Source organism: Citrus clementina, unplaced genomic scaffold (assembly GCF_000493195.1).
Source record: "Citrus clementina cultivar Clemenules unplaced genomic scaffold, Citrus_clementina_v1.0 scaffold_3, whole genome shotgun sequence".
In the NCBI taxonomy this organism is placed as follows: domain Eukaryota; kingdom Viridiplantae; phylum Streptophyta; class Magnoliopsida; order Sapindales; family Rutaceae; genus Citrus; species Citrus x clementina.
This window is the reverse complement of record NW_006262339.1, coordinates 40,100,871-40,170,958: the sequence shown is the minus strand read 5'-3', so window position 1 is coordinate 40,170,958 and position 70,088 is coordinate 40,100,871. Positions and strand designations below refer to the sequence as shown.

Here is a 70,088-nt window from a genome sequence, read left to right as displayed (position 1 = left end):
ATCAACAGCATCATGGTTTCTTCATTCTATCCATCTTTTAATTATTATGCCGTGTTGAATCTTTCCTAATTCCGCATAAAATTTCATATTTTTTTTTCATTTTGATCTAAGGTATAACCCCGCCAACCTTTTAATTGGTCCGTAAGCCCAGACAGTAATAACTAAACAATGGCATGGTCAAATAAATTAAGTTTTTTTTTTTTTTTTGTAAAAATTGCTAACCATTGTCATTCGTCGTAACACATTGAGAATATGACATTCAGACATTCCACTCATCAATTGAACTTGCTCTATATTTATTTTGAAAAATTTGAGACTTTTCCTCTATTGTTATATCTGGAGCAGAAGCTCTTGGAGAATAAAGTTTTGTGGGGTTTTCCAATTGATCTTATTAAGTGAGGTAAAAATTTTATTTTTGTTCATGAATTTATAATACTGTCTCTGAATTTCTAGCTTTTCTTATCCTGTATTATCATTGTTAAGAAACAAATTCATCTTTTCTCATTTATCCTTGAACAAAAATATTTTCTCAAATATTCTTTACCGATTTCAATTTTTTTTTCTCTGAAACAAATAATTCATTATGATCAATCATGGATCAGTATGTAGGCGACATTCTTGGAGACTCAGTTTGTGTACTTTCATTTTGGACAGATTCAGGTTCGTTAACAGAATAATATAGTTTTGACATGTTTGAATTATCTACTCCATGGCGATCAGTTCTTTTAGGAGGTCTCGGAATTGAAGAACAAGAGGCTCTAGGGTGGTTGTTTGAAGATGATCCAAATTTGAGGCCAGAGGATCCTGAGTTCATATTTTCGAATTGTAATGCTCTTAGTCTAGCAGATGATATTGTTACACTACTGTCAACGTTTTATTCTGTTTCTTTGAAATTTGGTATTATATGATCCTGTCTCCTTGGTATCAGAGACTTTTTGAATCTAGCTCTCAAAATATTTGCATAATATCCAAGGAGACTGGCTTTTCTAATTAATTTTTTATTTAAAGATCACCAGTTTCTTATCTACAATGATTTTCTAATTCTTCATTCATTTGTATTGGTCTAACTATTATTGGAATTATTTTCTCATCAAAATCTTTTTCATAAGGGAGTTTGAATGAAATCTTTATTCAGACCACTGTCTACTTCCAGTTCTTGTAATTAAGATCGAATCGTGAACCAGGAAAAAAATGACCAAAATCAAAATATTGTTGGTACGTTATTCTTCTTCTTCTTCATGTATGATTATATGAACAAGTTTAGGAAGTTCTTCGTAGGTGATGAGTCCCTGGGCCGTGGTGACTTGTTTTCTTAGATGAAGAATCAACCGGCTTGATGACTGCTCCTTCTATTGGCTTCTTCTTTGATATAAATACCCACCGTTGTGTAGGTGCCATAATTTTCAACCACTTTTATATATATATATATATATATATATATAGTAGTTTTCTGATTCGGAATAATACAGTACGGAAAATATTCAGAAAAATTTTAAAACCACCTAATTTTAAAACAAGCAAAAAGTGAAAGCAAATTCGACACTCCATAGTATTTGAAGCATGCTGATTTGTTTAAGCAGAGGTAAAGCTAATAACGAGCAAAACAAGTTAAAAAAACAAAAAGAAAATATCCGTTGTACATTTATATCCCACAAATCTGATAATTTAAGAACTTGGAGAACGAAGTACACATACTAGAAATCTCACTTCAATTGGTAATGGCATGGCAATGGTAACTCCTTCCTTAATTAGCTAGACTCGCAGTTGTTAGCAAGATTTAAGAAAAAATCCATCAAAAAGGACACATAACCCTGCAATTTTGCATAACCAGGAAGGTAATTAATATCAATCACCAAATACCTATCACTATCTCCTCTAGCACTGATATTATCATCATTTTCCCTAATCAAATCGAAGTTGAAAAGATTCAACCCCAATGCTTCTCTCATTTCCCTTGCTAACTCCACAACAAAACCCTCACATGGCACTTCAATTTTTTCTAAATCAACTTCTCTATCATCATCGTCAACCGCATTTGATGATACCTGAGAAAATGGTAAAAAACCCTTTAAAGATTTCATTTTCTCTTGCGAAATATCGGGCAACGACTTTCGCTTAACACACTTCACACTCGACCCAGCAACATAGACCTTGAACACAACCCCACCGTGATTCACAAACTCTTGTAACACCATCGGTGCCGCCTCCTCCAGAACTTGAAGCCCTTCGGTGTCGAAAATCAAATACATTTGATGCGATTTCGGGGTCCCATTGGCCTCCAACGGCTTCGCGATCAACGGAAACCTCAACTCATGCACTTCGGTTGGGCCCGAAACGACAGCCTGTTTCGGGACACTGAGCTTTCCTTTACTATTCAAATCTATTTTCATATCGGATACCACTTCAAGCATTGAGATTCTGTTGTGGAGTCTTTCGATTAATTCGGGAGGATCAATAACGCGGACGCCCTGGTTTCGGGAAGAGAATTGTAGCAACTGTTGATTCCAATCAGGGCCGTACAACTTGTGGATGATGCAATCGAACGGTCCTTGTTCGATCAAGGGTTTGTAAGGATCAATGCGGATTAGGTCAATGCCTCGTTCGCTCGCTTTGGTTACGAGGGAAGGTTGGATGAAGGTTTGCTCTTTCTTAGGAGCAAGAGCGTAGCCGATTTGATAGCGTTGAGATCGTTGATCATTTGACATTTGCTGGTGGGCTGATGCCTGATGGTGATCTGTTTGGGAAGTGAGAAAGTTAGAGAGAAAAATTTTGGAGTACTTGTGGGGTGGTGGTGACACTGACAGATTCGAGGGAGAATATATATATATATATATATATCGGTATAAATACTATAACGTTGTATGGGAACGGAATCCTTGAAGGAATTTGAAACACGTAATTAATTAAAACGGTCAGGATTGAAAGAATTAATAAAGAAAGCAAATTCGGATCGGATACTCGGGTTTCGTAATTATTAATAAGAACGATACTGCTATGATAGGACGTTTACGTTTAGAGAAATGCGGTTTAGATGCCATTAAAATTTATGTTCATTTGACAAGTTGAAAGTTGACGAAGGTGATAAAAATTATGGAATCTAACAAGTTGATTATAGAATATAAAATCATATTCAAATGATAGGATGCTTAAATTATAATTAAATTACACTACAACATGTTGTTTCGATGTAATTAAATTCAATAACTTGTAAATCTAATAAACAACATTTGTTATATTTTTTTAATTTAATTAATGAATTAGTTGTATTTGGGTTTCGATACATACAATATTACAATATGTTCTTTTAAAGTAATTGAATTCAAAGACTTTCAATTTGCATTTTACTATTTTTCCGATTGGATTAAAATTTAGTTATCAACTAATGTCATATATATAATTGTTGGAATAAACCATACAGTGTGTGTGACTAATATTTAAGTATTTGTATCTCAAGTGTTGTTGTAACATTTGTCTGTTGGAAGATCTATTTCATAATTTTAAATTTTACTTTTTCATCACTTAGATTTAATAGTAAGGTTACTAGTAGAGAAATGTAAAGTTGCTTTTATGTTAATTATTCGATATTTGACAACATTCGAGATAACGTAGGATTTTACACACAAAAAAAAAAAAAAAAAAAATTCTTTTTTTGGCTCTCATTTTAGCTTTATGTCTCTTACGCCTAGAAGGTCTTCCTCCACAACCCAATTACAAGAATGGAGCTCCACATACTAAGCTATATCCCACTAAGCCAAGTGGAGCATGCATGAAGGAGTCCCATGCTTTTTCTGTTCTTTTCTTTTCCTTAGCCCAATTAATAATGTTTATCACAGTGTAATTGAAATAAAATTTTATTATTAATCATTATTATAATACTTTTCTATTATTATTATGATGTTGTTGTTGTTGTTGTGTTGTGTTTTTTCTTTTTAATTCTAATTTGTTATATAAAAGTTGTTAATATATGAAAAATATTGTTATTATTATTATTATTATTATTATTATTATTATTATTATTATATATATATATATATATATATAATTATTTCCATCAATTTCTTATTAGATTTATGTGACTTAGGGCCAATTTGGTAATATTGTAGATTTTAAAATAATTATTGTTAGTTGTGTTGTATAAATAATCAGTTATGAAGGAAATCAGTTAAACGTTTGATAAATTTTATTTTTAAAAGTGTTGTGAGTTTTAAAAAGAATCATATGTGTTCGACAAATCTTATTGTTAAGCTACTGTAATAATGTAAATGATTAAATTGAACATAATGTTAAATAAAATTTATTTACACATTTATGAACATATATATATAATTTTTTTGTTGTATAGATATAATAATTGATAGCTAAAGTAAATATTTTTATACTACTATTATAATTGGTAGTAATAATAATCAATGATTTTTCTTGCTATGTAATAAAGATAAATTTGGATTTTCATAATATGGGATGTATATAAAATTGTATTAATTATAAAATTGATTCTCAAAATCAAAATTTAAAAAACTACTCCTCCTACTTTTCAAAATCTTATGTGGAATGGGGTGATTTTACTAAAAGTAATTTTTTAAATAATTTACCAAACATTAAAATTAATTTTTATATTTTAAAAATTCACTTTTGGGTTTCCAAAAGACAACCCTAAATGGGCCGTCAGTGGTAAAAAACTGGTGGCTTTTCTTATTGAGAACTAAGTTCAAACCCTAATAATCAGAAAATTAGTAGCCCATGTGAGCTAGCCAATCACATCTCATGAACCAGGCTTGCCGTGCAGTGGTGGCCCATGATAATGTATGGGCCATGCCATGTTGGGCCTTAGGCCATCTCTAGTAAAAGTTAATTTTTTTAGTGATTCTATATTTTTATGTTTTATTAAGATCTTAATATTTAAGTCTCAACCTTAATTATAATGTTATGTATTACTCATCTATTAAATGTTAAATTTAATATCTTATAAGATTATTTAAGCACACACTACATTAGTTGAGATTCAAATTACAATTTTGACGTTGGAATCTTATAATAATTGGTAACAAAAAGTAAAAAAAAATAAAAAATGAAAAAATAAGAATCATACTTATATTTCTTAGAATTAAGCTACTGCCACTTATTCTTTTTACACCCATCATATATTTTACGATTGTATCCCTGATAAAATTACACCCAGCAAACCTGTGTTGTGTAATCGACTTGAGCTTATTCGTGATTGGGACTACCAAACAGTGACTTGGCTGCGGTTCATATTCTCGTTGTAGCACACTCAAGACTCTTCTACAGTTTTTATATCATAATTTATATACACATTGGTCGATTTCATTAATCTCTCCTTTGTGTTGACATCAAAATTAATCTTCCACAGTTGATTTAAAAGAATCCAAAATTTGTTAATATAAATCAGTTTGGATCGCAACTCAATAACATTATCCAAAAAAAAAAAAAAAACATTTACAACAACTGGCCATTGAAAAAACGCAGGTGAATGGGCTTCATTCTTGAATACCCTTCCATGAAACTATTAAACTATTAAATCTAGCAACACCAAACCAATTAGGCATAAATTTGTAAGAAAAAGGAAAGATTCCAAGAAAAGTTTGTTAGAAAGGGTTTGTTCAGGAAGAATCGAAACAGGGGGTTTATTTAGAAGCGGGGTTTTTAAGATAACAAAGCAGTGCTAATAGCACCACCCCTGTTCTTATCCCCCTCTGTTAAAACCCTAAATTCCTCGTGTCATATTTTGATGGCAATCACTTCAATTCTCAACTCAAATCGGCTGCTTCTGTCAAAGCGAACTGTAAATTGTTTTGATGGGAATCTTCTTCGTTACAATGTCATCAAATCCCTCAGTTTCAGACCCGTTATTCCAGATCCCGGTCCCAAACTCAGTAGCCTTCAGGCTAAAACCTTTCTTATGAACCCAACAACTCCAATTTTAACCAGTAGCAGCGAGGCTAATTCAAGAACCCCTTCCAATCGCGATCTCAAAGTCCAACAATCCGTAGGAGTGATGATGGGTGGCCGTTCGTTTCCATTAATATTCACGAATCCGAATCAGAATCCAAATCCAAACCGCTTGCAAGTTTCGATTGGTGCCGCTCTCTTTTTCGTTTTGGTGGGCTTGTTCCTGTTCCTGTTGTCCAGCGGACAAATAGCTGGTCTCCAACAGAAGGTTCTGGATCTTAGTCATTTACTAACGGAGACAACAAAATCATTATTCCTCGGACACGACACTCAACGTTGGATCTCTGATTATTCACCCGTGACAATGTCGATGTCAATGTTGTTGGCCGGCCCCAAACGAATAAAATTTCCCAAACAACACAGAGGAAGAATGACGGGAAAAGCCAGTCGAGGAAATCTTATTTGCTTCGGGAGGTATGCTCTTCAAGCGCTCGAACCCGCCTGGATCACAGCCAGACAAATCGAAGCGGGGCGCCGAGCAATGACACGAAATGTCAAGCGCGGTGGAAAGATTTGGGTGCGGATTTTCCCGGACAAGCCCGTCACGGCGAGGCCTGCGGAAACTCGAATGGGCTCCGGGAAGGGATCCCATGCGTACTGGGCAGCCGTCGTTACGCCTGGTAAAATCATTTTCGAAATGAGTGGAGTACCCGAAAACATTGCTCGGAAGGCTATTTCGATAGCGGCCTCCAAAATGCCCATAAAAACCCAATTTGTGATGTCCGGCACAAGCACTTCAAAAGATGAATGAAACAGACACCTCCCCGCCATAACTTTGATGCATTAAATAGGTGTCGTGGTAGCTGCAAGATATTGGAGTGTGTTTATCGATTTTAGATAAAAATTGATTTTCTTTTTAGTTAATACAATAAGCAGGCTTCCGGGATTAGATAATACCTAATAATATTGTTTAGATACAGCTGTTGGCTTTCTTTTTGTTCTCTGTTATCACTTTTTCCCTAGTATTACTCGTTGTATACTTGTATTGAAGAATGATTAAGAAACAAGGTTAAAGTCTGAGGCGCGGCCCGGGCTTTGCCAAAGCCTGATCATGGCCCGAGCATTTCTCTTATCGGATCAAAGTCGGCTTTTTTCGAGCCGGGCCTCGAATTTGTGAAATAAATGTTCTAGAATTTATGTGTTACATGTTTTAGAAGTTTTTTTTCATTATATTTTACGAATTATAATACATAAAATTTATTTATTAGATTAGTTTTAAAATTTGGGATAAAAGGATTTAAAACTTTAAATCTATATTATGGGTGGGTTAAATAAATAGTAAAACACATTTTAAAATTTTTTTAAGTAGATATCGGATTTTTAGGCCGAACTTAAACTTTTCAAGTGAAACCAAACTCAGACTAGGTGTTTAGAAAGGGAAATTCTATAATACATCAGAATTATTATATCAGTCATTCAATAAGTAAATGATTTTATGACATGTGAATATTTATTTTGCAAGTAATGATTACATTAAATTCAATTACACATGTCATGCATATATTAATTAATTGTATTACCTCTAATATATTATAGAATTTTTCGAAAGATATCGCTCGATTAAGCAGAAAGTGAGCAATGGGTCATGAGATCAACCAGTCTTCAATGGGGAAATATAACCCCCACCTTTTTTCAAATTAATTTGCAAAGCTCGTGATCCGGCCCAGAGTCCAAGTTCAACTTGGGCTAGGCTTTCATGTTTAAAGCTCGCTCCAAGAGTTTCATACTCCCAATAACATACCAAATTTTAGAGATAAAGAATATTGATTCAAGAAAATAAAAATAAATATAAATAAAAAAGTATTCCTTCACCAAGAAAATCACTTCTAATTTCATTTATAATGGATAAACTAGAACCATTGTGGTGTCCTAAAACCTAAACAAATCAGAAGACATTGATTTGCACCACAATTCACCATATTTATAAAAATTACAAACATTTATGGATAAATCAAAAGATCCAATTATAAAGTCAAAATACTACTCATGCTTATCTTCCTAAATTACAACAAATACCAAATGTTGATAAAAACAAAAGATCTAATTATAAAAGTCAAAATAGTCATGCTTATCTATCTATATTACAACAAAATCATTTTCTTGCATGCAAGTTGTAATCAGCAAGCGGCCATTTTCGCGCATGTTAATATACCAAAAGAGTCTTTACCTTGCCGGGTTAGAATTTGGCATCTCCCAAAATTTTACGGGCTACCGTTTCTCACCACCGATCTTAAATTTATAACTTAAACGTCACGTAAGAACATTACGATGATTCTTATTAATTAATTAATTATTACAGTTTAAATTTTTGGATTTTTACTTGTCCAAGCTGATCATCTTTTAAATGGCGTACATGTTTGTTTTTGCCATGTAAAAACGCCTATTATAAATAGCCCCCTCCCTAGCTAGCTGTATATATAAATGAAAATGAAAAATGGACGTGAATCTTTTAACTACTTTTTGTTTACTAATAAGATAGATAAACGAAATATTCTTGTTTAGTTTTATATATATAAAGGCTCTAATTAGTAGCCTTCTTTTGACTGTTAGTTGATTTCCCGATGTGCAAAAAGTTAAAATAGTGATGAAACATATGAACTAAAAAGATTAAAAAAAAAAAAAATAGCAAGAAAGAATGCACAAGAGAGGAAGTCCATACATGCATGTCGAAATAATTAACAATAAATTAAGTAAGCACTTAATTATTGGACCATTAATTCTAAACCGTGTACACAGATTGGTTCAAAGTCTTAAGCTAGCAATGAGAACAGCTTCTTCCAAATGACGATCAAATTATTAAGCTATATGAAGAGGGCAACAATCTCATTCAAATATAATTAATTTATAGCCACATATATAAATAAACGAGGCATATTATTCATTTTGCTGACTAAAATAGTCAGTACATGCATGCACACATGCAGTTGGACTGAATAAGTGACTGGTTTCATTTCAATTTTTATGTGGTTTAGGCTTTTTATTTAAAAAAAAAAAAAATTTCTCTGTATTTTTTATTACTTTCTATTTGAATCAGCAAAACAGACTTTCAAATGGTACATGAAATTCATCACTTTCGGCCGGACCATTACAATCTAACTCTTTTTAAAAAAAAAAAAAAATTGACTCTTGAAATAGAAGGTTCTATTTTTTGGGGTAATTTACATCCCCATCCAAATTGGATTCGAACTTGAAGCTGACTATGAATATGACCAACTAACTCTCATCTATAAGTTGACAAAATTTAGAGAAATAAGTTATTAGCTCCACTCTTGTTTATTTAATTTAATCAATGTGGTCTTAATTTAATAAAATTTATTTATAAAAAGTAAATAATTAAATACAATGTTTTGGATTTATTTTCCATATTTGCATGCCCATAATGGTCATGACTCTTGTCATATGTAGGTGACAAATAGTATTTTTGTATGCCCTCATAATAATCTAGATTCTTGTCATATATATTTGCATCGTATATGGTGGTCTTTATGTGATATGTGTATTTGGCAATAGTTTTGACTAAAAATGATATATTAATGCGATTCCTATCTTGTATTCATTGATCTAATGGACTGAAAATAATGTAATAATTCGTCTAAAAAAAAATTACGATGCCACAAAAAATGCTTTTATTAAATCATCAAACAAAATATCATGTCATGCAGTTTAAATGTTTTTTCTCACTTTGGTGTCACTGGTTTCAACTTTATGATTGGCATAAGTTACACTTAACTTTACAGTAATGATTGCTTAACATCTGTGGTCAAATTTTTGGGCAAGGATTTGGAAGCGAGGGATGTTAAAAAGAATAATAATAATAATAATAATAATTTTACCAGTCCAATAAGGTAATTCGAAAGTTTAAATTAAGTTGAAAATAGTTCTTCTTATGAAGAGATATAAAAGTGCAAATACATATACTCACAGACAGATAGAGAGAGAGAGAGAGAGAGAGAGAGAGAGAGGAAATTCAGCATATCGTGTAAATATAGAGAATGAGGTAAGGTTAGGAGGAAAACCCCGGCAAGCTCTACTATCCTTTTACCCTCCGGCATTGACAATTGAACCCCAATGATGTCATTTGATTTTGCTTTCAACTTATATAATAACATTACGCATATCTGAGAAAAGTTCCTATAGGGTTTGGCACCACAGAGAACACATATGTTCTCCCTTTCCCAACAAGACACGTTTTCAATGTAATTTTGAAAAAAAAAAAAATTATTTAAAGACTCAGTTTAGTATTGAGGTGCTACAATTTTAATGATTTTGATAAAAATAGTGAAAATATTATAGGTTTTATCATTATATAACTTTCAAATCATATGTTTTATCTTATGTCAAACCTCAACACGAAACATGGTCTAAATATCTTCTATTTTCTTCGTAATTCTTTGTATACAAATAATTGGACGTTCGCACTAGAGATAGACTGTTGTTACTTTTTTTTTTTTTTTTTCTCTTAACTTTTTTCCATCATAATTTAAATTAGGTGGGTAAAGCTGGTAATATGTAAAGAAATGAAGGGCATTTGAATAGTTGACAGTCAATAGAAAATCTCCACAAGTAAGTGCCAAGGCAACGATACGAATTGACGACCCATGAAAGATTCTGTTTTTCATCAACAGGGTCTATTCAAATTTCAGTGAACACGCCTCATTTTTTATTTTGCTTGTTTAACCATAATTGTTTTTCTTCTTCCCTTTTGACAATGATACTTCTTAATATTATTAATTGATTTATAACTCTTTAATATTATAATGTGCTTACTATCTTCTTAATATTATTAATTGATGTATAACTCTTTAATATTATAATGCGCTTTCTATCCTCTTGCTGCATAACCACTCCATGCAAATTACAATTGTGGATTTGAATTCATCAATGTGAGTTTTGCGTATCGCCTTGATTGGAATTTATTAAATAAGAATTTTTACCTTAATCTTATTATAAATATACGAGTAGTACAAGATGTTTAGAAGTTAGAACATTGCCTAAAAATAAAATAATCAACCCAATATTTTTTTGATGCTTGAATTATATTATTTCCAATCTCTGGTTCCCTTGACTTGAGAATTGAACTTTTAAATCTGCCTCCATTTCTGAAGCAAAGCGATCAAGAGAACTTTCGTTTTTGTATTTTGTAAACAGCAGTGATCGTGCAAATCATCCAGAAAAAAATCAATCAAACTTTTGGATTCAACATATTAATGAATGATATATTATAACGAATGGCCGTACCCACTCAGGATATGTCCAAGGGGAGCATTACTGATAACATGCACCAATGATATTTGATTAAGTAATCCACCAAAAGACAATTAGTTATTTCTTTAGCATCCGTTATCTATTCTTCAATAAAGTAATAATTAATTCAAAACATATTAATTAATCGAAAGGGTTGTTTGGTGAAAGGAAGATGAACTGTGCAATGATGACACTTGAAGATTAGTTGGGGATTGCTTTATCTAAAAGATCTTTGAAAGCGTATGCCATTAAAAATAATACTGATAATAACAAATAGTTCCAAAATTTCCGGTATGTTGACGATTACAGATTATTATGAGAATTAAGACTGATGAATTTAGTTAAGAGGCGGCTGATATGGAGTAATAGAATTGTATTTCATCATTAAGAAATTTTTTTTTTCTTTTTTAATTGATTGTGTGATGAGGATTGTGCGAACGCAAGCAACTAACTCAGTATATTAGAGATCGGGCTGTTGCAACTTGCAACTCTTTATTTTCAATTGGAGAGCTTGGAATTAATAGTAATTATTTTCTTCTATATTTGAGGGAGGAGTTGTGGCAGGTGATGAGGTGAAGTAGAAGATATCTTATAATTAATTATTGATGAATATAGAATATAATTTCCGGAGAAATTAATTAAGCAAACAATAAATAAAATGTATCTAGCTAATCCCTCAAACATGTGACGAATGGGTTCGATTATATGCTAATTTGTACTAAATGAATATATATATATATATATATATATATATATATATAGCAGTTTTCTGATCAGAGATTTTAAAGTGCGGGAAAGTTCGGAAAAACTTTAAAATCGCACGGTTTTAAAGGGTTATAATTTCAAGCCTTTAAAGCCATACAGTTTTAAAATTTTTCCGCACTTTAAAAATCTAGATTGGTGTGTGTGTGTGTAATATTATTTTAAACTCTTCTCCTCTATCATTTTCTTTTTTAATATTTCAGCTGAAAATTTTGATAAAAATCCGGTTTCATTTATCTTTATCCCGTATCTATTACATTGTTTTGATATCAAAGCAGGAATTAACATGTCAAAAACGATTGCTTTGCGGATGAACATTAGGGTTAGTGCCCTAGCACTGTTGGGCAAGATCTATTCTAATAACTTTTATTTCTCACGAAAATTTTCTGAAACTTTATATTTCATTTATCTTTATCATATTTTGTTTCATCTATGTTGCAAAATATAAAGTCCCTTTTAAACTTAAAATAATATTAAAAAAAGAAGAAGATCAAATCACACTCATTTGTCTCAAACAAATGAAGGGACCCCCTTTTAAATTTGCAAGTCAAAATTGCACCCTAGATATTCAATTTTAATGCTCTCGCTGTGTCATCCTTCTAGAATAATTCTTCTTATTTTTGTATATAATCCAACATACATACATACATACACACATGCATACATATATAATCATTTTCTATTAAGAACATCCTCATTTTATTAAAATAAGGATGTCAGTAAAATATAAAAAAGAAGAAAAACATAATTTCAATATACTACAAATAAAAAAATATAGTTTCCAACATATTGAAATATGTATTTTTTTTCGTATTTTAATGGCATCCTCATTTTAATAAAGTGATGATATCGCTAACGAACAAAAAAGATAGTCTCCAATATATTAAAATTTTTATTTCTTTGTATTTTACTTTGCATCTTCACTTTTTTAAAGTGAGGATGTGATGTAGGATGGTTGCGTGGAACGGGTTAGGTAACTTTTAGAAGTCATAACTTGAGCTATATGTGTTTGTTTTAGAGTGTGTAATATACTGTTTTGAATCTTACGACGAGACAAACCAAACCCAATATGGGAATTTTCCTATTTCTTTTAAGATTTTTATCTTTTTAGATATCAGATTTGGGCACTGTTTATTTTAGATTCTTATTTAGATTAGGAAAATTTTATTATAAAACAATTTCAAATTTGTTTATTTTAATAAATTCGTGATACTTAGGGTTATTATATAAAGGAGGTCAAAACCCTAATTTTGTTAATTTAGATTTTTTCAATAAACTTTCATTGTTTAGAAACTTTATTTATCTTTTCTATCAAACTTTTACATTTCCATATTATCAAGATATCTTCAGTAGAGAAAAGCTCTATGTATGATGTTCCATAAGCATACCACCTTTTGAATCAAAAGTTTTCAACGAAATCAGTTAACATTAATTATTATAAACAGCTACAATTCGAACCATAAATAAATACATTTGCCACTTGACAATAACTAAAATGGAAATATATATGATACAGATTGTATATATGGCAATACAAGCATCCTAAATACAATATAATAAAATGGTTATCAATTATAATGACAATAATAATATGATTATGATTATTAAAATCAGTCGTTAAAAGTGGTTTAAGATTAAGGTCCCACTCAGAGACTGAATAGTTTTCGTGTGTTAATATGCTTAATTATTGTACTAAAAAACACCTGGAACAATAGAACACATAGTATTATGTTAGTTAAAAGGAGGTTTCTTCTCAATTTGATCTATGGAAATTCATGTGTTTGACCCTCTTGTTTTATGCTACGTGTAACCTACCCTTCACTTGACTTTCCTGACTTGTTCTCCTCTGATCTTAGCGTATACCAATTGTACAGAACGTATATAAGTTGCTATCCTTGAATTTTTGCCTTGTTCAACAAGTGAAAATCACCCTAGTTGATCAAAAAGGTTGAAAATGGTGCAAGTACGTACGTATGTACTTCATCAGATTAACACGAACCTCGAATTGCAAATGATATAGTGAAGAAAATTTGATGCTTACAAATCATTTGGGTAAATTAAGTCGGGTGAATGGATGGGATTTTCCTTTTTCAATCAAAATTAACTAAATCTCGTCGTCACACACACATCCAAGTGAGAGTTTTATGGAAGCTTGATCAAACAAATAAACCTAGCTGAAATTTTGATCAATTAATGCACAAGAGTAAAAATAAGATTAAAATTCTCTCTTTATCTGAATTTTACTTCCGCAAATTATACATTAATAGTAAATGAGGTTGTAAAAAACTAGTAAATCTTCACCGCACATACGTGATACACAAGTGTTGCTTCATGGCTTGCAAAGTTGAAAGACAAGGATACGTTTGTAATCTACAGCAAAACATTAAAAATAATGCTCAACGTTTGTCAAATGAGGGAAAAGCTTCTTCTTTACACTAAGCTAATTTTGTCTCTCAAAACCATCACAGTATCTCACCCACATACACTATTTAAACAGCCTAGCTATCCGTTATATTTCCAACATTGATCTAAAGCAAAAATTTATCTCTATAGATCTCACATAGCAAAAGGTGTCAAGACTCTCTCTTCATCTCATCGCTCTGCTATATATTGAATTGAAATATAAAAAATGCAATAAACATAAAGATAACTGATTATTCTTTTCTGTACATATGCAGAGAAATTAAAGATGGAGAGCTTGCAAATTTCTGATGAGATTAACAACATAAAGAAGGGGCCATGGACACCGGAGGAAGATCAAAAGCTCATCGATTATATCCGAAAACACGGCCATGGAAGCTGGAGAGCACTCCCGAAACTTGCCGGTTTGAACAGGTGCGGTAAGAGTTGTCGTTTGAGATGGACTAATTATCTAAGACCTGATATCAAGAGAGGAAAATTCTCCGAAGAAGAAGAGCAATTAATCGTCAACCTCCATGCTGTACTCGGAAACAAGTAATAGTTCTTTTACCTTTTGTTACAAGCATGCTATTCTAAACATTGCTTGAGTGTTAAGTGATTAATGTGTGTGTGTGTGTGTGTGTGTGTGTGTGTGTGTTTTCTAAATAAAGGTGGTCGGCAATAGCAACTCGTCTTCCGGGGAGGACAGACAACGAAATCAAGAACTTTTGGAACACACATCTGAAGAAGAAGCTTCTACAAATGGGAATCGATCCGGTGACTCACAGGCCAAGAACTGATCTCAATAATGTTCTTGCAAATCTGCCTCAGTTGCTTGCTGCTGCCAATTTTGCCGTTGGCAACCTCATGAATGTTCCCAATAGTTGGGATATCAATGCTCTCAAGTTACAATCAGACGCCACACAACTTGCCAAAATCCAGCTGTTGCATAACATAATTCAAATCCTAAGTACCAGTCCTCCTCCAAATATCGAAGCTAGCAGCCTTCTCGGATCATCTTTAGGCGACAACTACAATCAGCTGTTCGAGTTCCTTCGAATGAATTCTCATCAGTTCCATGGAAATAATGGTAATGGTAATGGTAATGTTCCCTTTGGTTTCACTCCACAAGAACCAAATCAAATTCTTTCAAATTTACTCAACTTTGATAGTGCCTCTCAATTACCACATCTTGGTGATTATACAAACACTAGTACCAGTAATACTAGCCAATTGGGTTCTTCATCATATGCCAATAATATCCCTACTTCAAATCAACTTCCTGCATTAGTCTCTGTCTCATCAGCAGATTGCTCCGCATTGAACCAGCAAATTGAAACCAAAATAAACCCAAATGATATTTCTAACCCTTCATCAACTTTAACCACGTTTGAAGCTAATTGGGGAGACTTTATGGATGATGAAGCTAGTCAATCTTACTGGAGAGACTTTTTAGAGTAAGCACCAACAATATAATGAATTAATTTTATTTTCTTCATGTTCTTTTGTTATTAATAATTGATTTATATCTGATATGTGAATTGATTTACTTTTTGCAGCCAAGCTTCTTCACAGCCATGGCCAATCTCAGAGTGAAATATTGCACTTGCAGATGCAGTCATTTCAAGTGTTATATGTAATCATTTGTGTTAATTTGTATACAGCATTGTTAGTCAATTATATGGTTATTGATTAGGTTTACACTTTATTGAAATAGCTAGATAACATAATGTACCAAATTATTAAAAAAAAACCAAAGTACTGTAAGCAATGCATATTATTATACATGAATATTAATCTCATACAATTCTTGATGTATATTATTTGTTAAATTGATTCCACGTCTATGATATGTCAGTGGCTTAGCTAAAAGAAGGTCATTGACACAAAGAAAAGAGGAGGTGAATATAAAACAAGTTAGTTGTAGAGGGTATGGAACACGAAATTGATTAATGATAGGGACACAATTTCTTTGAAGTAGAGAAATAGGGTTTTGACCTTGATAATTAGAAGATCAAAACTCATGCATGTCAAACATCAACTACGTGGACAGTCACAAAACCAAAGACAACAAAATCTCTGATATGTTTGAGCCTTGTCCCACTCTGATGATGATTTCCAATAAAATTACCCTATGTTAATGGAGTTATAATAGTTAATATTTGCTTCCTGATTTTTTTTTTTTAAAAAAAGTCAAGACTTCTTGTTACTTATTAGGTGGGAATATTTCCTTTTGATACAAGCAAATTAACCATGAAAAATTAACCAAAAGCTATATATTCTTCTTATTAACCTAGTTCCCTCCTCTCCCTTTCATTAGCTTTCTAGAACAAGAATGGTACATTAAATAGGCGTTGTGTGTTAGTGTAGTTAGCTTTCAAGTGCAATTTTATCTTATGTTGTCTTCAGATGCATATAAGGCCAATGTAATTAAAGTAAAAGTTGTAAATTTGAGTTTTAAATTCTAAGTACGTGAGAAGATAATAAGCTTGAGAGAAATCCCAACTGACAAGATAAACCTCGTTGAAGATCAGGGACTTGATGATATTTTGGTAGGTAATTTATTGACCTTTTAAAAACAACTAACCTACCTACCTTGCCAAATACATGCTCATATTCCAACCTAAGTTTTCTGTATATCTCATGGCAAATTTGTATGTGTCTGTGCTCATTATATTTTAATTTATTCAGAAACCAATTTGTGGTTTGTCCTTGTAAGGTTGAGCACTTTTATACTGTTGTTGCAAGAACTTAAATAATTAAAAAAAATTAAAAATTTTACATGTTTGGACCACAAAATAAAATAGGAACTCAACTATAAGGATTTTGCATAAATTTGAAGATTGCAGCCAAAAAAAAGAAAAAAGAAAAAAAAGAAAGATGGTTACTTTCTTTGTCCCATTGTTTTTTTACTCTTTTCTGCAGTATACCTTACTGACTTGCGTCTTAATTGTAAATTTGAGAGGTGATATTATTAGACTCATCGTGCAAGAAATATGGGATGGTATTTCAAAATATCAACATCTCAATGTCACATTAAAAATGAGGAGAGCTTTAATCGATTCATTGTCACTTAAGTCTAATTTTTTTCAAAACCCTGGGGCGTTGTCATATTAGACCAGACCTCGAGGTGTATTCCTGAAAATATCCCGTAAGAAAAATAATTTCCTTGGCTTTTATTGAGTTATTTCTTTCCTATGTGTCCATCAATCTATAATTCATCAAACCGTACTAAAGACTTTGAAAAGATTTTAAATAATTGGAGCCTTTGGAAGATCACATCTTGATTTCTTTTCTCCTCAATAATTCCATAGTATAAACGTTTTATTTGTTCTCGAAACACAAGTCAAAATAATTTTTCTTTGCAAAGTTCTTAGAAACAATTATCGTGCTTACAATTGATACAACAGAACCAACCAGTCAAAAAAATAAAAAAATGTTGCTTCTTGAATGCAAAAAATTATCGAGAAAAAATTGTACTGCCAGACAAGCGAGGAACTGGAGAGCAAAGACGCAGTTAGGAAGGAGAATGTCTGTTCTGATGATTTTTTCGCTCAACATGTCTTACCCTCTGAGGAGGCCATAGAATGTGGGTGACCCTTCCCTTTACTAATCCCAAAGGAATCTGCCGAGAAAAGCTTGTTAAAGTTAGGCCAAAAATTTAATAAGTAAAATAAAAAAACTATCAACAGTCAATGCATAAGCAGATTGCAACCTACACTGTACAACAACTAAATTATTCGAATCATCATCGCCTCAGAAGCATATTAAATCTAACAGAAGCTTTGGAAAGGAAATACTTCCAATGAAATATTTTACTTCCTTTTTTTTTTTTACTATTACTTTGACAATGGCACTAGAATGGGATGCTAAAAAGGGTCAATAGAAGAATTACATGGTTCTATTTATTTTGGGAGTTCAAATTGGGATTTAGACTGAGATACTTATTTTCACATGAGATTTTGAATGAAAGATTCTGACAGGGAATACAGCTTAGACAATTTTCAACACTCAACGGTCATAACTACCACCATAACAATTTCAATAATTTTTTTGAGACGAATATATGGCGTTGCAGAGAACTTACAGGGCCAAAAGATCTTGAATCCAGGCTAGAAGATGGATTATCTCCCTCAACCCAACAATGTCCATTAGGAACTTTCACCACATCATTAGTCATAGGAGTTCCAATCCAATCACCGGGCAATCCGATAATTCTCTTTACATGTTTCTCCTTGTGGTTGCTGGGTGAGCTGCAAGAAATTGCAACTATAGTACTATCAGTCTTCAGTATCAAACTTTCATGTCAACAGTATGTTTCACTGACTATAAAGAACAAATTTAACCAATCCAGACAAATATCTTCCAAAGGATTACATAACAAAAAGCCAAAAATTTACCAGCGACAGACAGCAAAATGCAGTGAATTTACAGAGCATATTAATCTAAATGAGTACAAAATAAGGTCAATTACAGATTATTCAACCTGTTAAGTCATCTATGAGAAGACAGTGATCCAAACCATTTGTATTTAAAAATAAAAATCTCTTCAGAGGATTACAACAAAAAGCCAAAAATTTACTAATGACAGATAGCAAAACACAGTGAATGTACAAAGCATGCAAAAACTAAATGAGTAGAACAGAAAGTTCAATTACAAAACTATTCCAATCACATTACCTACGAGAGGACACTGATTCAAACTCAGTTAGAATGAGAAACAGCTAGGAGGCAAACAAACAAAGCCACTAACAAAATGCTCAAGCACAAGGCCACCGGCTTCACCATCAACAAAGCAAACCAAGCTCAAAACTTGGTGTGAGGCTCAATTGTTCATCCAAACATGAGCCAATGTGAGCAGCCCCAAATTTATCCTAAATAACTTTATGAAATGAAGTTGAATAGGACAATTTTCAAAAAATGTTACTGTTGATTAGGTGTCTGAAAACATTCAATTTGAATTCACTGCAGACAAACCCACAAACAGAGCTCAATATCAAAACAAAAAGCACCATGAACTGGTGTGTACCACTACATTAGCTTAAACTCAACTGACAGCCCCCAGCCAAAATCTAGTGAAAAACATTATCTCTGAAGTGACATTAGTGTTAGATTGATCTCTCAATTGGCAATTTGCTGTCCTGAGGTCAAAATGATTTTGGGAAATCAAAAATGTTTTCCCACACTTTCACACTTAATAGGCTTTTCGTTGCCCATTGCCAAAAACTGACACCTCCCACCTGTAGAAGTCAAGCTGGTTATCCTGAGTGACAGGACAACATTAAACAATAGGCACAAACCTAATTGATCTGTGCAAAGATTTGAACTTCTTCATGAGCACAAAAACCATGTCAAAGTCTCTCGAAACACAAAGATAAATTGACACCCAATAGTTTTTACTTATTAACTATGCAGCTATAGTGATCATATCTACATAATATAAAACAAGAATTAAATGCTTAAACATAGAAAAAAAGCATCACATATGCTGAACAAATTACCAGAATACTATGACATCACCATGGGAAAACTTGTACTTTTGAAGACAAAACTTCTCCATGAGAACATGGTCATCTGCAACCAAACCATTATAATGAGACAATGAAACAACAAATGTGGCACAAAATCTTCAAAACTAAACTTGGTGATTAAAAAAGAACTACGAATAATTACCAGACAATGACCCCATAAAGGAATCGGTAGTGGGGTTAAATGTGGGTGACATAGAAGAGCCTCGCACAGGCACAATACTGGCATATCGATCAGAAACTGTAAGACCAATGAGCCCAAATGTGAAACAGTTTTTCGTGAGGCTCCATAAGAAGTTATGAGCTGCCATATTTGAAATTTCACCGAGTATACATCTGCACTATCATAAACATCAACAAATAATCGATCAGAGTAAAAAACTCAGAAACTTAATCAATGTTAATCGGAAATTAAGAAAAAAGAATAGCCATAAGCAACTTACTAACAGGACCCCACAATTGATAATCTTGTCTTGTAAATATATAAATGAATTGAAAGTACAGAAACAGGAAAGCAAACGAACTCACAGGTTGAAGAGGTAGTTGAGGGTTTAGGGTTTTGCAGTTCATACATGTTTTTTGCCCAATTAGGTACGTGCTCTGCACAGTTGAAAGGGTTACCTCTGTTAGACTGGGTGGGTAATTTCGGATACGGATCGGATTCTGATAATTCGGATTGGTAAAAAATCTATTCAATTTCAATCCGACTTTAAATTCGATCCGAATCCGATCCGAATTAACAAATATTTTGGATAACTTCATATTCGAATCGGATCGGATGAGTTTAGATTTCGGATTATATTTCAGATTCAGATTATATTTCGAATTCGGATTTTGGACCTTTTTGACAATTCTCACAAAAAATGATGAAATCTATAATTAATGAAAACTAAATAACCATTAAAAGAAAGAGAAAATAAAACAAGCTGATATGCTCCTATTTACAAACAACTCGTATACGCATGTAAGCCAAGTACAAAATTCAAAGTTTCCAACACAAATCGTGGGAAGTTGTCATGCGTCGGGATTAATTGATTACCATGAAGAAGTTGCTGTCAGTTGCTCGGAACTAGTTGATTATCCGGGTCCGGCGCGCAACTGGGCGGCTAGAGGTGATAAAGATTTCAAGACATGGCTGGGTTTCAGATTCGGCTGGAGGCGATCAAGACGCGGCTTGGCTGCTGGATTACAGTCGATTTGTGTCGGCGGCAGGTGGGTTTCGTTCACCTTGGCTTCGCTCGGATTCTGTTGGACGTGATGAAGACGGATTCGACTGTGGTGTGGTGGTTGACTGACGGTTCGGCGGTGGGTTAATGGGTTTCGTTCGTTGGGTAATGTGTTGTTTGCAACTTTGCTTGATTGAGTTGTTTCTGTGAGAGTGAGAGTGGGGAACTGGCTAGTGCCTATGAATTAGCTTTAGAATTATTTTTTGGATTTTTCAATTTTTAGCCCCCTTTGCTTTTAACAATGCAGATCTGGTCGGATGATTCGGATTCACTCGAATCCGATCCGAATCAAATCTGATTGGATTACACAAATTTCATCCGATCGGATTTGGCTACGAATTAGGTTTAGAATTATTATTTGGATTTTTCAATTTTCAGCCCCCTTTTCTTTTAACAATGCAAATATGATCGAATGACCCGAATCCGATCCGATCCGATCCTAATCAAATCCGATCAGATTACAAAAATTTTATCTGATCGGATTTGACTTCAAATCCGAACCCAATCCGAATTAATTAAAATCATGTTGGATCTGATTGGATCTATCCGAATCCGATCCGATGCCCACCCTACTTAGACACTTAAGACTTTGGGCCTGACCTGTCGTTAGTTCTATTTTTTTGGGAGCTGCTACCTTACATGCAACGTAAGATATAGCCTCTCATAAATTTGGATGTGGATTCTATCAGCCTTGTGAGATACTGTACCTTACGTTGCATGTAAGATAGCAAAAGTCTTTTTGAAAATTACTATTATAGTATTATTATTATTATTGTTTTCAACCGGCTGACGGCGACAATTTGTGTCAGGCTTTTCAGTAGGATGGGTTTTTTGTATTCTAAAATTGAGGAGTGCTAGCGACAGTCGCCCTATGGGCGAGTGATTCAGTCGCTAGCTTCTTCTGCCGACACGTGTCTGACATCTTGAATTTTGTATAATTTTTAATTAATGTTAAAATATTAATATCTTTAAGTTTTGTTTTAATATTAATATTATTATTATTATTATTATGTATAACGAATTTACAACAAGATACTTATTCCATCTCCCTCTCGCCCGTCTTTCTCTCCTCCTTGTTCTGTTTGCCACTGCAACTTCCTTCTGTTCTTCTTTAATTTCTTTTCTTTCTCTCTCTCTACTGAAAGCTTGGAAAAAAGAGAGAAAAGGAAAAAAAATAAAAATAAAAATAAAATCCCCTTCTTAGCTAAAACAAAATTTGAAAAAATATTTTATTTTAGAAAATAAATAACAAAAATTATCCCAACCATGTAGATCCGATTACACACCCAAAACAAAATATCATATCAAATCTGAAGTCGGAGAAGTGGAGAAATAGTCATCTTTCAAGCAAGGAGAATAAAAAGAGAAAATTAAAGGAGAAAAGAGAAAATTTAAGGAGAATAAAATTTTTCCTCTTGTCTTTTTTTTTAATCCAGGCTTTCGTAGTTTCATTAAAGGAGAAAAGAAAGAAAAGAAATTGATGAAGAAGAGAACGAAGTTGCAGTGGCAGGAGGAACAATAAGAAGAGAAAACTTAGCAAGAGGGAGAGAGAATGAGGATATTGTGGTAAATTCACTATACATATATATAATAATATTAAAATAAAATTAAAAGATATTAATATTTTAACATTAATTTAAAATTACACAAAATCCAAAGTATAACACACGTGTCGACAGAAGAAACTAGCGACTGTCGCTAGCACTCCTCTCTAAAATTTGTTCTGAACACTCATTTATTTTATCCACTCAAATAATAATAAATTACCCTAATTTATTTTATACACTCAATTAATAATAAATTACATTTAGCAATTTCGAAATTACCCTTAATAATTTCAAAATATTAATTTTTACTTAGAACACTTTCAAATTTTTATATTGTCCTCACTAGTCATTTGCTTAATTATCATGTTTCATCTTTACACGAGAGTATTCCTTTTATGATAAAGTTTTATATGTGTTTGTTCTTCTCTTTAATGCCACAATTTAATTTTATTTTTAAAACCCATGAAAGCATGAGGATTTGACAGAGTGAAGATCAAAAAACAACTTTAAAACAAATCTTATTCTTTGATTTTCTTATGTTGGAATGATGCAATTTCTCATTCTTACCCCACCTCTGTTTTTAATTCCTTTTGATTAAATTACAAAAGATAGAAAATGTTTGATGTTTCCCAGCAATTATATTAACAAAAAAATAAAAAGGAAAAAGATCTAATCTATAAGTACAGAAAATGTTTTGATACGAACATTGGTTCAATTTTTCATTGTTGATATGGTGTATTGTAGACAAAATATGACTATTTATTAGATAAAATTTTATTAATCTTTATTTAATTAAATAATAATTAATATTAAATTTTAATTTAATTTTATAAAAAATCGTTAAAATGTAAGCGTTCAAAATAAATTATAGAGTACAAATAACTCTATCTTTTTAGAATTATTGTAGTATTGTTCTCATTAATATACAAGAAAATATTTACTCTTATTAAGGGATGAAAGCCCATAGGTCTTATTAATAATTTTTTTCCTTTTTATTTATAATAACTAACTATACATTATTTTAGCTGTGGTCATATAAATGTAGTGAGCTTTTTTTGTTTAAAATAAAAAGTTGTTATAATTTTGTTCGATAAGACCGTTGGCTTTTTCAACGAGTTGTTCAAATAATTTCACAAGTAACACGTGTCTTTAAGCAAGGCAACACAATTATGATGCATTTACTTCATAAATTAGAAAATCAAAATCTAAAATTAAAATTATCGACGTCCTTTACTTCACAAAATGAAGGTAGAAATCAAAATAGAAATTGTAAGGTGCACCTAAATTTGAGAATAAGGAATGAGAGATTAATTCTCAAGGAGTGGTGGGAATCAATCTCTTATTCCTAAATTGACCATTTCCCCCCCCCCCCATAAAATTTAAAGGACCCATTTTGTCTTCCATTAAAAATGATTATAATTAATTAATATATTATTATAATTAATCAATTAATATAATTATTCTAATTAGCTAATATATTAATGTTAGTTGGTGGTATTATTAATGATAAAAAAATTTGTACAACTAATTAATTTATTAATATATTATTAACAACAACAATAATAATAAATAATCACAAGAATTAAAATATAAAATAATAATTATAATAATAGTTCATTAAGTACGCTTTAGTAATTTGTTATAATCTAACTCATTTCGATTTCGATTCTAAGACAAAATAAAACACATTAATAACAATACAACTCGTTCCAATTCCAATTTCTATATTTCAAGTAAACAACTTATTCGAGTCTATTCTCATTCCTGCCAATTCTGATTTCAATCCATTCCGATTTCAGTTTAGTAAACACACTATTACGTTGGCAAATTATCTGCGCCGCATAAAATAACTTCCTCTTGTCAAACAAAAAATATTGATAAATATGAGAGGATTTCGGCTGCCAGATGCATGCAATGGAGGGAAAGTGAACATCACATTTTGACATCAGACAAAAGGAATATTTCATCCCAAGAAGTTAAATTGGTCATATGATGCTTGAATGAATGGGCATAAGCAGGAGATATGTCATATACAAAATGAAGATTAATCTAATAATCATTTAACATGTTCTACAACAAATGAATCATCTCTCACATCACCTTCATTAACAAAAACGATATCACCTTCTTCCCCGTTAGAAGCATCTTATAAATGAAATGAATACAACATATAACAGAATTGAATGTTACTGAAGAAAGAAATCACTCAAGAGCTACTACGATTCCATTTGGTATTTGCTGTTAACACTATATACAGTGTAGTTTACTACAGAACTCTACCATTACAAACTATAAATGCATAAGAAAGCTGTGTAACTTCTTCCAGATGCACAGACCATAGTTTATTTCCCTTGCTTTCTAAAGTGAAGAAGCTGCATTTGCTTGTTTTCTTTGGCATTTTGTTTCTGTGAAAACAATCTAGTATGTAAAGTTCTAGTTTCCTAACAATTCAATGAGGCCTTGGTCTAAATCAACCTAGAGTCTAATATTAACACCCCAAAAAAAAAAAAGAATAATAATAAGGAACATGACCCAAGTTCTTCAAGAACCTATTAAGTGAAAAACAAAACCAGAAACATAATGAAAACATATAGATAGATAGATATAAGACTGCCTTAAATGGTTTGTGAAACAGTTCTGATAATTTAGCATCTCAAATAGGAAACAAGTAATCAAAAAAAGAGAAGAAATAGAAAGTAGTTTCCTACCAAATCAAATAAGATGCAGCGACTAATTTCCACGTCCATTCCAGTATGGCCGACCTTCAATTTCTTATTCACATCATTTCCACTATCTATTGCTCAAAGGAAAAGAACACAAAAAAACATAAATGAAACTAAACAAAAATATGAAAAAAGAAAATCTCAGCCTCCACAATAGGATCATTATTTCCACACAATTTGCGTTTATCACTGGCTCATTAACATCAAACGTATGTTGACTGATATTTGTGGTCATATAAATACTGCATGCACACATTCACAAAAACGACAAAAATAATCTTTTCAAATGAAGAAAGATAAAAAACAACTCGAGCCTTATTCATGCAGAACTCTCGAGTGCTGAAAAAATCTAATCTTCAGTGTGGAAAAGTTCTAAGTCATTTGCACAACTAATTTGCACATAGCATAACTTATATTCTTTTTTCGTACCTTTTTCTAGGTATAAGGTACTTAAAAGCCTACACACAGTACTTGGCATTCCTAAAAATCCCCTTACATTCTCTATTTTCCCTGTCATGGAAGGCAATAAGATAAATAAAATCTTTACAATACATAGTTGCCGAGACAAAGGGGTGGATATAAAGAGAAAAAACATAAATCTATTTAAAACAACTATGATAATGTAAGATTTCTGAAGGTATCCATATATGCAAAAGCCTATCCGTCGCCCCTATTCTAAGACTGTGCATTAAGTGACAATAGTACGATATATAGTAGCAATTAGAACATTAAGCAAAACCAAGGGAACACTTATAGTAGCATCATAAATACTGAAGGCGATTATACACTTGATTTGGATATGTGTAATAATGAAAACCAAATAAAGTATGTAAAACGTATCTCAATCACCTACCGACTATCTTGAACAGACTTGAACAGACACTAAGTTCAATAAGCCAACAACGAGATTTCCGAGAAAACAAAGACAAGTTACCAAACAATTATTATTCCCCGAATCGTCTTCACTCATAGTACAAGAATAGCATATTAATCTACAATCATCAAAGGACACGTATATGCCTAAGCATTAACTAAAGATTCCACATACTGCAGAATTAAGATCTTTACCGAATTTTTCGATTCATACGACAAGTTTCCGAAAGAGAAACAGTCGAGACTGACAATTGGCAAGTGATATAACACATTATGTCACTTCAACTAACCGACAGAAATAAAAAAGAGATCCGATGAGAAAAGAGGATCTATTGTGTATGCAAGACAGTTGGAACTAAAGTACTTCCTCACTATCGTCCATGAAGAGAATGAAAAACATTAACGTAAGAGAAAGAAATCATGCAGTCAAAACATAATATACACTTCCTGATGAATGAACTGATGATCTAAAGAGAAGAAAGCTAATAATGATAACAAGCAAAAGAGAAGGAAAACAAAATATTGAAGGAATGCCAAAATCCATACACTAAAAATTGCAACGTTTCTGCACACAACAACCAAGGTTTTAAGCACGAAAACACATGTCCCTCATATTTGAGCTTCGGAAAGTCCAGGTACTTAAAGTACCTATATTTTGGCACTAGCAGAATATACAAATTAAGCTTAAAATGCCAAAAAAGCCGTTCCATTGTAATGATACCGGAAGTCTCAGCAGCCGCGCAAAGGATTCACTTCCTCCGAAATCTCACTTCTGTTCCACATTTGCATTATTTCCCCCTCAACCAATTCCTTGAGCCAAGTTAATGGTACCAACAAGTTAACAATTTTCATTCAGTAACTCCAACAGCAGACTTGTGCAAAACTTGCAAGAAAAAATCGGTCATAATGGACTCATAGCCGGGCATTTTAGCATAACCAGGGAAGTAATTAACATCAATAATAAGATACCTATTACTATCTCTAGCATCCCTCATGACATCAAAGTTAAAAAGATTCAACCCCAGTGCTTCTCTCATTCCCCTAGCTAATTCACAAAGAAAACTCTGAGACGGCATTTCTACAGACTCTAAATCAACCTCATCACCTTGACTATTTTTCTTACCATCATCATGAACTTTCTTATCATTATCAATCAAATTGGATATCCGCGAAAAGGGTAAAAAACCCTTCAAAGATTTCAGCTTCTCTTCTGAAATATCAGGCAAAGACTTTCTCTTCACACATTTTACATTCATGCCAGCAACATATACCTTGAATATAAACCCACCATGATTGACAAACTCTTGCAACACAAACGGCGCCGTCATGCTCTCGAGTCCTTGGCTATCGAAAATCAAGTACATTTGATGCGACTTCACGCTCCCATCAGCCACCAACGGCTTCGCTATAACCGGGAAAGTCAATTTCAAATCTTCAATCGACGTTAGACTTTTCATTTCAGAAACGACAACCTGGTTCGGGACGCCGAATTTTTCGTTATCGAAATGTAATTTCAACTGGGTGACGACTTCAAGCATTGAGATTCTATTGTGGAGTCTTTCGATTGAATCCGGGGAGTCAATGATGGGGACGTTAGGGTTTTGGGAGGAGAACTGTTGCAACTGGCGGGTCCAATCGGGGCCGTACAACTTGTGGACGATGCAATCGAACGGTCCTTGTTCGACCAAGGGTTTGATGGGATCGATGGGGATTAAGTCGATGCCTCGTTCGGAGGCTTTGGTTAGAAGAGAAGGTTGGATCAAGCTTTGCCCTTTCTTAGGAGCAAGAGCATAGCCGATTCGAAAGCGTTGACATTGAGATTGGGTTGACATTTAAACGCCCAATTAATTTTTATTTAACTACGAAAAATTAAAATTTCGGTTCAGTTTGGCTAGTGAGAAAGTTATGAGAGGAAATTTTAATTTGGGTTGCGTGTGCTGGACGGGGCGTGGTGGGGGCGAGCGACGACGGCGCGAGAGAGAGAGAGGGATAGGAAGAAAGAAAGTAACGTAAAAGTAAGACTGCGAGTGCCACGTGGCGAGGTAAGGCTACGTGTAGGCCGAATCATCAACGAGTTGAGACACGTGAATCAATTAAGAGCAGAATTATTCTGCTGAGAGATTTGACGGTCGTGATTTATTTAACACATTTGATAATTGATATTACTAATAATAGGCACATTAACAATTCACACGTCCCCCCCCCCCGGCGGCTCCTGCCCCACAGATGTATAAATGCAACGGGCTCACCTGAATTTCAAAAGAATGGCCCAATTTTGTTTATTCCTTCCATAAATGGTAGATGGAGAAGTCAAAAAGTTAAAGAAGAAAGCGTATGTGTAAGCTTGTATTGCTTGATGATAATGGTTAGCTAATATTGATACAATTTAACCGTATGATCAAATGCGCACAAATGGAGGCTCTGCTCGCTGGCCATCGCAGCTGCAAAATGAGCAGTTAGAACACGCACCCCGGGCAAAACCAAACTTTTGTGCTCTCCTCTTTTGCAAACGAACGGCGGGCTTTCCTTCACCACCTGAATCATCAACCTGCAGGTTTGATTTCTGAACCTTGGTGATTTTGTTAATATTAAAAATAATTTGTTTTTGTTACTCAAATTCTTTCTCCTTATCTATTGAAACTGTGAGGAGCGTTTTTTCCCCCCTTTTCTCTTTGGGTATCATTATTTTCAGAGTTCAAGTTTGTCTCTGTTTTCTCATCGAAATCTGCATTTTATGCTCAGATGTGTTTTGTTTACTTTAGCTCTTTCTTTTAATAAATTTTAGAATTATAGCTACTGGTTGTAGAAATGATGAAAGAGCCAAAAGAAGGGGTTTCAACTTTCTCGTGTCAAAGATAATGTCTTGACAATTGAGGAAAAAGAGAAGACAGAATAATTAGGGTTAATTTTTTGGTATTTGAAAAAGTATAAGTGTGTTAAAGAGCGAAAATTAGAAATTCTACTCTTAGGAATTGTGTGATTGAACGTTTTAAGTGAGCAAGTTAAGGAATTTTTCATTGATTTTTTTCCCTACTTTTAGAGGGGTAAGCTGTGTGTTATTTTGTTGTATTTATTAAGTTCTAAGATTCATCTAAGTTCATCCATTGCTTTGTCCATCAAATTTAATATATCTGGTAATTGAAAGACATTGTTGGCAGTTTTTTTTTTTTTTTTTTTGGTAATGTTGATTCGAGACACTCTACTCGATCACACTCACAAACATCGAGTAGGAAAAGGTCTAGATCAGATTCAGAAGATTGTATTAGTGCTTGCATTGAAAAGATAGTTTCAGAATTCGGAACATGAATACGATAGCTTAATGTATGTTCAACAATAGTAAAGATTATGGTGACATTGGTGAAGAGCTTGTTTTGATAGGACTTCCTATGCGTTATGCCCCAAAAATTAGTTGTAGAGAAATCTTCCAATGTACAGGTTTTCAAGATATTACAAAGTGATCGTGATTGTAAGTTGGCATATGTAGAAATGTTTTACATGAGAATAGAGGTGGAGTTTGATTTTTGAGTATTTCTTAGATAACAATGATATTAGGCAACAGATTTTGATGTGTGGACATGCGTACTTGGATTATTTGAAGCAACCACAGGACAAGTGATTATGTTACAACTATTGTACAACTTTATGATTTTGTGACTATGTTGTATTATATGTAAGTTTTTGTATTAATCATCTTTGCTACGAAGATGGTTTTTAAATGGAAAAACATATGTTTTAAGGTTTAACTATTTTAGACAAGAGTGACTAATTTTGACTTTACTGAAGCTAATAGTGTACCACAAAGTTTGAGTTCTCAATTTCAGATGTCAAAATCAATGAGAAAAGGAAAAGAAAACTCTTTATAACTTCTTACATATGCAAGGTTACAAATATCCCTCAAATTTAAACTTCTGACAATTCAAGTACTGAGGAAGTAATGTACCTATTTTGGCACTGGCAAAATATACCACTAAGGGTGGAATGACAGACAATGTCTCGTTCAGTTGCTTTAGTTAGTGTGATGAAGCTTTGCTCTTTACAGGGAGTAAGAGCATGGGTGATTAGGTACCGTTGGCATTGAGATTCGGTTGACATTCGTAAGTTCTGTTTGGGAGGTGAGAAAATTAACAAGAAATTTTTTGAGTTTGGACGAGAAAGGAGGAACAAAAACAAGTTAAGTAAGAGATTGGCAGTGTTTTTGAGATAGGATTCGTCTAACATTAGATAATAGATATAGATTGATATATTTTAATTTACCCCTTTCATTTTTTTATAATTATATGGGATTATTGTTCAAATTACAATCATATTATATGAGACTGCTATTGATATTTACAATTAGACAATTAGGGTGCGTTTGAGATTGAGGTGTTGTAGCTTTTAAGCTATAGCTGCTGTAAAAAAAAAGCTGTAATTATGAAACAAAAGTTAATAATATATAGTAAATATAAATTTTAAATAATAATTTTGATAAAATTATTAAAGATATAATAAATTTTATATTATATAAGTGAAAAATCATATCAACATAGCTTAAAAACTACAGTAGTTAGTGTTTACCAAACACTTTAGTGCTGTAGCTTTTAAGCTACAGCTGCCCAACCTCAATCCCAAACGCACCCTTAGTAGAATTAGTTTACATTAAATCTTATGAACCATTGTTCAAATTTTTATTCTCACTAATGTTCGAGGAATGTCTGCTCCACTGACATTTCATAAGAGAAAAAATTGTCTCTACTCAATTATGCAATATGATTGAGGAAGGAATTAATCCAACAATGCTTTGTACCCCTTCTAATTGTTGAAAACATCATGACACACTCAAATTCCTTATCTCTTAACGGTAAAATCGTATTTATAGATTTCGATAACAATGAATAAATTGAAAAAAAAATTAAAAACTTTATAATTTTTTTCTCCATATTATTTATTCACACATTTTTATTGTCATTTTAACACTCGTGCTATGTTATTCTATTTTTTAAAATTAATTATTATTTTAGCTTAACATTTTAATTGAAGTTAAAGTCTAATTTTAATGGTAAACATCAACTTTTAATAATAATGAAAAAAATAATTAATGGGTGTATGAGTTAATAATATAAAAAAATACTTATTTTGTGTGGAAGAAATAATTTTGAACTAGTCGCTTGCTTTGCTCAATAAGAAGAAAACAAAAATACGAATTTAATTAACTTAAATGAGATTATTATTATATAAGCATGGGGATCTAATCGTCATTTTCTGAAAATGCATTTCACGTTTTTGAAAATAATAAAAACAAAAAGAAAAAAATATTATCATAAAAAATGAAAAAGAAAATATAAAAACGGGCCCCTTTGTTGGGCCGATATTTGTCCGCCCAGAATTACTTTGCCTTTGAGGTTTTGCTTCAAATCTTCTGCGCTCTGAGCTCTGAAGTTGGGTTTTTTATACCAAGAATGAAAATGAACAACTTATTGATTGAGTTTTATTTCGCGGCGTTTTAAAATTGGGTAGTTAAATACCTGAAGATTTCTTACTCTTTCCTTGTTTATTGGACAGCTTCATCGTATTCATTATTTTTTTCTTGCTACCCTGAAATGATTGTTTTTTCTTTTGTTAATTTTTTATTTCTTTTTCTCAATTGGGTATTGTTTAACTTTCCAAAATTTTTTTTTGTTAATTTTTTGTTTCTTTTAATCAATCGGGTATTGGTTAACTTTCAAAATGGGACCTGTACGTTCTTTTATAGATAATTTAAAGTACTTGTTGTCTGTGCTTTTCCACAATGCAGTTTCAGCCCGATATGCTGAGCAGGAAGCTGAAACAATTATGTTTCCCAGGTGAATCCTTTGTTCGATAACACCTATGATTACAACGTTGATTTGTCTCAGAATTTGCTTTTCTCTTTGTCTGGTCTCAGTTGCATCTACTTTTAACTTGTACAATGTAGTTGGGTTGCTTTTTTGCAGGACAGTTGTCTTTTTACTTAAATCATGGCTTGGCAAGATTGTTTGCAATACTGGCTGTGTTGTTTTCTTTACCTATAGGTTGTAGAAAATTAGAATGTTATACATTGAGAATGATCACAGTTTCTAGATTCCATGCCGCCTCTTCGTCATTTGGCTAAGGGACCAACCATCAGTTATAGAGTATCTGCCTCATGCCCTGATTGGTATTAAGGTACTCTAGCTTTAAGCTACGACTGCTACTATGGCAAAAAAATATAATTATGAAATAAAAGTTGATAGCATTAAGGCGCTGCTGCTGTGGGAAAATAATTGTAATTATGAAATAAAAATTAATAGCGTGTTGTAAATTTGACTTTTAAATAATAATTTTGACAAAAATAGTAAAGATATTATAGGTTTTTTATCATTTTAAGCGTGGGACATCAACTTAGCTTCTAAGCCACAATAGTTAATGTTTAGTAAACACTTTAAAAGTTATAGCTGCCCAACCTTAATACCAAATAGGGACCTAGTTAAAGACAAAAGCTGACCTGTATTATTGTCATCATAGATCATCAGCATCATCATTTCTAAATATTTTCTTTTTTCTTTCTGTTTTTGGTTCATTGTTACAATTGATAAGCTATGGAATGTCTGAAAGTGGCTAAGGCAGTGTTTGACGATCATTTTTGCCCTCTTCTCCATCTTCTTTTTTCTATGTAGTTTATACTTTGAAAGAGGTTCTTTTTATCATAGATTTTCCACACATCCCCTTTAATACAGGGAGGGCTTTTTCCTATGGTCTCAATTGGGCTCTGGCTGGAAGAGGTGTGGTTGTGAATGATAAAGCTTTTCAAAACTTGACAACTTCTGAGCTACAACAGAAAGGTGCAACCATTGCAGGTGAATTGCTGACTTACCGGCTTTCAAGTCTCCTTTGTTCTTTCTTACTAATATATCATTCAAGAGTTTTTATTTATTTTATATTTTTTCTTTTCCTCATGTTAGAGTCCTTATCAGGACTTCCAGTTTATGTTAGAGGGAATCTTCTTGGGGGATCTTCAGATATATCGAAGGCACAATATGCTAAACTTTTGAAACAGGCATGTTATAATTGTATATAATGTTTGTTCATTTACCTTTGTTAAGTTCTTTCATCAGTTTTTGTTCTAAGTTTTTGTGCTTATCTATAGTGCTGAGTTTGTAATTAAGGATACTTGGAAATATAATGAATTAAATTATGGAGACAAAGTTCTATTTGGTTCATTACAACATCTTTTGATCTTCCATGTACAAGGGAAGTGTGCAACTGACTACCTTGGAGAGCCACTCTCCCTCCCTCACTTGCTGGCTCAAATCTGAAAACTGGGCTCTGAAATTTTCATATATCCTTGATGATAATTTTATGTATACTAAATGCTTTGTGTCCTATTTGATCTCATACTCTCGTGGATGATCAGTTGCGATCATGCATGGGAGATGGTAACTTCATAACTAGGTTGGCCTGAAGCTTGATTGCTCGGCTAGATTAGGCAGCTATGGCATTAGGTGGACATACTAAACCAGCGGTGGGAGCATTAGATACTCAAAATGAATTACGTAGCTACTTCTTTTTTTTTTGGCCCCCTGTATCTTGCATTCACCAACTTGCTTCATTGGGACATATTTTGTTGCTTAAAATATATGTTGAATCTTCATCCATGCGTAATTATTTCATTTATTTTATTTATTGTTACTGTTAATTTTTTGTCTTTATAGGTTACGGCTCACTTGTCATCCATTGCAAATGTTTTTGTTCAAGACGGTGCAGTTGGTTCTTCTTCAGAATGTGATGCAAAAGTACGTGTGATAAGTGATAGTCCATCGGCCCTGTTGAAACTTTCCAGCATTCTCTGGAAGACACCGAGTCGTGCTGTTTCCCATGATTCGTGCCCTTTGACAGTTTATGTTACCACATCTATAAGGTATTGTTGATTTTATCAATTCATTGGTTTACTGTCTCTTACAGATTATAAATACCAAAAAATAATATTATTCCAATTTTTACTTTTGGCCCCAGTCCAGGAGTGGTTAATGCTGTTGGCCTTCGAGCTCAAGGAGATAATGGATTTATAGCTGCTGATATTGAGCGTTCTTCACTCATCTTATGTGGTAAAGGTTTCTCTGATGCAAATGGTGTCAAAGAAGCACTAGCTGCCTTGTCTGGACCTGTTATAATTGCACGTGGAGGCCTTCTTCTATGTGCAAGGTAGCATAGTTTAATCTTTAATCATTTATGTAGCAGCAGCAACAAGTATGCGATCTGTCATTTAGACTCGGCGGTTGCAAATTTCAGGGTACTAGTGTCTGGAGATTCTGTGATTCTCTTATTTGCACCTGAAGATACCATTCAGAGATGTGCCAATTTATTGGTGTCTGCAGATGCAGGTGTAATTGTTTCTTCTCATGGTGTGGCACCATTATTCCAGACTGGAGATTCTGGTGGCCCATATACATTCAAATTGCCAACTGTTGCTATCCTGGCATCATGTGATGGGTAAAAAACTACATATAGACTCTTCTGTTTTTTTTTTTTGGGGACATTCTACTGGAGTATGGGATTTCTCATTGGCTTTGCAGTCCAAGATGTTTCCCACACCTACACACTTAGGATATTGTGTGACCAGCAGCAATTTTTCTGAACTCAAATGTCGACCACAAACAACATTTCTGTTAACCTACTGGTTTTTTGGGATATTTGCCACATGAGTCAAGGTTTGTAAAACGGAGAACAATGAATTTCATTTAAGCCCTTACTTTTCATGCATTAGCATAAGGACTAAAGAAACTGTCAGGTGTAATTCTCCTAATGTTTTATTAGATGTTATAAATCCTGGCTCTGCTAACACTTCTGACACCCTCCAAAATGGGTATATTTTTCTCTGGAATCATGCTCAGTTCTTTGTTTTCAAGAATCCTTTCTTCTATCATATATTGGCCTGTGTTGCTGGGCATAAAAAATTTGCTGTTATTTTTTCTGTTATGCAGTTCTGGAATCATCCCTTCTGTAGCTAAGCTCTCTCCTGGACAAGCAGCTTATCATTTTCTGGCAGGCTATCAAAATGGGAAGTTCTTTCCTGCATACAGCAAGTTTGCCTATATTGATGCATTGGAACTTGCTAAGGCTTTTATGTCCAAGGTTAATTATCAGAACCAGTGTTTAAATCAATTATCATTTGTTTTATCTGTTCATGTGAACTAGATTCTAATATATCATTTTACATGGCCACAGTTAAAAGACCACCAGATCTTGTCCTACCTTGTTAACGCCGAAAAAGGAGAAACAAGCATAACCGGTAAGTCAATAGAGAGATAAGAGGGATAAATTAAAACTAGCTGGTATTTGGATAGAACAACTTTTTAGTAAGGAATGCAGCATCTTGTTTTTTCGCTGCATGATATCTGATCACATAAAGAAAACTGTGCACCTATTTCCACTTCGTTTCCATGTATAATAAAAAATAACTGCTATTGATTGCCATTATTATTAGGTAAAGATCTTCTGGAAATGGTGCCATCAATGCTTGCAAAGAACTTTCCACCATTTGAACCTAAAGGTAGCCCGACGGTCCTTTTAATACCTTCCCTGTTTTAATGGTATGAACCAAGTTAATAAGGGAACTGTTGCATTATTTTCAGGCGGGGAACTTCAAGAAAAGTACAAGAGCTTCTTATTGAGCAAATTCCGAGGAATACCTAAGGGGTTCTCATTTTGAGAGTTGATTCCTTTTCTCTTAACTTGTGTTATTTGCCAAGCTACTAATATAACCTTTTTCCGAAAGCGAATATGAGATTTTTGTTCCTCACATCACATGGTTGCTTTTATGAAATCTGCAGCTGATTTCCTCTTATTGACTTGCAATGGCTCCCTCCTTTCATCTTCTTCGTTTTATTATTTTCTACACTTTGACGGTTCAAATTCTGAATAACTGAGTTTTAGCTAGATGAAAATTTTAACTACTCAATGGGCAGATTGTTGAGTTTTTGCGGTGAAGGCCTTATTTTGTTAAGAGAAATTTGTTTGATCTCTAATTTCAGTAAAGCCGAAAATAATAATTCAAAAATCAATTAGGAATAAGATAAGTTCATATCTAATGCAGATGTCTGTGTCTTATAAAGGCTAATTTTGGACCAGATTATTAGCTAGCTATTTGTATGGATGAGGATCACAAGAGGATCCTAATCCAAATAAGCCTGATTTTGTGTTTGCCAATAAATACACCATTGTAGCAACCAACTTTATGCGCTAGTTAATATTGGAATCATCTAGATACCCAACGCTGCAAGTTTGATTGATAATTTGATGTACATCAATTTTATAATGGGTAGGGCTATTTGAACCCAATAAATTACTCTCTAAAACTATTTTTAAAAAATAAATTTATTGTTAAAATTTAAAAATTTAAAAATCTCAAAATTATCATCTACTAATCTCTTTCTCTCTTTACTTCACAATTGTGTATTCTCTCTCTACTCTCATATTCTGCAAATTGAGTGTTCAGTTTTACTTTCTTTTAAGTTTATTTTTTTGGTCTTTCTTAATATTTATGGTCTCTATTTCATGTTTTCTATATATAAGAATTTGTTCTTGATTTTTATTAGATTTTGGTGGCGTTTGTTTTTTTGTCTGAAATCTGAATAGATCTGAATTAGTCTAAATTCTGAATAGATCTGAATATTTGAATTTGAATAATATGTTTGTTTTTTCATCTGAATCTCGAAAAATAAGTATTAAGTTGTTTATTTTTTTAACTTAAAAAACTGAAAATATGTACTGTTACATTTGTATCATTATTAAATTTGAATGTCAAATAAATAATATATTAAATACCATAATATTTTAACATTTATAAGTAAAACTAATGATGAGATTATTATGTGGGGTAAATGTCTATAGGTGAGTTTTGTGATAGACATGAAAAATAAACTATAAAGCAGAGATATTTTTGACATTAGTAAGTAATTGACTTAATTCAAATTTCTCCATTAAGTAAAAAGTAAAAAAATTTGACTTATTTTATTAAGTCAAAATTATCTAAAAAATCTCATTAAGTTATAAAAACAAACACCTCTAATTAACTTAATTAATTAAGTTAAGTCACTTTAAGTCATTAAGTTAAAAAACAAACGCCACCTTTGTGTTTGGTACAAATTAATTTCTATATTAATTAACTTTCATGCATGATAAAAATTTGTTGATTTCATTTTTAAATGGTGTGCTTTGTTCTTCTTAAATAGTGATATAAATTATTTGTAACTAAACAATAATATATCTGAAAGAATTGAGAAGAGAAAAAAAAAGAAAGAAAGAAAGGGTTAATTAAGTAATTTTTTAAATATTATTTATATAATAAAATTCTTACCTAAAAAGAGAATGTATAAAATAAATTAGTAAGTTCAAATAGCCTACTCTTTTATAATATACTATCAATTTCATACTTTATATGAAAAGAATAAGAGTCTGTTTGGGATTAAGGTACTGTAGTTTTTAAGCTACAGTTGTTATGAAAAAAAAGTTGTAATTATGAAATAAAAATTAATAATATATAGTAAATATAATTTTTAATAATAATTTTGATAAATTTGTTAAATATATGATTTTTTTTCATCATACAAGTAAAAAATTATATGAAGATAACTTCCCAAACTACAACAGCTAGTGTTTACCTAACACTTTAATACTATAACTTAAAAATTACAGCTGTCCAACCTCAATTCCCAAGGCACTCTAAATTATTAGTTTTGGACATTATAAAATGGGTGGGGGCAAACAGAAAAAGAAGAAGTAAAACGTGCAATTAATATGAGCGCCTAAAGTTGTGTCTTCTGAGGTCCCACGTAAACAAGTGGCTTGAACTTTGAAGAGTATGGCACAAAATCTTAGCCGGAGACGTCTTGCTGCTTGAGTGAACATTTGTCAACCCAACCATCCATTTTTGCATTTTATATTTAAAAAACTTAAAAAAATGGGCGTTTGTCTGCTGTCTTGACAATTGTGAGGGCGGCGATTCAAGTTTCTAGGTAATGTTAGAGGATTATAATTTAATATCCGACATCTTTTGAATATTAGAGGATTATAATTTAGTCAATGTAATCTTTTGAATTATAATTTGATAAATAGTCTCATGTAATTTAAAATAAAACTTAAATATTTTTCTTAAAAAATTATTAAAAGTTAAAATCATAAGAAATGATACTTCATCAAAATATTAAAAAGTCTCAGCATTTTATAGCTAATCAACCCACATGCGAGCTTCAAAAGAGATAAGTTATTGTGTTTCAGAACTATTTTGTTAAAAAAAACCACATTTTATAATCTTTTATAATTGTGATTTTATGGCCTCCGAATTTGAGGGCATGGTTGAGGTTATTCAAATTAAGGAAATGAGTGAAATAATTAAGAATGCTAAGTTAACCCCAAAAATAATTCATACCTTAATTACAGTATAAGATAGGATCCGGCTACCTTGCACTACTTGTTAGATAACCATTAGATCTAACTCATAAGAGTTTCAATGGCATGAAAGTGTTCTTTGGTTTATAACTTTGTTGTCCCTATTGCTTGCCGAAAAGGATCTCCCTCCCTATGTTACTGCTAATGTCAATGGACCTAAAAGCAAAAAAAAAAAAAAAAAAAGGCCCAAAAAGGTTTCACAAACACTCGGCACATAAGTTCAAATTATTTTAAATTTTTACTTTTAGGTCTATTGACCATTTGACCTAGACTTTGATAGTTAAAATTACTGACGTTAAGGGCAATAATATAATAAAACAAAAAAATCTAAAATGCATGAAAATGACGTGTCAATATTTTTTTTAATAAAATCTATTTAATCTATAGCAAATAATTTGAACATGCAATAAAAATATATTGTTTTTGTAATAATATTAATATATGAAAATAATAAATATATTCATTTTAGGAAATATACACACCATAGTTTTTTTTTTTTTTTTTCAAAAACCATTACTCTGACTTAGCTCATAGTTTGAGATAATAATAATAATAATAAATAGGATTTATAAGTTAAAATATTGAAACCTGTATTATTTTTTGGGTTTCAACTTTCAACAAACAAATAAATTGAATTATAATAAAATGATAAAAATTGGGAGTAAGCTAACCAGAGCAAATGGTATTTGTCATATTGTTTGTGGTAAATGAAAAAGGGTCAAAATTCGATTCATTTTCATCGCCAGCTGGTGTCAGCTTTTGCATTGGCGGCCCCCACGTTTTCACTGCAATGACAATGTTTCTGTCATTCAATTATGCCGTATGCATAAGGTTTGCCGAATCTATGTGCAGACAGATTCTAATGAAAAAGGAAGAAAAGTAAAAGAGAAGCCCGAAGTGCCTGATGGCTCCGTCCGTTTGTGATCTAAAGATATAAAATGCTGTAAGTGATTTAAAAAAAAAAAAAAAATTCTGACAAAAATGGTATTTAATAAAATTCCTAAAAGTCATTTATTTAATAAGCTGTAGGTAGAAATTAATTTTTATAAGCAACCTATTAAAATAAACTACCACTTTTTTAAAAAAAGTTTCTACTAATATTTTATTATTTTAATGAAAAATAATTATATCTCATCTTTCATAAATTCTAATCTATAAATAAAAAATAATTTAAACTTATATTTATTTTGATAACCATATAATATTTTTATAATAAAATTTATTAAATATATATTATATTATTTTCAAACTTACAGTGTCCGTCCGGAACAATATAATTTATCAAATATCTAAATATATTTTTTATTCAATAACTTTTATTTAATGGCAAAAAGTAGAAGCAAGCATCAGACATACATTCCAAAGTGACCCTAATTCGATGAGACCGCTAGAAAGAAATGCTCATTTTGACAGGTAGGGAAAAAAAAAACAAAAACCATGTATTATATAGTTAACACTTAACAACCACCACCACCACGGGCACGGCACTCGCTAGTTGTAGTTGCTACCAAACACAGAGAGAGAGAGAGAGAGTGTGGAGGGTAGTTTGGTCTGTGAAATTGGAAAGGGGCAACTGACTCGTAACTACCACCATCCCAACTACATTTGCATATCATCCCAGCTCAGCTAAGCTAACCCACACACACACTTTCAATGCTCCTCCAGTCAACCCCTCTTTTTTAATTAATTAATTAATATTTAATATAATAATCTCTTATTTTATTTTATTAAACTCACTTCATCACCTTTACTACTTCTCTTTTCTCTTAACAATAAATACCTGTACAACCCCCCCCTCCCTCCCTCCATCCTGTCTTCCTCTTCAAACAAAATCTCAACTCTTCCTTCTCCTTCTTGAATTAATTGGAAATTACTTAAATCTCCCTCTCCTCCCAAAAATGGCGCCACCAGCATCATCCGGTATTGAAGAAGAAATTGCAGTTGATCGAGACGGTTATGATTCTTCAAACGCAACAAAGACAGTATGCGTAATGGACGCCTCTGGCCACTTTGCCTCCGCCCTCGTCCGCCGTCTCTTGCTTAGAGGCTACACCGTCCACGCTGCCCTCCACAACCACGGTATTAATTTATTACTTCATTTCTTTCTTCCTCTCTCTTTCTTTTTTTTCTTCATTATTTTCATTTCTTCAATTCAATTTTTGATTTTTTTTTTTTGGTAATTATAGCAATACATTTTCCCAAAAAAAATATAAACAACAAAAAATGTTTTTAGAGCTGTTTCATTTTGTTGGTGCACGCACGTGTCCAGCTAATTCATTCAATTCTGCCAGCTAACTCAAAAGTAATTAAACAAAAAAGGTCATTTTTCTGGAATAAAAATTCTTATTGAGTTAGACAAAATAAATAAGAAAATAAAAAATTTTAAAATAAAACTCAACTAGCTTAAAATAATCCTTATCATCTATTATTTTGACTAATACTTCTTGGGAATGGAATCCAAAACGATATCGCCTTCTACTTTTATGATGTGTCTGTCTGTGCATCACGCATTGCATCATCACAAGTCCACAACTTTGCAAAGGTTAACTGAACGTGGTTTTGAGGTTGACGCCACGCACGTACATTGCCTTGGTTTTCTTTTCATTATTTTAATTCTTTTAAGTAATTCAATTTCCAATCATTAACTAATATTTTATTTTTTATCTTATCTTGTTTTGATATTTTTCAACCAAAAAAAAAAAAAAGCAGGAAAATTGCAGTGTATCGAAGGAGAGTTAATTAATTACAACGAGGAGAAGAAATTGAAAGTTTTCCAGGCAGACCCCTTTGATTACCACAGCCTCGTGAATGCTTTAAAGGGTTGCTCCGGTCTGTTCTACTCCTTTGAGCCTCCCTCCGACCACTCCACCTACGATGTAACACGACTTTTCCTCTTCTTCTTCTTCTTCTTCTTCTTTTTTAATCTAATTATTATTGCGAGTTTGAAATTTTATATTATAAAAAATATATCGATAAATAAATTACTGGAATCATAAAATGACTAATAATAAAACGTGACTTGACTTGTCTGAAGCAGGAATTGACGGCGGAAGTAGAGACAATGGCAGCTCACAACGTGCTGGAAGCGTGCGCACAGACAAATACAGTTGACAAAGTCGTCTTCACGTCTTCTCTAACCGCCGTCGTCTGGAGTAACCACCGCGACAATCCGACGTCGCACGACTTCGATGAGCGAAATTGGAGTGACGTCAATTTGTGCAAGAAATTCAAGGTTTTTAATTTAATTAATTAATAAGCACTAATAATCTGCGAATATAATTAATTAATTAATTAATAATTAATAATAATTGTTTTTTTCTGGTTGTTAATGAACGAACAGCTATGGCATGGTTTGTCAAAGACGCTGGCGGAGAAGACAGCGTGGGCCCTAGCGATGGACCGAGGGATAAGCATGGTGTCGATAAACGGAGGGCTGGTGATGGGTCCAGACGTCACGATCTCGAATCCGTATCTAAAAGGAGCGGCCGAGATGTACGAAGATGGTGTGATGGCTTCGGTGGACCTGAGATTCTACGTTGATGCTCACATTTGCGTGTTCGAAGACGTTTCATCGTACGGTCGTTATCTCTGCTTCAACCACGTCATCAACTGCAACGAAGACGCCATGAAGCTCGCCCGCATGCTATTGCCACCCTCCGACACTTCAACTCCTCCGCTAAGGTTATTATCATATTATTATCATATTAGATATGATGACTCTTGAGATTTTTAATGTCATCGAAACATTACATAATCGTAAAATAAATTATTTTTCTATGTTGGTTATCGGAATTTAAATTTAAAACCTCTCATATTAGTATAAGAGATGTGACATAACTTAATAGTTCGAGTGCAATACCATACATACTCGATTGTAAATTCCATCATTTTATGTGTCATTATGTGTTAATTTATTTATAGGTAAAGTAATATGGCTTAATTATTTGTAATTCTTGCTGCAGTTTTGAGGATACAAGAGTGCACCCACAGAGAATAAGCAACAAGAAGCTGAACAAACTGATGGTAAATTTTGATGGCAAGTTTCAAGCTGATTGCTCCGCGGACTAATATGGCAATTATGTAATTTATAATTTTGTTTAAATATTTAAGTTCTTTTCTTGTGTATGTTTTACACAAATTAAGCTCTTATTGTTTCAAATGTTAAAAGCATAAGCTCTTATATTAAGGGTTAAGCTTCTTTGATCTTTCGAAATAAATAAATTCAATAAAAAAAAAAGAGCCTGAAATTTAAGAAATTTGTAAGTGCCTGTTGAAATTCTTCGCAAACTTCTGAAAATTTAAGAAATGTATCATAAACCCGTGTTTTATAAGAAAGGTTATCATCGCCGTCAACTGAATGATTAAATATGATATTATTACACGCGAGATTACAAAATTGCAAGATATGCATTTTGCGCATAGCTTGAATTAATCTTTGTTAAAAAGCCCAGCACAACGAATTGAGGCTCATTTGATGGCAGCTCAGCTATGCCCCTTGAGGGCCACCTCGAATCTCTGACATACCCCATTTTGAAAGTACAGGTTAACTTCTATTTGTCATGTTTCTACTGTCTTAAACCAACCTCATTTTACTGTTAAGAAGACAAAAAGTTTGGTGAAGTACTTCATAACGCAATCCCCCACTTGCCCTAATCCTTTGAATGGTAAATGGTGACGCGTTGATTTGAATAATTTTCAATAATTTGGAGACAAATTGAAGTATGTCAGCATATCTACTGGTAAATGAAAATTGATCCTATAACTTACTAATGATATTTACAAATTCTCCATATAAATACTGGAAATATTTGCATTCTCATGCAAGGACTCAAATGCTCTTCTTCAAAACGTACCAAGATACAATTTTCTAATTCTCCGTTTTGATGTTAGGTGGACTCAAGCTCACTTATCTAAAATAAATATGTACAACCACAACATGCCTAACATAAAACACGAAGGATTTGGAGTTCAAAGGTGACAAATGGACAACAACCTTTTGTAAACTGTAAATTTGTAATAAAGCATTTATAAAATTCAAACATTCGGCACGGCATATTTTAGGCACTCAACGACATTGAGGTAACCGAAGATAGCTTGAACTTTCGGACTTTGGTAGAATTCACTGGCTGAAATAAAACTTCAGTACTTGATCTCACAGTTACTTCGTTCCACTCAGAAGATGCACCTTCACTTCGATAGTCTCGAGATGAGTACAACACTTGGAGTCTTGAAGGAGCTGCATTTGCCGTGAACAGTTAATTGAATATCCAAAGGGGACAAAAAACCATAATATGTTCAACTTATAGGGTTGAGTGGCTTTATGTGTTGCGTAGTAGTCTTTTAACTAAAGGAGGTCTGCTGGCTCAATGACAGCAACTCAGCCAGTCATTTTTCAGGCAGTTATCTGAGAAAGGTAGCTCAAAACAAATCTACCCTATAAACCACAGTTAAATCGATATCCATAATCCATGCACCAGAAACAACAATCCTATGTAACTGTTAGTATCATTCTTAAAAGCAGATTTTTTGGCATGCAATTAATATATTATCCTTGCCACCCAGCTTTCACATGCAAAGAAAAACCAGTCTGACTCTAATCCATATGCTTTACTGTTAATCTTTATCTTATTTTTCTATTTCCATCTGCTGCAACTATGACATGACAATTCACAATTGCCTTCATATCCTCGCTGAATGGCATAAAGTAATTGAAAAGAACAAGTATGGACTTCTTTTGGACAAAAAGAAAAAAATAAATTCAACTAATAGACAGGAAGATCTACAAAAGGTGAACAAGTTAGTCCATGAATCCCAGAAAAACACCAGGAATTCACAAATTGGTAGGAAAAAAAAAAAGCTTCAAAAAGATTCTATCTGGGTTATGAAAAAAAAACCTGAATTGAAAGCCTTCTAACAGCTCTATAAAAGACTGAACTAAACTCTACAAAGACAATGGGAGGATCCTTCCCATTTTCATATGAATGAAGAAAAATCTAAAAGCAATGTACAGGAAACTTTGTGGCATATGGTACTTCCAATTAAGTTACATTCACATTAGGGCTTGCTTGATGATTCAATGACGCATTCAGTTGGACCGTTGATAAATCTAGAAATTAGATGAATCTTAAATTCATTTATAGTAGAAGCCTATGTCATGAAATTTGATAGCAGCATACACATCAAATAAACCTAATGAAATTCATCAAACAGGACAATTTTGACCAAGTCAAAGTTCAAGTATATGTTTATGTAGTACAGGGGTATCACACTGAAGCAGGGTCAGGGATAATGTAGGAAATCCCTGTAACAGTAATGAGATAACACTAATGGACTCAGTCCTCATAACTACATCTTCTAGATTACAGATGTTCTTTTCGATCAGGACTAGCGTAGTCATAACCAGGACTAAAGCCCTGTCATGATACATAAATGCATGCCCCTTGAATTGGTACAAATGGATGAAGTTTACAGTCTTAAAATCCAAAGTTCCCAATTTCTTATCTATCAGGGTTTATTTTCAAATAATCAAACAAAATATCAACCAAAAAGAAAAAAGAAAAAGAAAAAGAATGCCTTTACTGCTTACCTAATCCAAACATACTTGTCTTTTGGACATCCAGACGACTAACTTTCGATCTTTTGATATATCTCAAGGCCTGGATGTCTTCTTGCTTCCCTTTAAATTCCAGAAATTCACCAAGAACATGTTTATTGCCCTTAACCTCCAACCTGCACATGGTAAAGAACTTGTTTCCTGCTTTATTAAATGATAACAATCCAAACATATAAAATCAGTGATGGGAAGAACTCAAACAATTATCAATCATCAGAAAATTACACTGATGTATAGCTCAAGTGATGGGACAGTGTGATGTAGGACAGGGAGAAAGAAACTAGAGAGAGAAGAAAAGGGAAAAGAAATACAGGGAATAGAAAGATCAAATAAGGAAGTCATCATGCTTTTCACTATTGAATAGTATACTTAAACGTATTTTATATGCTCAAACACGAACAAAATAAACAGAGAGAATCCTAGTCTAAGCCTAATGCAAAATAATATAAGAAATCCAAGATAGCCCAATCCAAAATAAGCATATCAAAATCCTACAATGTAAGTATGTAACCGAAGTCAATAAAAATATAAAATATGCTTATTTCTAATATAGGTAAGCACGTCTCCAATAGAATTTCCATCACAGTGGGCTAGCTCAAGCACTTCAACTCTAAGGCTTGAAAAGAATGTTCCAGCAGACACAATCTCAATTTAGTTCAAAGTCATCCAACAAGATGTAGTCAAAAGGCAAAAGACCCAATCAAAGAGTACATTCCACTGCACCAAAATGCATTTATAACAAAATGGAAAAAGTATCTAAGCATACTGAAAGCCTATGATTTCAAGTGTGCATATAAGAGACTTGCACAGTACACCCATATTTTAAACTTTGCTCTTAAAGATGAAGAGGCAGAGAAAAATACCCAAACATGTTTATATGAGAACATAAGAGAGACAAACAAAACATATGCTACAAATAAAATTTTACATCATTATAATCCCAATGTATTGGACAAGGTTACCAACACTAGTAACATTTTCTACAACTTAAAATATATGTCAATCATTTATCTGCTCGATACCATTGTTGAGAAAACACAAAATAAGAATATTCGATGTCAAATTTCACTATCTAGTCATTTTGGATGTGTTCTTTGGAATCCACATCATTCACCATATCAGATATAATTGCAAACAAAATATAATAATATGCAGACTGTTAAAATCAACATAAATATCATTTCTCATTTCTCTCTTCACTCTCAACCATTTCTTTCTACCATAACATTGAGAAATTTATGGCAAAGGTAGAATCAAACCTATCCCAAATAGGAGCTGTGCTGAGAATGAAATTGAGTTGCTGATGTATAGATTCCTGCATCTCCTTTTTACCACCTCGAAAGGCACCCTTAATCCAACCAGAAAGCATACTTTTGTTCTCTGACTTCATAAGCATCCATTGGTCATAACTAATGACCTCAGGTGGGAAGTAGCTTGCATTAATGACCCTGAATATTAAAACCAAATTTCATAAGCTATATCTCCACCCACAATATGTAACCCTCAGAATATAAATATAATATAGAGACATCTAGTGAGTTAGAGACCAAATTTATCCAATTTCATTTCTAAAAACTTCTTTCAATTGTCTTGTCCAAGCAGGATAAGACCAAGTATAAGAAGCATTTTGATATACAATAATTACATTATGCAGGATAATCATCTTCCAGGTCAGCAGTATCACTGAGAAACTCCTACCCTAAAAACTTCGTCCCTGTGGATTGCAACACATTGGCAGAAATATCGCATACTGATCATCGGTAGAACATGCAATAATTACTCATAAACTAAAACTTACGGCAGTAGAACACAGTCAAGTACACATTTTACCAAAACCATAAAAGCACTAATTGCAAAGAAAATGATTCATCAACTAAAGTACGATCAGATCAGCTAAATCAATGCTCTGCAATTTTGGTTCCATAAACTATACAGCATCCCTTGGATCACAGTTGCAAAGATGTAACAACATACCGAAATTTTGGATTGGGGATTATCACTTTGTAAGACAAATATCCTTCCGGCAAAGCAACTTCCCTTTGTTCAAGATATGATTCAAGAATTGAAGCTTGCTTTTTAGCGTCTGCCACCTGAAACACAGACATTCACAGAAATAATTAAGAATGAATGATAAACCCAGCAGTGAACACATATTATTATTTCCAATTCTTAATCTTTCAGTTTCCTAGAAAGCTAAAGTGATGTATACTACGGAGAGATAAGAAACGACAAACAAAATCATGTGGATTCCTGGAGGATGATACTGTAATATCATTTAGTAACATGGTGGTACTCTCTAAAGCAAAAAATTCATACATTGGAGATATGGATAAAATAAGATATATATACATGTCATCAATATACAGTCGATGCATTATTTTCATAGCGGTAAGCTCCAAACCAGCCACCAATCATGTAATATTATGGGAAGCATACAACCTACGGTGATAATTACAGATATGTATGACTTACGGGATCAGGATGAGCAGCCGATCTGTGTCTACCTACAGCTTCACAAACCCAGCTGCCATCCGCGTTTACTGTCACAAATCCCGATAAATTCTTGACAGAGATCACCACTGCCTCGCTGAGATAACACATTTTAACAATTACTGACAAGTATTATTTCTTCTGTTCTAATGTATTTAGGTCATTCAAATCATCGCTATATGGGGAAATAGTTAAATTAAGCTCATTCCAAAAAGTTAAATATTTTATCAGCAAAACAAATAGCAGAAAACAATCTGATAAATCAAAACAAATAAAGACGGGAAAAAAAAGAAAGAAATATATACCCTTTAGTGATAAGAACTATATCGATATTCTGTCGTGAACCAGTATCGGGATCAGGAATTCGAAGCCCCACGTATGCCTTTCCTTTATAAAGCTTTTCAAGTCTACAAATTTTAAAAAAATTTAAAAAAATAAAGAGTCAAATAATATGATCATACAAAAGAAACAAGGTATAAATTTTGAATTTCACGTTTCATAGAGAAATGGAATTTAATTAACAAGTGAAAAATTGAACCTGGCGGCAACAGAGAAGATGGCATTAGAGTCGGATGTTTCGACGTCCAAAACGTCGTCGTCGTAGAAGAGTTTCTTGCAGATTTTGTAAATGACGAGACCGCAGAGAATCTGCACCCACATCCTTTGCTTCTGCTGTTGAGAAAATTGTACCGTTGTTGTTGCTCACACTTAGCCTCTTAATGCTTCTTTTAGGCTTATGGCCGAAGAGACCAAAAGCGACGCCGTGTTGACTAACGCCGTTGTTATGACTTCTGTGTGCTTAGTCAGTAAGCAAACAGCCCGACTGATGACTCTCGTGAAACTATTTTATAAGATGATCATTTGTGCTTTGATTTTTCAAGTACGGCAATTAAGAACCACTTTCGACATTTTTATTAATTGTTTATTTATTGAAGGTCTGTTTTCTACGTGTGTACCCAAAATTTAAAATTTAAGAATTTATCTAATCTAAGCGTCCTGTACAAATTTCGTGTCTATTGATAGAGTGGATAATTGAGATTTATCTTACTTCTATGTTTTCATTTATACACATTAATCACCCACTTGAATTGGGGTATATTTATACACATTAATCACCATCATATCTAAACATACTCATATTAGGAGTCTCAATCTTGACTCTAATCAACTTTAAACAACCAATGTACAACGTCTTGAGAAAGAGACTTGACATCATAACATTTTGCAATTTGCAGCGTATGTAGCCCAATTACTGATTGCTAAACTCGATAAGGAAGGGCGAATATAGATCGGATGAACCGATGAAGAGTACGCGACATCCACATTATCTAATGTAAAAATATTTAATAAGGTCTTCTTTAAGTGGGACAATAACAACTGAGCTCCATAAATGCAACTGATGCCGAAAATTTCGAATTCATTGACAACAATAGCAAGAACAAGAAATTGTTTACAAATTTGGCTGTAAGAGCCTCATAAAGAGTCATATATATAATATATATACAAAAGAACTTTAGCATATTGATATTTTCTTCCACATGTACAATATAGTTCGACAAGGACATTATACATCCGTGATCCGACCACAGAAACACTGAAGGAGGCCACGCCTTGATCGGCCTCAAGCCACAATGAGAATGATGACAATAAGCAAAATGATTCCAAAAATCACCAATAGCAAACAACTCTGCAGGAAAAAAAAAATTGTTTCATCAGATTCCTTTTCCAGAAGGATGAACCAAAGAACAATCTATAAATATGTTATCATAAAAGGACAGTCTACAAAAAAGATGAACAAAAGTTGTCCTTAAAACAGTTCTGCCGAGAAATATTGACAAATGATAAATTATTTATTTGCTAGAATTCCTACGCCATCATCTATCACCCCAATTTCCCACACAGACCCATTAATTATCTTTGTCGTCGTAAAGTACAACACTCGTAACCTAAAAGCTAAGGTTGAGATATAGTTTCAGGCATGTTCACATTATCTCAACACGTGAATCGTGATCAGAAGAAAAGAAGAAAATGGTTCATTGATCAAACTTTACCAGAGATGAACTAGATTTCTGTATTTTAGATGCCTTCGCAAGTTGGGTGGTAGCTTGTGCAGTCGAAGCATGGGAGCTCTCAATGTTAGAGCTAATGTCATCTGAAAGAACAGCATGCTTGACATCAATGCTAGAGTCGATACAACATTTTTAAGCAAGAAGAAAGGAAATTCAGAAATTAATTGATTGATATACAGGACAGAAAGCTCACCAATCATTACTCCTTGCTCATGAACCAACACGGCTAAATCTTTGAAAATCTCATTTACCTCACTAATTTGTTCCTGAATTTCTTTGATCCCCTGCTCTCTTTCTTCAATAATGGCCTCGTTGAATGTGATCTCATTGTCCAGCAGTACAACTTCTTGTCTAAATAAAATTTATAGAATAGACAGGATGAATCATAAGCACCTATTCCAATATCAATGTTATAAAGCACTCAAAGAATGAAGTGTATAAGTACAGACACAGGATGAATTTAGCAGTATTATAGAACTGGTAATTAACCTCCTTGTTCTATATGAGACCCGTCCTTACTAAGAAAGATTTTGAAAAGGTAAATGAAGAAAACTGAAAGGAAAGAATTTACAAAAGGATGCACATAAGTTGTTCCTGCACCTTAAGTCCTCTAAAATAGTCAAACAGACTCTCTATTGCCAAATATCCAATATAAAAGGTAAACATCCACCGTTTCACCTCAAATAGTACAATGTTTTACAATTTAAGCCAGAGTTCCCTCGCTTAAAGCCTCATTATCCACTTATAATCCAAGCAGTCTCAGGATCCTACTTGTTTCTTAATCTTCAGTTCTTAACTGTGGGAATCTTATCAAGAGGTTTGTTTACTTGGTCCAGAAAAGTGACAAATTTTCTAAGTCTCAATGTACAAGTAATAATATACATAGAGCTGAAATGCCGCCGGTCCTGTATCCATTAGTTGTGGGAGCTTGATGTATGCTCAGGATTGTACACATCGTAGGAGTACTTGGGAGATACTTGAGCAATCCTAGTTTTGAACAAATGGAAGGCTGCAAAGAAGGTGCACTGATACCAATTGATGAATAATTTTAAATTTAAATCTCATGATCTTGCATATCCATTCAAACACATGATTAGAGAGGGAAAGAAAATTTGTTACCTTGATCTTGAGCTCAATATTTGTAGAACTAGTGATCTTGAACCTTTATCCAAAACTCTATTTAATTTAAGGTTATACTTGTCCATAATATACTACTAATAGGGTGTAACAAAATAAGACTTATCAACACACTATGGGTGTGTTTGGTTGTAGTATTAAGGGGGTATTAAATTACTGTTCACATTAAGTTAATGCTTGTATCATGTTTGGGAGAACATGACATGGTTTAAGGGTACTGTAGCTAATGCGGCAGTTGCCGCATTAGCTTACCTTTTTTTTTTCTTTTTCTTTTTCCTTCTTTCGCATTTGCTTTTTGCTTTAACTTTTGCTTGTAATAATAATAAAAAAAATATAACTTTTTAATTTAATATAATATTATATAATATTTTTATTTTTAAATTATAATTTAATATAAATTAATAAATATATAATTTATTATTCAATAATATTATATTTTTATTTTTATATTATAATTTATTAATAAATTTATAATATAATATAACTAATAATAAATATTTAGATATGAATAAATTTGAATAATATTAATTTAAAATTAATAAGAATATAAATAATAATATTAAATATTAATATAATAAAATATATAATTTAAATTAATTACAAAAAAATTAATATAGTACAGTGTAGTGCCAAACATTGTACAACATTATTATAATACAGTGCTAATACAATACAGCATAATACAATACACCAGTATTAAAATAATGCAATACAACATAATACAATACAGTATGCCAAACGCACCCTATATGATCATCTAATAAATGAGTCTATCAAAATTACTCCTTAAAATTTGACAATTGACATTAGACACATATTAATCTGATAAAACATAAAGGGTGCATTTGGCACACTGTATTGTATTATGTTGTATTGCATTATTTTAATACTGGTATATTGTATTATGTTGTATTACATTAGCACTGTATTATAATAATGTTGTACAATGCTTAGTGCTACACTGTATTGTATTAATTTTTTTGTGATTAATTTAAATTATACATTTTATTATATTAATATTCTATATTATTATTAATTTTAAATTAATGTTATTCAAATTTATTCATATCTAAATATTTATTATTAGTTATGTTATATTATAAATTTATTAATAAATTATAAAATAAAAATATTATATTATATTATTGAATAATAAATTATATATTTATTAATTTATATTAAATTATAATTTAAAAATAAAAATGTTATATAATATCATATTAAATTAAAAAATTATATTATTTATTATTATTATTATAAGCAAAAGCAAATGCAAAAGAAGAAAAAGAAAAAAAAAAAGGCAAGCTGCAAACGCAAAACAACGAAAAGAAAAAAAAAAAAAAAGAAACGCAAGCTGCAAACGCAAAACAACGAAAAGAAAAAAAAAAAAAAAACGCAAGCTAACGCGGCAAACTGCCGCATTAGCACAGTTACTTTAACCCATTCCTATGTTCTTCCAAACATGATACTAGTATTAATTTAATGTGAACAGTATTTTAATACACTATAATACTATGCACCAAACACAACCAAAGCACTTAGAATGATTTATACTAGTCCCCAATATATGAGAAATAAATAAAATCTCCCACTTGGATGGTATAAGTCATTCTAGTGACAAATTTAGAAAACATAGATATTTTGAAAACAACCTAATTAATTCATGTGACAATAACAAAAGGTCAAATGTGAGCAATCACCCAAATCATAACCAACTCTAAAATGCGTAAAAAGCACTATAATGGGATGAACAATTTTATAACTAATACATAAGAGCCTACACTCAGCCAAAGTATTTAACTCTGGCCCATTGGGAGTTACTATTCGGCCATTTGGTACTTTGGCCAAGAGCAGTTTGCTCTAATTACCTCCCATTTATTTCTTGTGTATATGTGCAGGGTGGTGATAATCTGAACAAGAAGCTTAAATAGAGTATTGGATCTATGGTTCAATATCACTCATAAGCTGAACAAGAAGATTAAATAGAGTTTTGGATTTAAGGTCTAAGATCACTGGTTCTACAATTATTGAGCTCAACAGCATCTTGCAAAATGGTGAATCAAGGCAACAAATTGTGCCTCTCTAAACATATGTTTGAATGGATATGCAAGATCATGGGATTTATGTTCAAAATTATGCATCAATTGGTATCAGAGCACCTTCTTCTGCAGCCTTCCAGTGTTCAAAACCGGGATTGCTTTAGCATCTCCCAAGTACTAGAAAGCATATGAAAGACCATAAGTAACAAGAGATCAACAATTTGATACAATATAAACCGGCATGCTCCACTAGCAAATGACGAAAAGTGACAGTTTACATTTTCAAAGGGAACAACACCCAAAAACGCATCTCAAGTAGCCCATGAAGTGGACGCCACTGCGTCATTAAAGAAATTTTGCGGGAGTGGAGAACAGAAAAGAGTATATTCCTTTTTGACATATTCTGTTAAGTAGGACTGAGAGATCATAGTAAACCACAGCTTCACCTAGCATAGGGTGGGTTGGCAGGAAATACACTTTCAATATGTCGTAGTTCAAATTAACAACAAATTCAGAAGAACTACCTCGAAGGCAATCTAAGTGGAGAAAGAATTTTATATCCTTAAATGCAATAAAAATTATTAATCTGTCTCAGGAAACTGTACTGAACTAGTATTTGATGAATGTAAGGTTGTATGATGTAAATACAGAGTAATTGTTTACCTTTTCGATTCTTGAAGAAGAAGTTGCTGTTGGGAAGTCCTCGAAGAACTTATTTCTGGTTCCTGGGGAGAGTAGCTGCATCACAGTTGATGAAAAGCAAAATAAAGCATACGAATTATGATCATAAAACAGCAAAAGAATCTAACTATTCCTACAAGCAACTGCAGAATGTCCCAACGTTGATGATTATAACAAAACCACCATTCTGCTTCTGGGAGATCAAATGAAGCTCAATTAGTTTCTGCTAGACAAGAAACAAAAAACATAACCAATACAGGGAACATGGGAATACCAAACCATTTCAGCTTTTGCGCCATGACAATCTCACTCAAATTACAAGAACCTACACATTATACTATAATATACTGGGGTTCCCAGCCAAAACCACACATGCAAGTTTCCCTGCATGTGGCTCGTCCGTGCCGTCCAAGACGCTGCCTGAGACTCAGCATGAGATCGTTAGTGGACACGATCCAATCCATTCTGGGATACCAAAAATGAAGCCTTTCGACTTGATTCATAGATAGAATTAATGACAGATAGACAAAAGATAGACAAACGAGATACCTTTCCTTATCTAAAAAGAAAAAGCAGAATAGATTAGACATCCCTTAAGATGTCTATGTATCCTTTATCATCTCCCGATTCTTTTATATCATTCCATTCAATGTGCAAATTGTCCAGGACAGGCTAGGATCTCATTAAAAATTTTGTGAATTCTGAGAGTCTGTACATTAGACAGGACTCCCAAACATGTACCAACTATTTGAAGGCACTAGTTCGGTATATTGTGCGTGCACCAGAATTGTTATTAAATGAGATAATCTATATGCAACTTATATAAAACGATAATTATGTGAACAATAGCATAATCTTCCGAAAGTTACTCACTAGGAAATTGTAACCGAGTTAATGACAGACACTATATCGAGCTCATATTGATTCAAAGTGAAAAACTCTCCGAATACATCCTCGGAACTAATCGACATCCTTTGCACAATGAAATGAGCTCAGCAGTATACAGCATTGTCCAATGAGCAGAAACTGTAAATAATACTATATTTGCTTGTGTACCTGGAGGCGGAGCATGTGTGTGTATTTATCACACTTTTTAGCCAAGTTCCAGTGAATTAGACAACATCTACATGTTAAAGCCACAAATGATTGGCCATATAATATATATATATTTCCCTTTTTTCCCCTAGAAGGGGACAAAAGCAAAGAATAATGGTAGATACAGATTAGTGACATAAATTAGAACCCCTGAACTTCCTTCCACCATTTTCATCCAAGATATTATAAATTATAGGTACTAATGGATTTTTGTTAACTCTTAATGCATCTTCAAATCTTTAACAAGATACAAATCAAAAAGTAGCGTGCCTAAACCATTTATAAAACACAGACATTATGGACTTAAAATTGTGTTGATAAATTTTCCAAGGTGTAGACTTATTTGTATTTTGTCAAGTTTTCATACTCTCGAAATTTCAATTTTATTGGCATTAAGATTCCTTCTGTTCCATTTGGTATCACTAATATAAAATAGGAGACAGTATTTACTCCAAGTCAGAAGGCAGTCAGGATTTACCAAAGCAAGCAAGCATAAATAGTTCAAGTGTTTAGTTAAAATTACCTAGATGAAAGAGATTCTTTGGGAACAAAAGGTGCATAGGTTGTTTCCCTCTCAGCTGCAAGCCTTTGGGCCTTTTGAAACTCTTTAAGAACAGACTGAAAATCTTTTGCTAGCTTAGCATCAGCAATCTTCCTAATGGGCTGCAATTTAATGAAAAAAAAAATTCAGTGCTTAAGACATAAATCAAATCCTTCACACATCATAATGAGTAGATAAATGAATGTGGAACCGAACCCTATCCTACCAATTTTTCAAAGAAATGGGTGAGTTTGAATAGAATTGTCGAGAAAAAGAATATTGAAAGAAAAGGGGGGAAAAAAAAAGGACTGGCTGATGATGATTAAATGCTAACTGAGAAAAATCTAAAGGAACTTCCAAGGGCTAACTTAAAAGAGGGGGCATTGGCTATTTTGATTGAAAGATGAAGAAGAAGGCTCCACAGAAGGAGTGGTGCAGAAGCCAGAGACTCAGAGATGTTGTAATAAGGTAGAAAAGACCAGTGGCAGGTTAAGGTTGCTTAAGATGACTGAATGAAAATACCACTTAAGAATAAAATCTAAACATGAATATTGGGGGGAAAATATTTCCAAAAGCAAGAAGAGCAATACTTAAACTAACCACGCACAATGAAAACATGAATAACAAATGCAAATTCAATAATCATTACTAGAAAACCAGGCATTTGTTTATATAAATAGAACATTTCATATTTACTTACGCTGACTTCTGTGTGGTGATCAGCTTCACTAGCTTGCTTAAGTTTACTTGATGTATCTTTCACCAATTGCCCAATATGTAGCCTTGTTTTGTGTCTGCCAGCCAATTCAAAGCAATAAAAAGTTAAAAACACAAACAAACGATTCAAATTTTACTTTCTACAGTACCTCAAGATATCAAAGGAATCTAAAATATACAAGGTCAAAAGGCATATGCCCGTTGTTTTTGTAATCCATGAAAAGGACTTGAGAATTAAGAAAAAATAACGGTAGATGAAAACAAATCACAGATTTTCGCTCTAGTTTCTTCATAAATTTCAGACAAAGAGAAAAGTCAGGCTAAAAAGTTGACCAGTTAAATTTAAGATTAGGAAGAAAAGGATGGAAAAAAATTTATCACAAGTTACTATAATCCTCCGGTAAATTGACAATTTGCAATTTCTACTACACCAAACTTCATCCGCAAAAGAAGAAAAAAAATATAAATTTATTTTTAAAAAAAATCCAGAACAGCATCAACAGTGATGAAAATTGAAAAGCACATATTTTTAATCACATTAATCAACCAATGGTTAATTAAGAAGTGTTATTTGTTTGTTAATTTTGTCATCAACATTACACTAGCGGCAACGGAGAGTACAATCAGTTACAGCATAATGTACAAGCACTAAAGTGAAAAACCCCAGGAAACAAAATTTCCGAAATAAGAATCACAATTGAAAAATAAAATTTTTTAAAAATAAAATAAAATACTCACAGTTTATCGCGTAGGTCAAGGGTGTCTTTGGGGGTACCGAGGGAATTGACAAGGCGATAGAAGGAGGAAACGGCGGTGTTGATCTGGAAAATAGCAGCGGCCACGGCTTGAGACGCGTCCTGCGATTGGCTTTGACTTTGCTGCTGCTGCTTTCGTTTAGCAGCATTAAAGGGATTTTGAGGAGGAACCCTCACACCAGCCTCGAGATCTTGAAAGCTCATAGTTTTTTTTTTTTTTTTTTTTTTTGCTCTTTTGTTTCTGTAAATCTTTTTGGAATTGAACTCGAATAATTAGTTTTGTTTGCTGATGATGCTTTTTGCTTGTAGAGAAATAGAATGGAGGAAACGTCGCGTTGGGGAGAATCCAAGGAGGGATGTTTTGTCTTCGTTTCAAATTTGTGTTGCGTTTTGTGTTGAACTGTTCTTGTTGTTGGTGGTTGTACTTGTTAAGTCAATTCCGCAGGAAGCTTCCCTTTTGGGCCCAACAGTCATTTCAGTCTATGGACCGGTTTGTCCTTATATTGATAGGTACAATTGGGTCAGAAGCCCACAAATCAAATTCCAATATAAAGATTATCTCAAAGTAATTCCCACACAATTTCAAAATTAAGAGTCTCAAATCCTCCGGATTAAACGAGAAGCGAACATGCGTACAAAGTTTATTAGAGAACCGGTTCTGAAAACATGCTTACAAAAATATTTCTAATCTCCCGATTCATGTTTAAAGCGTTTTTCTTAACCATATTTCTTTTGGCAAAACATGAACGAAGACAACCGTATTCACAATAACTTTTTAGAAAATCAGCGAAAAATTTTACTGAATTCTTAATATTTTTGTCTAAACAAAAATTTATTTTCAAAAACCATTTTTTAATTTTTTTTTCCATTGAATAATAACAAAAACTAGTCTTTTATTGATGCTTTAAATATAAATTATATTTTCATTAATTAGGTAAAATTTCTTAACCCGAAAGATAAAGAAATTAAAACTAAGAAATTAAAATTATTCACTTGTTAATTGCTATCCAATTGATGTTTAAAAGATTTTGCTAAGTGTGTATGAAAAAGAATTTTATTGTTTTTTTTTTTTTATGAATACAAAGTGTTGCTATTGACAGAATGCCTCTCTTGCTTTCTCAGCATATTGAGAGATATATATATACAATAGTTACGAAAAAATTTAGCACTAGTTATAAAAAGATAAAGATTGTATTTACAACTGATAAATTATTAAATGACCGACTAAAAAATAAATAGTAAAATTATTAAAACACATGGTTTTACATAAAGAGGAAGGAGAATCAAAATCTCCTCCACTCTAAACCTAAGTGATATAGTGGAGTTCAAAAAAACTTATCTCAATTTCCACAAAATTCACAATTATTTCATCTTCTCTCGCTTTTAAAGGTATGGTAATCAAAACCTAAATTATTTTTTTAGCTTCCTACTTCTTTATAGTCAAATTTAGATGGCTTGCTAAATAAAGATATTTAGAAAATGATCAAGCTATTAAGACTTCATCTCATATCAAAGAAGTTGTTCAATCTCTTATCACATAAATTATCCAGTGGTTACCAAAAACCATTCAAAATATTATATCCAAAAATAAATACCGCACCCAAAAGCAATATCAACTGCTTCTTTTGATTCTTTCTATCAAATGAGACTTTAGCTTATCGGTCTATCTTTGGGATCAGCAATAATACTTTTAGTTCAATATTATTACAATTGAATTGCAACATACAAGTGTATATTAAAAAAAATTATATATTCACAAATCAAAAAACAAAACTTATGGTAAATAAATAAGATGAGAATTTATTTCTTTATGGTAATTTTGTTTAAATCCATCAATCAAAGTATCAAACCCAAATGAAACATATCCAATCTAATAGACTTTGTACAAATGCATTATAGCACGCACGGTGTGGATGGTAAAGATTAATACAAGCATATTATACACTTAGGGTGTGTTTGGTTGTAGTATTAAATGGGTATTATAATATTGTTTATATTAAAATAATACCAAACTCATGTTTGGAACAAAATTACAAGGGATTGGGGTGGGAGGCTAATGCGTCAACTGACGCATTAGCTAATCCCGACTGTGAGTCGGGAAAAGCTAATGCGTCAGTTGACGCATTAGCTTTGTTTTTTTTGTTTTTTTTGTTTCTTTTGTTTTTAACTTTTGCTTTTTGCTTTATTATTATTATAATACTAAAATAATAAATAAATATAGTTTTTAATTTAATATAATATTTTTATTTTATTTATTTTTACATTATAATTATTAATATAAATTAATAAATAAATAATTTATCATTCAATAATAGTATATTTTTTATTTTTATATTATAATTTATTATAACTAATAAAAATATTTAAATATGAATAAATTTGAATAATATTAATTTAAAATTAATAATAATATAAATAATAACATAAAATATTAATGCAATTTAAATATATTAATATAATATAAAATATTAATATAATATAATATTTAATTTAAATTAATTAAAAAAATAATACAGTACAGTGTAGCACCAAACATTGTATAACATTATTATAATACAGTGTTAATACAATACAACATAATATAATACACTAACATTAAAATAATACAATACAACATAATATAATACAGTATACCAAACGCACCCTTAAAGCCTTAAATGTCAATTTTAAAAATTTAATTAAAAAAACCGTTAAATTTTCTTTAATTATGATTTAAACTCAGAATCTACCGTATTAATTTCATAATTTGGATTTGAACAATTGTACAAGGTACAAGAGCCAAAGCCAACGCGCATTGTGAAGATGTACGGGATAAGAGCGTGGCGGTGGCGAAAGGATAAGAAGAATAAAATGCGGTGAGGAGCACAGAATTAACTGTACTCCATCTTTCAAGGTTGCGTTTTCCAACAGGCCAAAAAAGGTCAGAAAAAAAAAAAGAAAAAAAAAATGAAAAGCACGTGACCACCCACATGGCGACATCCTCCTTACACGCCAAGGCCATGTCCATCTGTTCAATTAAAAATCCCCCACAAGTCACATTCCATAACAAACTCGCACCTATCGCTTTACTTAATTGTACATTATTCATCGACTTTATCCTTTAAGCCGACGTACAATATCCAATTAGCATAAAGCTTCTAGAGATCCTACGCTGTTAAACGCAGAGGAACACACCCCAGAATTTGCCATTATTTTTAAAATTTAGATTTTCAATCTCCCATCCATCTTCGAGTTTAAGTTTCAAAAAACCTTTTTGTTTTGGAATAAATAAATAAATAAATCTCATTTGTTATCAAAACCTCTGTGTAAGAAATTGGCGTTTGTAGAGATTGATTGAACATCTGAACGAAAGACTCCATGATGGTTAGTACTCGTAACTGTTTATTTCCTTTTTTTTTTTTTATTTAAATTTAACTGTATTCGTTGTGATTTTTTCTTCTTCTTGTTTTTTTGTTGATTTTGTGCTATTAAGTTAAGAATAAACTAAGATGTGATTTTTAAACCTATCCACTGATACCGTCGGTAGCTGAAGGAAGATGATTGGAAATGAGTTTTTGATTGTGTTGATCTGTTTGGTTGCTGAGAAAAAGTGTAGGAAACCGGTGGAAGATTTGGAATGTTTAAATATTTTAATGAAATGTCTGCTAGGGAGGCTAATTTAATTTGTTAAATAGTTTCTATGAAATCTTTTTACTTGGAGTTACCCAAAAAAAAAAGGTGCTCTGCAAGTTTTAACATTTATTACCTGTTGCTTAACAAATTTTAATTTGATTATATAGGACCTTTTTTTTGTTGGGGGGGGTGGATTTAGTTAGTTTCACTGTATAATTGTTCAAGGTGCTTCTGATGGATCTCTACTTGTGCGTCTTATTTTGCTTCAATCTGTTCTCCGGTTCCAAGTTCATGAATAAAAGATGATGCTTTTATTAAAAGAAGTCTTATAAAAGCCTTCCTTGTTTGCTTGCCTAATTATGATGTGTTGTATCGGTAGCAAGTAAAGATTACTACTATGAATTATCACCTGTGGCATAATCTGCCTCACCGAGGCTTGTCAGTAGTTTTATCTGAACGATCTTTCTTATTTTGCTTCTCTCATATCATGATTGTGGAATTAGTAGATGTTTTTGATAATTTCATTTTCTTTTAGTCTTAACTGTTTAGTTGAATTCAAGATTCTAATGGTAATTAATTGCAATACTGCATTCAAACAGATATATGCATAAGTTTTGTAATTCAAGTTTCCATGGTAATTTTTCTGTTCTAGTTATAATGGAAATGCTTCTTATATGAGTTTTGACTGATGGTGTTCTCCTTGATGTGTTATTTATTGTTACAGATAAGAACAGTGAAAATAAGCAATGTCTCTTTGGGGGCAACTGAGCAAGATATTAAGGAATTCTTTTCCTTTTCTGGTGAAATTGAACATGTTGAGCTGCATAGGTTTGTTAGTTAATAGCTATTCAAAATTAGTTTTATTTTGTATTTCTCTTTTCCTCCCTTTTTATTTGAGAAAAAGAAATTTGGGGATATTTAAACTCAGTCAAGACTTTTGTTCCTAACATCAGGTGAAGAATTTACTGCCTTTAAGCATACATATAAGCATATGCTAAGGTTCTTATGTAGTTATACTACTATGTTTTTCTTTCAGCGACAATGAGCGATCTCAAATTGCTCGTGTTGTCTTCAAGGATCCCCAAGGAGCGGAAACTGCAGTTCTCCTTTCGGTGTGCCTTCATCTTCTTGCTTTCAGTTCTATTACTTTTACTAGATTAAAAGTTTGCCAATTCCCTACTGTGTGTGATTTCTGGAATTTTTGGCTTATATTAGAAGAGACAGGGTTTGGTTCTGAAAAAGGCTAAAAATAATCATGTTATGCTTGCCATGCTTTAACCTTAAGTTTTTATGGATTGTGGGTACTTAGAGAAACAGACGTGCTCAAAGGTTTTCATAAAAAGTCCATTGGTCATGATATATGTTTTGTTGCTCTTAACAACAGCTTCAGCTTTGAAGTTAAGTAAACTTCTTCACTAAACTCAGGCGGGCCCCTTGGATATTTTGTTCCAGTATTGAGCTTTAAAATATCCAAAATGCTTACCAGTGAGATGAGATTGATGTTTATCTTAAAGTGAAGGTCATCGCTCATCAAGGAGGTTGAACTTGTATCTAAATTGGAAGAAGCATGGTCATGAATTAAGTACTGTACTTTAAGCACTTGATTTAGAAACTTTTGAAGTGCATGTCATTGTCTTAGTACTAGCTACTGCATCTTTTAAATTCATGCCATTATTTGCATCCTCTTCAAAGTTATGGAGCTTAATGCCAAAAACCTTCCTGTTGGATTATATTTGTATTTGAAAACCTTTTGAATTCAATTTTCTTGTACAGTTTACTGTCTTTTTTGTGTCAAGTTATAATGACATCTCATGACCCTGAAAGATGGACACTGGATCAGAATTTCACCATCACCACTCACTGTTGGAGTCAATCTAGACTTGTTATTTATCTGCTCTACTGTATCTCCCAGTGCATCTCATTTGTGTTGTTTAAAAAAAGATCACCTCTGTTTGTATTAATGCAGATATGTTTCTTCTTTGAAAGAAGCTCTGATTGTGTAGGGTTAGAATTGCCAAACTGACATTTTACCATATACGTTTCATGTGGTTATTGTTTTCTTCAGGGGGCAACAATTGTTGACCAGTCTGTTACCATAGAATTGGATCCCGATTACAAGCCGCCAGCTGCTGCTTCAGTTACATCAACTGTAATATCTTTATTTAGAGCATTTGCTTTTAATTTTACTGTGGTAAATAATTTGTCTAATGTGACCAAAATATGCAATCTTTCAGGCAAGAGAAAACAAAAATGAAGGCGGTACTGAATCTGTTGTCCATAAGGCAGAGGATGTTGTAAGCACCATGCTGGCCAAGGGCTTTATTCTGGGCAAAGATGCTGTCGGGAAAGCAAAGGCCTTTGATGAGAAGCATCGGTTCACTTCTACTGCCACAGCCACAGTGGCTTCTCTGGATCAGAAGATTGGTTTCACTGAGAAAATAAGCGCAGGAACCACTCTTGTCAATGACAAAGTGAGGGAAATGGATGAAAAGTTTCATGTTTCTGAGAAGACCAAGTCTGCCTTTTCAGCTGCCGAGCAGACAGTGAGTAATGCAGGATCTGCCATCATGAAGAATCGTTATGTGCTGACTGGGGCTTCTTGGGTTACTGGTGCATTTAATCGGGTTACAAAGGCAGCAGGGGAAGTGAGTGAGAAGACTAGAGAAAAAGTTCTGGCTGAAGAGGAAGAGACTCGAAAAGCAGACGGCTACTCTCAGGTTAGTGATACGGAGTTTCCAAGATCTGCTGCAAATTAAGAACTTGCAGCTCTTTGTGCTGAAGATCAATCAATACTTTGGTATTTTAAATGCTATGTAAATATCTTCATAAAGAGAGTGAATATTATCATTTGAAGAATCTTTAAGTATTGGAATTAGTTGGTGTAGAATAGTGTTGGGTATGTTTCCTTACCAGGAAAGAAATAGAAACAGTTTCTCGTTGAGTGCATCTCTTATGGTTGAAAATGCTTGCTTCATCATCAAATGTCCATTCTTGCTGTTTGCATCAAGGCCTTTCTTTTTACCTGTTCTTTTTTCCCCCCCTGGTAATTGTTTGCTTTGAATGGATGATCGTAATCAGACAAAACTTGGGCAAGACCAGAAGCTGAAATGTATTAGAAATTGCGCAACTTACACACTGATGTTTTGGTTTACTGCTAAAATCAAATTCAGTAGTTGCAATCTTATCAAGAAGCTAGATGTATGGGACGCTTATAGTTGCTTGTTTTACTCAAATTTGGACTATGATCAGGCAACAGTGAATCAGCAGGTATATGACAGATCACAAGCAAAGTATCGCAGAAACATAATGAACACAGTTTGATGCATAATTGATTTTCATTTCTACATGCAAAACAAGAAATGGAACAACAAAGCCAAGATACCAGAATCTAAATTCTCAAGTTCATAGCCACTAGCAAACTTTCATCAAACATCTTGTATCACAAAAACATATATCACTAACATAACAGAAAATTGGTCGTAAACTTCGATTAGGATTGGGGAATGTGGCTAATTGATAAGCCTTGTACTCTTGCAAATTAACCTCATTGGGTTGGGGAGATGATTTTCTATGTTGGGCTTTATTTGGGTTTATCCATGTTCGGCTTCGAGTAGAGCTACCGGCAGCCTATTTTTAAGCTTATAAAACCCCTTTAATTATTTTTTAAAAATTAAAAATTTATTTCCTTTGAAATTACTGGGCAAGTGATATTCTCTCTCACACTATCTCACACCCTCATTGCAACTAAGATCCTTAATTATTTGCCACTGACAATTTAGTGCATGTTTAGTATAACTTATCTAATGGCCATAATTACTTATTTAATTCCATAAATATTTATTTAATCCCATAAGTGCTTATTTAATCTTATAAGCACTTTTTAAATTTTTTTATGGTGTTTGGTTATTTTTTAATAAATTTTTTTTAGCTTAACTAAACTAATTTACTTCTATTAGCAAAACTCCAAAATTTGAGCTTTTGGGAGTAGAGGTTGGAGAGCTTTTCTAAAAAATATGTAATATAAAAAACATCTTTAAAATATTTCATTAATTACATAATACCCTATTTTGCATAAAACCTACCCAACAAAAATTTTTTGCCGCCATATAAATGTATTGTTGCCACCACTTCACTTTTTTTTTTCTCTCTCTCTCTTTTAATAGCCAACACTTTAATTTTGCAAAACCCTGCACATACCCAACGCTTGAGAGAGCAATCATAATCATAGCCAACGTTTTTGGTGAGGAGCATGCCAGGTAATGCTTTCTACTACTTTTTCGTCTTTGTCTTTATTATATTATTCAAACCTTCCTAAAGATGCACAATTGAGAGGACTTTTAGTGTTTGGAAAAATAGATGGAAAATTTTGCGACAAATACCTAATTTCCCTTTTAGTAAGCAAGTGAAAATTATGATCACTTCAATGGTTCTTCACAATTTTATAAGAAAATATGTAGATAATGACCAAGAATTTCAACCTTTTGATAATGATGACGAATTGCTTCCTACAAGTGAAAGTGAGAATCAAAGGGAAGAGAACAATGAAGAACAAAGTACAAGTTCATTCAACGTACGTGAAATGGACCAAGAACATGATCAAATTACGACACTTCTCAAGTTCCGTTAACATTTCAGTTATATTATTGATTATCATTTTAATTTGGATAGTATTATTTATTTGGGAGAATATATCAATGATCCAATTTTAAAATTTTAAAATTGAATAAATGATTGAACTTTTTTTTATTATTAATTGATAGCTTAGATGCATTTTGTTACATGTTATATCATTATGAATACATATTCTTTTTTGTAATTTAATTGCGCAAAAGCACTTTTAGTTTTACACAACCAAACAGTTTAATGGTTCAAAATAGCTTTTTTAATTGACAATCAAACACCCAATGACTTTTTGTCCAAAAACTCTATTAGTATAAGCTCTACTCCTATAAGCTCTATTTAATAACTTGTACCAAACGAAGCCTTAGACTTTTAATCGTTTATTTGTTTTTTTACTTGAAACTTTTACATTAATTTCATGGAATCATAGCCAAAAAAAAAATTCATAGAATTAATAGGATTTATCCAAGGGAAAAAATTGAATTAATGATTTTTTTCTTGATCTTGGTTAGAATTTGGTTTTGATAAAAAAAGAAAAAAGAAACAAATAAATTAATATCTTTATTTCTAAAAAAAAGGTCAAATATAAATATTATTTTAATGGTTCTAAGAGCTTGTTGCATAATGAAAACAAGATGAACTAGATTATGTTTTTTTTTTTTTTTTTTTACACTGACTATTATAATCAGACTATTACTGTGACTAGTTTACATAAGTTCTTATGAAACACTACCTAAAATTTTATCCTCACTAATATTTAAGAGACATCTACTTTACTCACATTAATAAGGGAGTAGAGGTAGAGTAGACTACCTCTACTCCATTATTTGTTATAATTGTGAGGGAAATTGGCTGAGTGGTTAACTAGATTATGGTTTAAAAGAGCTATTGATGGCTAACTGGTTATTGATAAGGGTATTTTTGAAATGAAGTTTTATTAAAATATATGCTATCTATAGTATATTCAATGCAGCATGCTTAAAAATGGGTTTTATAAGATAAGAAAGCAGGGTGCCAATAACATCACTCTTGGGCTTATTTATGTTGGGCTTGTAAATTGCATTGCATATAGAATGATGATGGTCAACCCCACATTTTATCTCATTAAACCCCACTTTTTAATATTTCCTTTATTTTATTTTTTCCCCATTATTTCTAGATTTTCATTGTGCTTTATCATCTCTCTGTCTTTTGTTTTTCTTTTTGTGTTAGAGTTTTGTATCAACACTTTTAGGATGAAAATTTATCATCTATTACTTTTTAAAAAAAGTTAATAATAAGTTATATAAGTATATATGAGTTAGAGACTCTTTTAGACAAGTAAATATCCAAAGTTCAATTTTTTAGTGTGAAGAAGAAATAAAAAATAAAAAATCAATACTCTAATATTGTGTTGTACTACTCGCCAATAATTGCAACCATGTTTGAATGAATGGAATATCTTATTTCGAAAAAACTAAAGATTCAAATATTATAATGTACTAGAAAAAGTATAGGGTTGTTCAATATCAATGGAATGTAAATACAAGCATAACTTTTGTCCTTTATTATAATTTTAAGCATAATGAGGGCATATGAGATAAAATGAGAGGATTAAATATCACAACTTTTGTATATAAATTTAAAAGTCAATACTTAGAGCTTAATTAAATTTTGCACGCTAAGTATGGTGTTGCAGCCCATTAATAAGTGATACTTTCCCAACTTCTCATTTTTTTAGGAAATAAACTTCTCATGTTATTGAAAGCTCATTCTTGGGCTTTTGAGCTGTTAAGCTTCCACAATGTTAGTAGCATGACTGAACAAGTCACTTCAAAATCACAAAACTTGTTTCTTTAACACATAATATTTTATGATTGACATTCAGTAAAACCTCTATAAAATAATATTGTTGGGACCCAAAAAAAATTATTTTAGCAAGGTTATTTATCTATCGAGAAATGAATAATTTATTAATTTATCGATAAATGAATATTTATTAATTTATGAAGAGTTTTCTTAGTACATGTATAAAAGAAGTGTGTAAAAAGAAACAAATAAAAATAATTATTACTATGATCATAGAATATGCTAAAATTGGTCTAGAATATGCTTTGTATACATGAGATAAGGGAAGAAATCACGGAATAGTGAGCCCAATCAAGGAGGGATATGGTTGACAAATAATCCTTGAGATTTGGCTTTAATAGCCACAAGATTTGTGTGATACCGTTGCTATTTTACACATAGTACATAAAACATAGAACATAGAACACAAACTCTACAAATGCATAATCCATTATTTTTAATTTTAGACTCAATTAATTAGAATCATGGCTTCTCATTTGAAAGGAGTAAAAAAATCTACATTGACTGATCAGATGAGGAAAGCACTATACGAATATAAAAATGAGCATCCCTCCTCAAGTAAAAAAGATTTGCAACAATTGGCTCAACAAAAATTTCATCTCTTCATAAGCCAATCAACAATATCAAATACTCTTAAAAGGTTAGCTAAATATTTGTCAAATAAGATGAAGAATAAGAATGTGAAAATGCACAAACCAACAAAATATCCCGAGTTGGAAAAAATATTGTATGAGTGATTTCTCCAATATCAAGAGAAAGTGAATATGACTGGAGAAATTACCCAAACTAAAGCAAAAGAGTTTTTGCAGAAAATGTATGGCAACTTTAATCTAGAATTTAACTTTTCAAGTGGTTGGCTCGACCGGTTTAAGACGAGACATGGAATTAAATCCTATTAAAGGTTTGGTGAAAGTGGTTCGGTAGCTATGGACAATATTAAAGCTAGTTTACCAAGAATAAAAGCTAAATTAGACCAATTTCAATAGAAAGATATCTACAATATGGATTAAACAAGTTCATTCTATCGTTTAGAAGCAGATCGTTCACTTGCTATAAAGCAATTTGAAGGACAGAAGAAGGAGAAGGAGAAGGAGAGAATTACTATTGTTGTTTGTTGCAATGATGGTTATGATAAAGTACCACCTTGGATTATTGATAAGTATGCTAAACCTAGATGCTTTAAAAATGTAAACATTAGCAATATTGATTGTCATTATCAAACTAACAAAAAGTATGGATGATTTGATTACTTTTTGAAGAATTTGTTTATTGGTTTGACAAGAGAATGAATGGCAGAAAAGTTCTACTTTTGGTGAACAATTGCCCAGCCCATCCAAAGGTTATTGAAGGCTTGAGTAATGTTGAACTATTTTTCTTGCCTCCTAATACAACCTCAAAGATTCAACCATGTGATGTTGGGATTATTCGAGCATTAAAAATCCATTATCAACATCGTTATTTTTCTAGCTTCTTGGAAGGCTACAAGATAGGAGCCACAAATCTGAAAAAAATTAACATATTGAATGCTATCAATTTTATTCATGTGGCTTGGAACATTGACAACAACCATTGCAAATTGTTTTCAACGTTGTAAAATTTGATCAGATGATGGTGTGACTAACGAACAATGAGTTTATGAAGATGAAGACATCCGTGGATTACATGAAGTTATTTCTACTCTACGCTATAGAAATGCCATGGATATTGAGCATCTTTTGAATTATCCTTGTGAAAATGATTAAGTGATGGAATCTCTTATAGTTTACTAAATGTTTCCACAAAAGAGGCTTTTCAAGCAATAGTAACCTTAAATACTTACTTTCTACTGTAAGAAAAAAAAAAATTGTCACATGAAGTGCATTCCTTGCAAAAAATTAAGGATGAAATTGAGTTTAATTTAGGAATAAAGAAAAAAATAAACAACTTTAGATGCATATTTTGGAAAATAGTTGAATTGAGAAATGTAAGTTATCAAGAAAAAAATTCTTAAAAATATGAATTTTATATGTCATTTATTGTTAAATATATTTTTATATTTTTATATTTGATTAATTATTAATTTATATTTTCATTGGGCCTTAAAGGTTTTGAAAAAAAGATTATCTTATGCATTTAGCGAAATTATTATTTTAGTACACTGGTCCAAGTTGGGACCAGAAGAATTTATTATTTAAGTGAGGTTATTAATTTATCGAACATTCATTTGTCGAGATTTTACTATATTACCCTTGGAGCTCTCATTAGTGTATTTTTATTCATTTGTACTCCTTTAATCTATGGATGCATGCAATTAATAGATAGTACACTGCTGATAAAAATTTCACTTGAAATTTTAATTTATTGGAGGAAACTAAAAGTATTTCTATCTTAGATGCAATTTTTATATTCCGCATTAATCTTTTTTTTAATCTTCAGTCGATTGCAAGATGTTTGTTCCCCGTGCCTGGATTAGATCATCAATGATTCATTTGAAATCTTCAAACTTTACCAGCAAGCAACAGAGTCTAGGCACAAGCTCAATGATATGTTAATAGCTGCCCACTCTAACAAATGTTCATTTGCTCACTTTGATTTTCAAAGTAGTTGTTTGTTTATTCATTCTCATTTTCAAACATCAATGTATGGATCTTTCGTTTCAGTCCTTCTATATTAATCCACAAATCATCGGACATAACAAAACTAGAAGGAACTTATTGAGTAGCCTTGGACTCTTTTGTTTCACCAAACTTAACCGTCAATATTTTGAGACTAATTGTTAACATCACATCCTTTCTTTCTTGGATGAGCTATTCAATCTGCAAAACTTGAAAAAAAGAAAAAGAAAAACAATTCCTTGAGCTTTTCAAACTTTAACTTTATGCTTGAATTTTGCTCTTAGATCTTAACTCTCAAGGACATTGTCTTCTTCACACATCATCAATCCATTAAACTCTTTTTGTTCATCATATTAATATTATTTGGAATTCAAGTAAGATGAAATGATGTTTATTACATGTGTAAAGAAAGTCAACATCATTTTTTGTTAACTAACGAATGAGTTGTTGTTTATTACATATGTTGGGTAATTGTCTATAAATTAAAGAGTTTCAATGAAATATCACCCGCAGGTGAGGTGAGGGACAACTCTTTTACTTGAATATAACATAAATACCAACCTATATAGTAACCATAAACA

At 32.4% G+C, this 70,088-nt stretch overlaps 10 protein-coding genes across 18 annotated transcripts; 5 read left to right on the top strand and 5 right to left on the bottom strand.

Moving 5' to 3' along the window:
• Window positions 1-1,748: 1,748 nt before the first annotated feature.
• LOC18048865 (inositol-tetrakisphosphate 1-kinase 1) lies at window positions 1,749-2,777 on the bottom strand. Its single transcript, XM_006443188.2, has one exon. It carries the CDS (start codon window positions 2,703-2,705, stop codon window positions 1,749-1,751), a length of 957 nt encoding a protein of 318 aa, XP_006443251.1. The 5' UTR covers window positions 2,706-2,777.
• A 2,679-nt stretch (window positions 2,778-5,456) lies between these two features.
• Window positions 5,457-7,025, top strand: LOC18048864. Its single transcript, XM_006443187.2, has one exon. It carries the CDS (start codon window positions 5,750-5,752, stop codon window positions 6,719-6,721), a length of 972 nt encoding a protein of 323 aa, XP_006443250.1. The 5' UTR covers window positions 5,457-5,749; the 3' UTR covers window positions 6,722-7,025.
• A 7,640-nt stretch (window positions 7,026-14,665) lies between these two features.
• Window positions 14,666-15,837, top strand: LOC18048863 (transcription factor MYB53). The gene is made up of 2 exons (XM_024187525.1): window positions 14,666-14,931; window positions 15,048-15,837. The coding sequence occupies exons 1-2, from the start codon at window positions 14,666-14,668 to the stop codon at window positions 15,835-15,837; spliced, it is 1,056 nt and encodes a 351-aa protein (XP_024043293.1).
• A 1,831-nt stretch (window positions 15,838-17,668) lies between these two features.
• LOC18048861 (mitochondrial inner membrane protease subunit 2) lies at window positions 17,669-21,640 on the bottom strand. Of its 6 annotated transcripts, XM_024188961.1 has the most exons (6): window positions 20,944-21,640; window positions 20,433-20,504; window positions 20,050-20,245; window positions 19,878-19,950; window positions 18,464-18,629; window positions 17,669-18,001 (listed from the first exon to the last, which is right to left on the bottom strand). In XM_024188961.1, the coding sequence occupies exons 1-6, from the start codon at window positions 20,944-20,946 to the stop codon at window positions 17,894-17,896; spliced, it is 618 nt and encodes a 205-aa protein (XP_024044729.1). In that variant the 5' UTR covers window positions 20,947-21,640; the 3' UTR covers window positions 17,669-17,893. The 6 variants fall into 6 exon arrangements, with proteins under 6 accessions (XP_024044729.1, XP_006443247.1, XP_006443246.1 ...); XM_006443184.2 differs by lacking the exon at window positions 20,433-20,504 and having other exon boundaries at window positions 17,670-18,001; window positions 20,944-21,639; XM_006443183.2 differs by lacking the exon at window positions 20,433-20,504 and having other exon boundaries at window positions 17,670-18,001; window positions 20,050-20,240; window positions 20,944-21,639.
• A 5,155-nt stretch (window positions 21,641-26,795) lies between these two features.
• Window positions 26,796-28,315, bottom strand: LOC18048860 (inositol-tetrakisphosphate 1-kinase 1). The gene has a single exon (XM_006443182.2). It carries the CDS (start codon window positions 28,103-28,105, stop codon window positions 27,122-27,124), a length of 984 nt encoding a protein of 327 aa, XP_006443245.1. The 5' UTR covers window positions 28,106-28,315; the 3' UTR covers window positions 26,796-27,121.
• A 168-nt stretch (window positions 28,316-28,483) lies between these two features.
• Window positions 28,484-36,099, top strand: LOC18048859. 3 transcript variants are annotated; one of them, XM_006443180.2, is made up of 11 exons: window positions 28,484-28,827; window positions 32,047-32,095; window positions 32,987-33,106; window positions 33,212-33,306; window positions 33,962-34,167; window positions 34,263-34,451; window positions 34,539-34,739; window positions 35,231-35,381; window positions 35,475-35,538; window positions 35,734-35,799; window positions 35,882-36,099. In XM_006443180.2, exons 2-11 carry the CDS (start codon window positions 32,059-32,061, stop codon window positions 35,956-35,958), a joined length of 1,206 nt encoding a protein of 401 aa, XP_006443243.1. In that variant the 5' UTR covers window positions 28,484-28,827; window positions 32,047-32,058; the 3' UTR covers window positions 35,959-36,099. The 3 variants fall into 3 exon arrangements, with proteins under 3 accessions (XP_006443243.1, XP_024044035.1, XP_024044036.1); XM_024188267.1 differs by having other exon boundaries at window positions 32,927-33,106; XM_024188268.1 differs by lacking the exon at window positions 34,539-34,739 and having other exon boundaries at window positions 32,927-33,106.
• Window positions 36,100-40,446: 4,347 nt separating this feature from the next.
• On the top strand, window positions 40,447-42,923 carry LOC18049026 (cinnamoyl-CoA reductase-like SNL6). 2 transcript variants are annotated; one of them, XM_006443178.2, is made up of 5 exons: window positions 40,447-40,775; window positions 41,403-41,572; window positions 41,734-41,928; window positions 42,037-42,377; window positions 42,659-42,923. In XM_006443178.2, exons 1-5 carry the CDS (start codon window positions 40,595-40,597, stop codon window positions 42,762-42,764), a joined length of 993 nt encoding a protein of 330 aa, XP_006443241.1. In that variant the 5' UTR covers window positions 40,447-40,594; the 3' UTR covers window positions 42,765-42,923. The 2 variants fall into 2 exon arrangements, with proteins under 2 accessions (XP_006443241.1, XP_006443240.1); XM_006443177.2 differs by having other exon boundaries at window positions 40,448-40,775; window positions 41,406-41,572.
• A 565-nt stretch (window positions 42,924-43,488) lies between these two features.
• On the bottom strand, window positions 43,489-48,659 carry LOC18049025. The gene is made up of 7 exons (XM_006443176.2): window positions 48,338-48,659; window positions 48,105-48,206; window positions 47,782-47,896; window positions 47,284-47,399; window positions 46,569-46,757; window positions 45,283-45,425; window positions 43,489-43,932 (listed from the first exon to the last, which is right to left on the bottom strand). The coding sequence occupies exons 1-7, from the start codon at window positions 48,457-48,459 to the stop codon at window positions 43,754-43,756; spliced, it is 966 nt and encodes a 321-aa protein (XP_006443239.1). The 5' UTR covers window positions 48,460-48,659; the 3' UTR covers window positions 43,489-43,753.
• A 494-nt stretch (window positions 48,660-49,153) lies between these two features.
• Window positions 49,154-57,251, bottom strand: LOC18049024 (syntaxin-22). The gene is made up of 7 exons (XM_006443174.2): window positions 56,817-57,251; window positions 56,062-56,155; window positions 55,344-55,483; window positions 53,708-53,782; window positions 50,062-50,219; window positions 49,851-49,951; window positions 49,154-49,486 (listed from the first exon to the last, which is right to left on the bottom strand). The coding sequence occupies exons 1-7, from the start codon at window positions 57,035-57,037 to the stop codon at window positions 49,421-49,423; spliced, it is 855 nt and encodes a 284-aa protein (XP_006443237.1). The 5' UTR covers window positions 57,038-57,251; the 3' UTR covers window positions 49,154-49,420.
• Window positions 57,252-59,821: 2,570 nt separating this feature from the next.
• Window positions 59,822-63,391, top strand: LOC18049023 (binding partner of ACD11 1). Its single transcript, XM_006443171.2, has 5 exons — window positions 59,822-60,196; window positions 61,170-61,273; window positions 61,482-61,557; window positions 62,511-62,594; window positions 62,680-63,391. The coding sequence occupies exons 1-5, from the start codon at window positions 60,191-60,193 to the stop codon at window positions 63,199-63,201; spliced, it is 792 nt and encodes a 263-aa protein (XP_006443234.1). The 5' UTR covers window positions 59,822-60,190; the 3' UTR covers window positions 63,202-63,391.
• The last annotated feature ends 6,697 nt before the right edge of the window (window positions 63,392-70,088 follow it).

Coding starts and splice junctions, on each gene's coding strand:
- LOC18048863 (XM_024187525.1), top strand. CDS start 14,666: ATGGAGAGCTTGCAAATTTCTGATGAGATTAACAACATAAAGAAGGGG. Junction 14,932..15,047: donor CATGCTGTACTCGGAAACAA/GTAATAGTTCTT, acceptor TTCTAAATAAAG/GTGGTCGGCAATAGCAACTC.
- LOC18049025 (XM_006443176.2), bottom strand. CDS start 48,459: ATGTGGGTGCAGATTCTCTGCGGTCTCGTCATTTACAAAATCTGCAAG. Junction 48,207..48,337: donor ATCTTCTCTGTTGCCGCCAG/GTTCAATTTTTC, acceptor TAAAATTTGTAG/ACTTGAAAAGCTTTATAAAG. Junction 46,758..47,283: donor ATCCCCAATCCAAAATTTCG/GTATGTTGTTAC, acceptor TTTAATATTCAG/GGTCATTAATGCAAGCTACT.
- LOC18048865 (XM_006443188.2), bottom strand. CDS start 2,705: ATGTCAAATGATCAACGATCTCAACGCTATCAAATCGGCTACGCTCTT.
- LOC18049026 (XM_006443178.2), top strand. CDS start 40,595: ATGGCGCCACCAGCATCATCCGGTATTGAAGAAGAAATTGCAGTTGAT. Junction 41,929..42,036: donor ATTTGTGCAAGAAATTCAAG/GTTTTTAATTTA, acceptor ATGAACGAACAG/CTATGGCATGGTTTGTCAAA. Junction 42,378..42,658: donor ACTTCAACTCCTCCGCTAAG/GTTATTATCATA, acceptor TTCTTGCTGCAG/TTTTGAGGATACAAGAGTGC.
- LOC18048861 (XM_024188961.1), bottom strand. Junction 19,951..20,049: donor CTTTATGGGGTCATTGTCTG/GTAATTATTCGT, acceptor GTTTGGTTGCAG/ATGACCATGTTCTCATGGAG. Junction 18,002..18,463: donor ATTCAAGATCTTTTGGCCCT/GTAAGTTCTCTG, acceptor TTTTCTCGGCAG/ATTCCTTTGGGATTAGTAAA.
- LOC18049024 (XM_006443174.2), bottom strand. CDS start 57,037: ATGAGCTTTCAAGATCTCGAGGCTGGTGTGAGGGTTCCTCCTCAAAAT. Junction 56,156..56,816: donor CTTGACCTACGCGATAAACT/GTGAGTATTTTA, acceptor ATTGGCTGGCAG/ACACAAAACAAGGCTACATA. Junction 53,783..55,343: donor AAAGAATCTCTTTCATCTAG/GTAATTTTAACT, acceptor ACTGTGATGCAG/CTACTCTCCCCAGGAACCAG.
- LOC18049023 (XM_006443171.2), top strand. Junction 61,558..62,510: donor AAACTGCAGTTCTCCTTTCG/GTGTGCCTTCAT, acceptor TGTTTTCTTCAG/GGGGCAACAATTGTTGACCA. Junction 62,595..62,679: donor CTGCTTCAGTTACATCAACT/GTAATATCTTTA, acceptor GCAATCTTTCAG/GCAAGAGAAAACAAAAATGA.
- LOC18048864 (XM_006443187.2), top strand. CDS start 5,750: ATGGCAATCACTTCAATTCTCAACTCAAATCGGCTGCTTCTGTCAAAG.
- LOC18048860 (XM_006443182.2), bottom strand. CDS start 28,105: ATGTCAACCCAATCTCAATGTCAACGCTTTCGAATCGGCTATGCTCTT.
- LOC18048859 (XM_024188267.1), top strand. CDS start 32,059: ATGCTGAGCAGGAAGCTGAAACAATTATGTTTCCCAG. Junction 32,096..32,926: donor GAAACAATTATGTTTCCCAG/GTGAATCCTTTG, acceptor TTTTCTATGTAG/TTTATACTTTGAAAGAGGTT. Junction 34,452..34,538: donor GGCCTTCTTCTATGTGCAAG/GTAGCATAGTTT, acceptor TGCAAATTTCAG/GGTACTAGTGTCTGGAGATT.